The sequence below is a fragment of the Ochotona princeps genome, chromosome Y (genome assembly GCF_030435755.1).
Source record: "Ochotona princeps isolate mOchPri1 chromosome Y, mOchPri1.hap1, whole genome shotgun sequence".
In the NCBI taxonomy this organism is placed as follows: Eukaryota; Metazoa; Chordata; class Mammalia; order Lagomorpha; family Ochotonidae; genus Ochotona; species Ochotona princeps.
Genome location: NC_080866.1, coordinates 33,363,012 through 33,435,100, shown reverse-complemented (window position 1 = coordinate 33,435,100; position 72,089 = coordinate 33,363,012).

The window sequence follows — 72,089 nt, the reverse complement described above, 5'->3', positions numbered from 1 at the left end:
AAATGTAATTCACAACAAAATCTCAAATCTCAGAATTCAAAACTCAGAAAATAGAACTAACCACTCGGAATTCAAATTCAGATCTCAGAGTATAGCACCTTGGATTGAGAACTCATTCCTCAGAACGCAGGACTCAGAACTCAGAATTCAGAAATTAGATTCATATCTCAGAACTCCGAACTCAGAATTCAGAACTCAGAGTTGAGAACTCAGCATGACAACTCAGTATTCAGATCTCGCAGTTCAGCACACAGAATTGACAACTTAGAAATCAGAACACACAATACAGTGATCAGTATTCAGAATTCAGCACGCAGAACTCAAACTCACAATTCAGAACTCAGCACTCAGAACTCAGAATGCAGACCTCAGGAACCAGAACTCAGAGTTTACAACCCTGAATTCAGAACTCTAATTTCAGAACTCAATTTCATAACTCAGAACACAAGACTCAGAAGTCAGAACTCAGAATTCAGAACTCAAAACTCAGAACTCAGAACTCGATATTTAGACTTCAAAATAGAGCACTCAGATATTCGGACTCCTAACTCAGACAAAGAAGTCAGAGTTGAAATTTCAGAACTCAGAAGTCACAATTCGCAACACAGAATTTGTGACTAGGAATTCATAAATGAGGCTCAGTTCTCAAAATTCACAAATCAGAATTCAGAAATCCAAATTCAGAACCCAGAACACAGAATTCGGAACTCAGAACTCAAAATTCAGTACTCAGATTTCAGAACTCACAACTCTGAATTCTGATCTCAGAATCCACAACTCTGAATTCAGAATACAGGCTGCAGTTTACAACTCCGAACTCAGATCTCAGAACTAAGAGTTGAGAATTCATAACTCAGAACTCAGAATTCAGAAATGATGACTCAGAACTTGGAATTCAGAACTCAGAAATCACAACTCAGTATTCAGAACCCAGAATTCATAACCCAGAATTCTCACCTTCGAATTCTGAACTCAGAATTCAAACTCGAATATCAGAACTGGGAAATGAGTATTTGGAACTCAGAATACGGACTTCATAACTTAGAATTCAGAACAAAGAACTCAGACATCAGAACTCAAGACTCATAACAAAGAACTCAGTTCTCAGCACTCAGAATTCAGAACACACAATTCAGAACTCAAAACGCAGGAATCAGAACTGTAACTCAGAATTGTGAAATCACAACTCAGAATTCAGAACGCATTTGAGAACTTTGAAGTCAGAACTCAGAATAAATTCCTCACAATACTAACTCAGAATCGGCGACTCAGAAATCAGAACTGAGATACAGATCTCAGAATTCAAAATTCAGAATTCACAAGTCCGAATTCAGAACCGGAACACAGAATTCGGGACTCAGAACTCAAAATTCAGTACTCAGTACTCAGAACTCAGAAATCACCACTCTGAATTCTGGTCACAGAATTCACAACTCTGAAATCAGAATACAGACTGTAGAATTTAGACTCCGAACTCAGATCTAAGAGCTAAGAGTTGAGAATTCATAACTCAGTATTCAGAACTGGGAAATGAGAACTCAGAACTCAGTCTAAGAGCTAAGAATTCAGAACTCAGTTATCAGAACTCAGAACGCAGAACGCAGAACACAAAATTCAGAACTCAGTAGTCAGAACTAGAAACTGTGAACTCAGAATTTGTAACTCAGAATTCTGAACGCAATTGAAAAATTTGAACTCAGAACTCAGAATACAGTACTCAAGATTCAGACCTCAAAATTCAGAACTCGGCACTCACAAAATGTAATTCACAACAAAATCTCAAATCTCAGAATTCAAAACTCAGAAAATAGAACTAACCACTCGGAATTCAAATTCAGATCTCAGAGTGTAGCACTTTGGATTGAGAACTCATTCCTCAGAACGCAGGACTCAGAACTCAGAATTCAGAAATTAGATTCATATCTCAGAACTCCGAACTCAGAATTCAGAACTCAGAGTTGAGAACTCAGCATGACAACTCAGTATTCAGATCTCGCAGTTCAGCACACAGAATTGACAACTTAGAAATCAGAACACACAATACAGTGATCAGTATTCAGAATTCAGCACGCAGAACTCAAACTCACAATTCAGAACTCAGCACTCAGAACTCAGAATGCAGACCTCAGGAACCAGAACTCAGAGTTTACAACCCTGAATTCAGAACTCTAATTTCAGAACTCAATTTCATAACTCAGAACACAAGACTCAGAAGTCAGAACTCAGAATTCAGAACTCAAAACTCAGAACTCAGAACTCGATATTTAGACTTCAAAATAGAGCACTCAGATATTCGGACTCCTAACTCAGACAAAGAAGTCAGAGTTGAAATTTCAGAACTCAGAAGTCACAATTCGCAACACAGAATTTGTGACTAGGAATTCATAAATGAGGCTCAGTTCTCAAAATTCACAAATCAGAATTCAGAAATCCAAATTCAGAACCCAGAACACAGAATTCGGAACTCAGAACTCAAAATTCAGTACTCAGAATTCACAACTCACAACTCTGAATTCTGATCTCAGAATCCACAACTCTGAATTCAGAATACAGGCTGCAGTTTACAACTCCGAACTCAGATCTCAGAACTAAGAGTTGAGAATTCATAACTCAGAACTCAGAATTCAGAAATGATGACTCAGAACTTGGAATTCAGAACTCAGAAATCACAACTCAGTATTCAGAACCCAGAATTCATAACCCAGAATTCTCACCTTCGAATTCTGAACTCAGAATTCAAACTCGAATATCAGAACTGGGAAATGAGTATTTGGAACTCAGAATACGGACTTCATAACTTAGAATTCAGAACAAAGAACTCAGACATCAGAACTCAAGACTCATAACAAAGAACTCAGTTCTCAGCACTCAGAATTCAGAACACACAATTCAGAACTCAAAACGCAGGAATCAGAACTGTAACTCAGAATTGTGAAATCACAACTCAGAATTCAGAACGCATTTGAGAACTTTGAAGTCAGAACTCAGAATAAATTCCTCACAATACTAACTCAGAATCGGCGACTCAGAAATCAGAACTGAGATACAGATCTCAGAATTCAAAATTCAGAATTCACAAGTCCGAATTCAGAACCGGAACACAGAATTCGGGACTCAGAACTCAAAATTCAGTACTCAGTACTCAGAACTCAGAAATCACCACTCTGAATTCTGGTCACAGAATTCACAACTCTGAAATCAGAATACAGACTGTAGAATTTAGACTCCGAACTCAGATCTAAGAGCTAAGAGTTGAGAATTCATAACTCAGTATTCAGAACTGGGAAATGAGAACTCAGAACTCAGATTTCACAGCGAAGAATTCAGAACTCAGTTATCAGAACTCAGAACGCAGAACGCAGAACACAAAATTCAGAACTCAGTAGTCAGAACTAGAAACTGTGAACTCAGAATTTGTAACTCAGAATTCTGAACGCAATTGAAAAATTTGAACTCAGAACTCAGAATACAGTACTCAAGATTCAGACCTCAAAATTCAGAACTCGGCACTCACAAAATGTAATTCACAACAAAATCTCAAATCTCAGAATTCAAAACTCAGAAAATAGAACTAACCACTCGGAATTCAAATTCAGATCTCAGAGTATAGCACCTTGGATTGAGAACTCATTCCTCAGAACGCAGGACTCAGAACTCAGAATTCAGAAATTAGATTCATATCTCAGAACTCCGAACTCAGAATTCAGAACTCAGAGTTGAGAACTCAGCATGACAACTCAGTATTCAGATCTCGCAGTTCAGCACACAGAATTGACAACTTAGAAATCAGAACACACAATACAGTGATCAGTATTCAGAATTCAGCACGCAGAACTCAAACTCACAATTCAGAACTCAGCACTCAGAACTCAGAATGCAGACCTCAGGAACCAGAACTCAGAGTTTACAACCCTGAATTCAGAACTCTAATTTCAGAACTCAATTTCATAACTCAGAACACAAGACTCACAAGTCAGAACTCAGAATTCAGAACTCAAAACTCAGAACTCAGAACTCGATATTTAGACTTCAAAATAGAGCACTCAGATATTCGGACTCCTAACTCAGACAAAGAAGTCAGAGTTGAAATTTCAGAACTCAGAAGTCACAATTCGCAACACAGAATTTGTGACTAGGAATTCATAAATGAGGCTCAGTTCTCAAAATTCACAAATCAGAATTCAGAAATCCAAATTCAGAACCCAGAACACAGAATTCGGAACTCAGAACTCAAAATTCAGTACTCAGAATTCAGAACTCACAACTCTGAATTCTGATCTCAGAATCCACAACTCTGAATTCAGAATACAGGCTGCAGTTTACAACTCCGAACTCAGATCTCAGAACTAAGAGTTGAGAATTCATAACTCAGAACTCAGAATTCAGAAATGATGACTCAGAACTTGGAATTCAGAACTCAGAAATCACAACTCAGTATTCAGAACCCAGAATTCATAACCCAGAATTCTCACCTTCGAATTCTGAACTCAGAATTCAAACTCGAATATCAGAACTGGGAAATGAGTATTTGGAACTCAGAATACGGACTTCATAACTTAGAATTCAGAACAAAGAACTCAGACATCAGAACTCAAGACTCATAACAAAGAACTCAGTTCTCAGCACTCAGAATTCAGAACACACAATTCAGAACTCAAAACGCAGGAATCAGAACTGTAACTCAGAATTGTGAAATCACAACTCAGAATTCAGAACGCATTTGAGAACTTTGAAGTCAGAACTCAGAATAAATTCCTCACAATACTAACTCAGAATCGGCGACTCAGAAATCAGAACTGAGATACAGATCTCAGAATTCAAAATTCAGAATTCACAAGTCCGAATTCAGAACCGGAACACAGAATTCGGGACTCAGAACTCAAAATTCAGTACTCAGTACTCAGAACTCAGAAATCACCACTCTGAATTCTGGTCACAGAATTCACAACTCTGAAATCAGAATACAGACTGTAGAATTTAGACTCCGAACTCAGATCTAAGAGCTAAGAGTTGAGAATTCATAACTCAGTATTCAGAACTGGGAAATGAGAACTCAGAACTCAGTCTAAGAGCTAAGAATTCAGAACTCAGTTATCAGAACTCAGAACGCAGAACGCAGAACACAAAATTCAGAACTCAGTAGTCAGAACTAGAAACTGTGAACTCAGAATTTGTAACTCAGAATTCTGAACGCAATTGAAAAATTTGAACTCAGAACTCAGAATACAGTACTCAAGATTCAGACCTCAAAATTCAGAACTCGGCACTCACAAAATGTAATTCACAACAAAATCTCAAATCTCAGAATTCAAAACTCAGAAAATAGAACTAACCACTCGGAATTCAAATTCAGATCTCAGAGTGTAGCACTTTGGATTGAGAACTCATTCCTCAGAACGCAGGACTCAGAACTCAGAATTCAGAAATTAGATTCATATCTCAGAACTCAGAACTCAGAATTCAGAACTCAGAGTTGAGAACTCAGCATGACAACTCAGTATTCAGATCTCGCAGTTCAGCACACAGAATTGACAACTTAGAAATCAGAACACACAATACAGTGATCAGTATTCAGAATTCAGCACGCAGAACTCAAACTCACAATTGAGAACTCAGCACTCAGAACTCAGAATGCAGACCTCAGGAACCAGAACTCAGAGTTTACAACCCTGAATTCAGAACTCTAATTTCAGAACTCAATTTCATAACTCAGAACACAAGACTCAGAAGTCAGAACTCAGAATTCAGAACTCAAAACTCAGAACTCAGAACTCGATATTTAGACTTCAAAATAGAGCACTCAGATATTCGGACTCCTAACTCAGACAAAGAAGTCAGAGTTGAAATTTCAGAACTCAGAAGTCACAATTCGCAACACAGAATTTGTGACTAGGAATTCATAAATGAGGCTCAGTTCTCAAAATTCACAAATCAGAATTCAGAAATCCAAATTCAGAACCCAGAACACAGAATTCGGAACTCAGAACTCAAAATTCAGTACTCAGAATTCACAACTCACAACTCACAACTCTGATCTCAGAATCCACAACTCTGAATTCAGAATACAGGCTGCAGTTTACAACTCCGAACTCAGATCTCAGAACTAAGAGTTGAGAATTCATAACTCAGAACTCAGAATTCAGAAATGATGACTCAGAACTTGGAATTCAAAACTCAGAAATCACAACTCAGTATTCAGAACCCAGAATTCATAACCCAGAATTCTCACCTTCGAATTCTGAACTCAGAATTCAAACTCGAATATCAGAACTGGGAAATGAGTATTTGGAACTCAGAATACGGACTTCATAACTTAGAATTCAGAACAAAGAACTCAGACATCAGAACTCAAGACTCATAACAAAGAACTCAGTTCTCAGCACTCAGAATTCAGAACACACAATTCAGAACTCAAAACGCAGAAATCAGAACTGTAACTCAGAATTGTGAAATCAGAACTCAGAATTCAGAACGCAATTGAGAACTTTGAAGTCAGAACTCAGAATAAATTCCTCACAATACTAACTCAGAATCGGCGACTCAGAAATCAGAACTGAGATACAGATCTCAGAATTCAAAATTCAGAATTCAGGAGTCCGAATTCAGAACCGGAACACAGAATTCGGGACTCAGAACTCAAAATTCAGTACTCAGTACTCAGAACTCAGAAATCACCACTCTGAATTCTGGTCACAGAATTCACAACTCTGAAATCAGAATACAGACTGTAGAATTTAGACTCCGAACTCAGATCTAAGAGCTAAGAGTTGAGAATTCATAACTCAGTATTCAGAACTGGGAAATGAGAACTCAGAACTCAGATTTCACAGCGAAGAATTCAGAACTCACTTATCAGAACTCAGAATTCAGAACGCAGAACACAAAATTCAGAACTCAGTAGTCAGAACTAGAAACTGTGAACTCAGAATTTGTAACTCAGAATTCTGAACGCAATTGAAAAATTTGAACTCAGAACTCAGAATACAGTACTCAAGATTCAGACCTCAAAATTCAGAACTCGGCACTCACAAAATGTAATTCACAACAAAATCTCAAATCTCAGAATTCAAAACTCAGAAAATAGAACTAACCACTCGGAATTCAAATTCAGATCTCAGAGTGTAGCACTTTGGATTGAGAACTCATTCCTCAGAACGCAGGACTCAGAACTCAGAATTCAGAAATTAGATTCATATCTCAGAACTCAGAACTCAGAATTCAGAACTCAGAGTTGAGAACTCAGCATGACAACTCAGTATTCAGATCTCGCAGTTCAGCACACAGAATTGACAACTTAGAAATCAGAACACACAATACAGTGATCAGTATTCAGAATTCAGCACGCAGAACTCAAACTCACAATTCAGAACTCAGCACTCAGAACTCAGAATGCAGACCTCAGGAACCAGAACTCAGAGTTTACAACCCTGAATTCAGAACTCTAATTTCAGAACTCAATTTCATAACTCAGAACACAAGACTCAGAAGTCAGAACTCAGAATTCAGAACTCAAAACTCAGAACTCAGAACTCGATATTTAGACTTCAAAATAGAGCACTCAGATATTCGGACTCCTAACTCAGACAAAGAAGTCAGAGTTGAAATTTCAGAACTCAGAAGTCACAATTCGCAACACAGAATTTGTGACTAGGAATTCATAAATGAGGCTCAGTTCTCAAAATTCACAAATCAGAATTCAGAAATCCAAATTCAGAACCCAGAACACAGAATTCGGAACTCAGAACTCAAAATTCAGTACTCAGAATTCACAACTCACAACTCACAACTCTGATCTCAGAATCCACAACTCTGAATTCAGAATACAGGCTGCAGTTTACAACTCCGAACTCTGATCTCAGAACTAAGAGTTGAGAATTCATAACTCAGAACTCAGAATTCAGAAATGATGACTCAGAACTTGGAATTCAGAACTCAGAAATCACAACTCAGTATTCAGAACCCAGAATTCATAACGCAGAATTCTCACCTTCGAATTCTGAACTCAGAATTCAAACTCGAATATCAGAACTGGGAAATGAGTATTTGGAACTCAGAATACGGACTTCATAACTTAGAATTCAGAACAAAGAACTCAGACATCAGAACTCAAGACTCATAACAAAGAACTCAGTTCTCAGCACTCAGAATTCAGAACACACAATTCAGAACTCAAAACGCAGGAATCAGAACTGTAACTCAGAATTGTGAAATCAGAACTCAGAATTCAGAACGCAATTGAGAACTTTGAAGTCAGAACTCAGAATAAATTCCTCACAATACTAACTCAGAATCGGCGACTCAGAAATCAGAACTGAGATACAGATCTCAGAATTCAAAATTCAGAATTCAGAAGTCCAAATTCAGAACCGGAACACAGAATTCGGGACTCAGAACTCAAAATTCAGTACTCAGTACTCAGAACTCAGAAATCACCACTCTGAATTCTGGTCACAGAATTCACAACTCTGAAATCAGAATACAGACTGTAGAATTTAGACTCCGAACTCAGATCTAAGAGCTAAGAGTTGAGAATTCATAACTCAGTATTCAGAACTGGGAAATGAGAACTCAGAACTCAGATTTCACAGCGAAGAATTCAGAACTCAGTTATCAGAACTCATAATTCAGAACGCAGAACACAAAATTCAGAACTCAGTAGTCAGAACTAGAAACTGTGAACTCAGAATTTGTAACTCAGAATTCTGAACGCAATTGAAAAATTTGAACTCAGAACTCAGAATACAGTACTCAAGATTCAGACCTCAAAATTCAGAACTCGGCACTCACAAAATGTAATTCACAACAAAATCTCAAATCTCAGAATTCAAAACTCAGAAAATAGAACTAACCACTCGGAATTCAAATTCAGATCTCAGAGTGTAGCACTTTGGATTGAGAACTCATTCCTCAGAACGCAGGACTCAGAACTCAGAATTCAGAAATTAGATTCATATCTCAGAACTCCGAACTCAGAATTCAGAACTCAGAGTTGAGAACTCAGCATGACAACTCAGTATTCAGATCTCGCAGTTCAGCACACAGAATTGACAACTTAGAAATCAGAACACACAATACAGTGATCAGTATTCAGAATTCAGCACGCAGAACTCAAACTCACAATTCAGAACTCAGCACTCAGAACTCAGAATGCAGACCTCAGGAACCAGAACTCAGAGTTTACAACCCTGAATTCAGAACTCTAATTTCAGAACTCAATTTCATAACTCAGAACACAAGACTCAGAAGTCAGAACTCAGAATTCAGAACTCAAAACTCAGAACTCAGAACTCGATATTTAGACTTCAAAATAGAGCACTCAGATATTCGGACTCCTAACTCAGACAAAGAAGTCAGAGTTGAAATTTCAGAACTCAGAAGTCACAATTCGCAACACAGAATTTGTGACTAGGAATTCATAAATGAGGCTCAGTTCTCAAAATTCACAAATCAGAATTCAGAAATCCAAATTCAGAACCCAGAACACAGAATTCGGAACTCAGAACTCAAAATTCAGTACTCAGAATTCACAACTCACAACTCACAACTCTGATCTCAGAATCCACAACTCTGAATTCAGAATACAGGCTGCAGTTTACAACTCCGAACTCTGATCTCAGAACTAAGAGTTGAGAATTCATAACTCAGAACTCAGAATTCAGAAATGATGACTCAGAACTTGGAATTCAGAACTCAGAAATCACAACTCAGTATTCAGAACCCAGAATTCATAACCCAGAATTCTCACCTTCGAATTCTGAACTCAGAATTCAAACTCGAATATCAGAACTGGGAAATGAGTATTTGGAACTCAGAATACGGACTTCATAACTTAGAATTCAGAACAAAGAACTCAGACATCAGAACTCAAGACTCATAACAAAGAACTCAGTTCTCAGCACTCAGAATTCAGAACACACAATTCAGAACTCAAAACGCAGGAATCAGAACTGTAACTCAGAATTGTGAAATCAGAACTCAGAATTCAGAACGCAATTGAGAACTTTGAAGTCAGAACTCAGAATAAATTCCTCACAATACTAACTCAGAATCGGCGACTCAGAAATCAGAACTGAGATACAGATCTCAGAATTCAAAATTCAGAATTCAGAAGTCCGAATTCAGAACCGGAACACAGAATTCGGGACTCAGAACTCAAAATTCAGTACTCAGTACTCAGAACTCAGAAATCACCACTCTGAATTCTGGTCACAGAATTCACAACTCTGAAATCAGAATACAGACTGTAGAATTTAGACTCCGAACTCAGATCTAAGAGCTAAGAGTTGAGAATTCATAACTCAGTATTCAGAACTGGGAAATGAGAACTCAGAACTCAGATTTCACAGCGAAGAATTCAGAACTCAGTTATCAGAACTCAGAACTCAGAACGCAGAACACAAAATTTAGAACTCAGTAGTCAGAACTAGAAACTGTGAACTCAGAATTTGTAACTCAGAATTCTGAACGCAATTGAAAAATTTGAACTCAGAACTCAGAATGCAGTACTCAAGATTCAGACCTCAAAATTCAGAACTCGGCACTCACAAAATGTAATTCACAACAAAATCTCAAATCTCAGAATTCAAAACTCAGAAAATAGAACTAACCACTCGGAATTCAAATTCAGATCTCAGAGTGTAGCACTTTGGATTGAGAACTCATTCCTCAGAACGCAGGACTCAGAACTCAGAATTCAGAAATTAGATTCATATCTCAGAACTCCGAACTCAGAATTCAGAACTCAGAGTTGAGAACTCAGCATGACAACTCAGTATTCAGATCTCGCAGTTCAGCACACAGAATTGACAACTTAGAAATCAGAACACACAATACAGTGATCAGTATTCAGAATTCAGCACGCAGAACTCAAACTCACAATTCAGAACTCAGCACTCAGAACTCAGAATGCAGACCTCAGGAACCAGAACTCAGAGTTTACAACCCTGAATTCAGAACTCTAATTTCAGAACTCAATTTCATAACTCAGAACACAAGACTCAGAAGTCAGAACTCAGAATTCAGAACTCAAAACTCAGAACTCAGAACTCGATATTTAGACTTCAAAATAGAGCACTCAGATATTCGGACTCCTAACTCAGACAAAGAAGTCAGAGTTGAAATTTCAGAACTCAGAAGTCACAATTCGCAACACAGAATTTGTGACTAGGAATTCATAAATGAGGCTCAGTTCTCAAAATTCACAAATCAGAATTCAGAAATCCAAATTCAGAACCCAGAACACAGAATTCGGAACTCAGAACTCAAAATTCAGTACTCAGAATTCAGAACTCACAACTCACAAGTCTGAATTCTGATCTCAGAATCCACAACTCTGAATTCAGAATACAGGCTGCAGTTTACAACTCCGAACTCAGATCTCAGAACTAAGAGTTGAGAATTCATAACTCAGAACTCAGAATTCAGAAATGATGACTCAGAACTTGGAATTCAGAACTCAGAAATCACAACTCAGTATTCAGAACCCAGAATTCATAACCCAGAATTCTCACCTTCGAATTCTGAACTCAGAATTCAAACTCGAATATCAGAACTGGGAAATGAGTATTTGGAACTCAGAATACGGACTTCATAACTTAGAATTCAGAACAAAGAACTCAGACATCAGAACTCAAGACTCATAACAAAGAACTCAGTTCTCAGCACTCAGAATTCAGAACACACAATTCAGAACTCAAAACGCAGGAATCAGAACTGTAACTCAGAATTGTGAAATCAGAACTCAGAATTCAGAACGCAATTGAGAACTTTGAAGTCAGAACTCAGAATAAATTCCTCACAATACTAACTCAGAATCGGCGACTCAGAAATCAGAACTGAGATACAGATCTCAGAATTCAAAATTCAGAATTCACAAGTCCGAATTCAGAACCGGAACACAGAATTCGGGACTCAGAACTCAAAATTCAGTACTCAGTACTCAGAACTCAGAAATCACCACTCTGAATTCTGGTCACAGAATTCACAACTCTGAAATCAGAATACAGACTGTAGAATTTAGACTCCAAACTCAGATCTAAGAGCTAAGAGTTGAGAATTCATAACTCAGTATTCAGAACTGGGAAATGAGAACTCAGAACTCAGATTTCACAGCTAAGAATTCAGAACTCAGTTATCAGAACTCAGAATTCAGAATTCAGAACTCAGAACGCAGAACACAAAATTCAGAACTCAGTAGCCAGAACTAGAAACTGTGAACTCAGAATTTGTAACTCAGAATTCTGAACGCAATTGAAAAATTTGAACTCAGAACTCAGAATACAGTACTCAAGATTCAGACCTCAAAATTCAGAACTCGGCACTCACAAAATGTAATTCACAACAAAATCTCAAATCTCAGAATTCAAAACTCAGAAAATAGAACTAACCACTCGGAATTCAAATTCAGATCTCAGAGTGTAGCACTTTGGATTGAGAACTCATTCCTCAGAACGCAGGACTCAGAACTCAGAATTCAGAAATTAGATTCATATCTCAGAACTCCGAACTCAGAATTCAGAACTCAGAGTTGAGAACTCAGCATGACAACTCAGTATTCAGATCTCGCAGTTCAGCACACAGAATTGACAACTTAGAAATCAGAACACACAATACAGTGATCAGTATTCAGAATTCAGCACGCAGAACTCAAACTCACAATTCAGAACTCAGCACTCAGAACTCAGAATGCAGACCTCAGGAACCAGAACTCAGAGTTTACAACCCTGAATTCAGAACTCTAATTTCAGAACTCAATTTCATAACTCAGAACACAAGACTCAGAAGTCAGAACTCAGAATTCAGAACTCAAAACTCAGAACTCAGAACTCGATATTTAGACTTCAAAATAGAGCACTCAGATATTCGGACTCCTAACTCAGACAAAGAAGTCAGAGTTGAAATTTCAGAACTCAGAAGTCACAATTCGCAACACAGAATTTGTGACTAGGAATTCATAAATGAGGCTCAGTTCTCAAAATTCACAAATCAGAATTCAGAAATCCAAATTCAGAACCCAGAACACAGAATTCGGAACTCAGAACTCAAAATTCAGTACTCAGAATTCACAACTCACAACTCTGAATTCTGATCTCAGAATCCACAACTCTGAATTCAGAATACAGGCTGCAGTTTACAACTCCGAACTCAGATCTCAGAACTAAGAGTTGAGAATTCATAACTCAGAACTCAGAATTCAGAAATGATGACTCAGAACTTGGAATTCAGAACTCAGAAATCACAACTCAGTATTCAGAACCCAGAATTCATAACCCAGAATTCTCACCTTCGAATTCTGAACTCAGAATTCAAACTCGAATATCAGAACTGGGAAATGAGTATTTGGAACTCAGAATACGGACTTCATAACTTAGAATTCAGAACAAAGAACTCAGACATCAGAACTCAAGACTCATAACAAAGAACTCAGTTCTCAGCACTCAGAATTCAGAACACACAATTCAGAACTCAAAACGCAGGAATCAGAACTGTAACTCAGAATTGTGAAATCAGAACTCAGAATTCAGAACGCAATTGAGAACTTTGAAGTCAGAACTCAGAATAAATTCCTCACAATACTAACTCAGAATCGGCGACTCAGAAATCAGAACTGAGATACAGATCTCAGAATTCAAAATTCAGAATTCACAAGTCCGAATTCAGAACCGGAACACAGAATTCGGGACTCAGAACTCAAAATTCAGTACTCAGTACTCAGAACTCAGAAATCACCACTCTGAATTCTGGTCACAGAATTCACAACTCTGAAATCAGAATACAGACTGTAGAATTTAGACTCCAAACTCAGATCTAAGAGCTAAGAGTTGAGAATTCATAACTCAGTATTCAGAACTGGGAAATGAGAACTCAGAACTCAGATTTCACAGCTAAGAATTCAGAACTCAGTTATCAGAACTCAGAATTCAGAATTCAGAACTCAGAACGCAGAACACAAAATTCAGAACTCAGTAGCCAGAACTAGAAACTGTGAACTCAGAATTTGTAACTCAGAATTCTGAACGCAATTGAAAAATTTGAACTCAGAACTCAGAATGCAGTACTCAAGATTTAGACCTCAAAATTCAGAACTCGGCACTCACAAAATGTAATTCACAACAAAATCTCAAATCTCAGAATTCAAAACTCAGAAAATAGAACTAACCACTCGGAATTCAAATTCAGATCTCAGAGTGTAGCACTTTGGATTGAGAACTCATTCCTCAGAACGCAGGACTCAGAACTCAGAATTCAGAAATTAGATTCATATCTCAGAACTCAGAACTCAGAATTCAGAACTCAGAGTTGAGAACTCAGCATGACAACTCAGTATTCAGATCTCGCAGTTCAGCACACAGAATTGACAACTTAGAAATCAGAACACACAATACAGTGATCAGTATTCAGAATTCAGCACGCAGAACTCAAACTCACAATTCAGAACTCAGCACTCAGAACTCAGAATGCAGACCTCAGGAACCAGAACTCAGAGTTTACAACCCTGAATTCAGAACTCTAATTTCAGAACTCAATTTCATAACTCAGAACACAAGACTCAGAAGTCAGAACTCAGAATTCAGATCTCAAAACTCAGAACTCAGAATTCGATATTTAGACTTCAAAATAGAGCACTCAGATATTCGGACTCCTAACTCAGACAAAGAAGTCAGAGTTGAAATTTCAGAACTCAGAAGTCACAATTCGCAACACAGAATTTGTGACTAGGAATTCATAAATGAGGCTCAGTTCTCAAAATTCACAAATCAGAATTCAGAAATCCAAATTCAGAACCCAGAACACAGAATTCGGAACTCAGAACTCAAAATTCAGTACTCAGAATTCAGAACTCACAACTCACAACTCTGAATTCTGATCTCAGAATCCACAACTCTGAATTCAGAATACAGGCTGCAGTTTACAACTCCGAACTCAGATCTCAGAACTAAGAGTTGAGAATTCATAACTCAGAACTCAGAATTCAGAAATGATGACTCAGAACTTGGAATTCAGAACTCAGAAATCACAACTCAGTATTCAGAACCCAGAATTCATAACGCAGAATTCTCACCTTCGAATTCTGAACTCAGAATTCAAACTCGAATATCAGAACTGGGAAATGAGTATTTGGAACTCAGAATACGGACTTCATAACTTAGAATTCAGAACAAAGAACTCAGGCATCAGAACTCAAGACTCATAACAAAGAACTCAGTTCTCAGCACTCAGAATTCAGAACACACAATTCAGAACTCAAAACGCAGGAATCAGAACTGTAACTCAGAATTGTGAAATCACAACTCAGAATTCAGAACGCATTTGAGAACTTTGAAGTCAGAACTCAGAATAAATTCCTCACAATACTAACTCAGAATCGGCGACTCAGAAATCAGAACTGAGATACAGATCTCAGAATTCAAAATTCAGAATTCACAAGTCCGAATTCAGAACCGGAACACAGAATTCGGGACTCAGAACTCAAAATTCAGTACTCAGTACTCAGAACTCAGAAATCACCACTCTGAATTCTGGTCACAGAATTCACAACTCTGAAATCAGAATACAGACTGTAGAATTTAGACTCCGAACTCAGATCTAAGAGCTAAGAGTTGAGAATTCATAACTCAGTATTCAGAACTGGGAAATGAGAACTCAGAACTCAGTCTAAGAGCTAAGAATTCAGAACTCAGTTATCAGAACTCAGAACGCAGAACGCAGAACACAAAATTCAGAACTCAGTAGTCAGAACTAGAAACTGTGAACTCAGAATTTGTAACTCAGAATTCTGAACGCAATTGAAAAATTTGAACTCAGAACTCAGAATACAGTACTCAAGATTCAGACCTCAAAATTCAGAACTCGGCACTCACAAAATGTAATTCACAACAAAATCTCAAATCTCAGAATTCAAAACTCAGAAAATAGAACTAACCACTCGGAATTCAAATTCAGATCTCAGAGTGTAGCACTTTGGATTGAGAACTCATTCCTCAGAACGCAGGACTCAGAACTCAGAATTCAGAAATTAGATTCATATCTCAGAACTCCGAACTCAGAATTCAGAACTCAGAGTTGAGAACTCAGCATGACAACTCAGTATTCAGATCTCGCAGTTCAGCACACAGAATTGACAACTTAGAAATCAGAACACACAATACAGTGATCAGTATTCAGAATTCAGCACGCAGAACTCAAACTCACAATTGAGAACTCAGCACTCAGAACTCAGAATGCAGACCTCAGGAACCAGAACTCAGAGTTTACAACCCTGAATTCAGAACTCTAATTTCAGAACTCAATTTCATAACTCAGAACACAAGACTCAGAAGTCAGAACTCAGAATTCAGAACTCAAAACTCAGAACTCAGAACTCGATATTTAGACTTCAAAATAGAGCACTCAGATATTCGGACTCCTAACTCAGACAAAGAAGTCAGAGTTGAAATTTCAGAACTCAGAAGTCACAATTCGCAACACAGAATTTGTGACTAGGAATTCATAAATGAGGCTCAGTTCTCAAAATTCACAAATCAGAATTCAGAAATCCAAATTCAGAACCCAGAACACAGAATTCGGAACTCAGAACTCAAAATTCAGTACTCAGAATTCAGAACTCACAACTCTGAATTCTGATCTCAGAATCCACAACTCTGAATTCAGAATACAGGCTGCAGTTTACAACTCCGAACTCAGATCTCAGAACTAAGAGTTGAGAATTCATAACTCAGAACTCAGAATTCAGAAATGATGACTCAGAACTTGGAATTCAGAACTCAGAAATCACAACTCAGTATTCAGAACCCAGAATTCATAACCCAGAATTCTCACCTTCGAATTCTGAACTCAGAATTCAAACTCGAATATCAGAACTGGGAAATGAGTATTTGGAACTCAGAATACGGACTTCATAACTTAGAATTCAGAACAAAGAACTCAGACATCAGAACTCAAGACTCATAACAAAGAACTCAGTTCTCAGCACTCAGAATTCAGAACACACAATTCAGAACTCAAAACGCAGAAATCAGAACTGTAACTCAGAATTATGAAATCAGAACTCAGAATTCAGAACGCAATTGAGAACTTTGAAGTCAGAACTCAGAATAAATTCCTCACAATACTAACTCAGAATCGGCGACTCAGAAATCAGAACTGAGATACAGATCTCAGAATTCAAAATTCAGAATTCACAAGTCCTAATTCAGAACCGGAACACAGAATTCGGGACTCAGAACTCAAAATTCAGTACTCAGTACTCAGAACTCAGAAATCACCACTCTGAATTCTGGTCACAGAATTCACAACTCTGAAATCAGAATACAGACTGTAGAATTTAGACTCCGAACTCAGATCTAAGAGCTAAGAGTTGAGAATTCATAACTCAGTATTCAGAACTGGGAAATGAGAACTCAGAACTCAGATTTCACAGCGAAGAATTCAGAACTCAGTTATCAGAACTCAGAACTCAGAACGCAGAACACAAAATTCAGAACTCAGTAGTCAGAACTAGAAACTGTGAACTCAGAATTTGTAACTCAGAATTCTGAACGCAATTGAAAAATTTGAACTCAGAACTCAGAATACAGTACTCAAGATTCAGACCTCAAAATTCAGAACTCGGCACTCACAAAATGTAATTCACAACAAAATCTCAAATCTCAGAATTCAAAACTCAGAAAATAGAACTAACCACTCGGAATTCAAATTCAGATCTCAGAGTGTAGCACTTTGGATTGAGAACTCATTCCTCAGAACGCAGGACTCAGAACTCAGAATTCAGAAATTAGATTCATATCTCAGAACTCAGAACTCAGAATTCAGAACTCAGAGTTGAGAACTCAGCATGACAACTCAGTATTCAGATCTCGCAGTTCAGCACACAGAATTGACAACTTAGAAATCAGAACACACAATACAGTGATCAGTATTCAGAATTCAGCACGCAGAACTCAAACTCACAATTCAGAACTCAGCACTCAGAACTCAGAATGCAGACCTCAGGAACCAGAACTCAGAGTTTACAACCCTGAATTCAGAACTCTAATTTCAGAACTCAATTTCATAACTCAGAACACAAGACTCAGAAGTCAGAACTCAGAATTCAGAACTCAAAACTCAGAACTCAGAACTCGATATTTAGACTTCAAAATAGAGCACTCAGATATTCGGACTCCTAACTCAGACAAAGAAGTCAGAGTTGAAATTTCAGAACTCAGAAGTCACAATTCGCAACACAGAATTTGTGACTAGGAATTCATAAATGAGGCTCAGTTCTCAAAATTCACAAATCAGAATTCAGAAATCCAAATTCAGAACCCAGAACACAGAATTCGGAACTCAGAACTCAAAATTCAGTACTCAGAATTCAGAACTCACAACTCACAAGTCTGAATTCTGATCTCAGAATCCACAACTCTGAATTCAGAATACAGGCTGCAGTTTACAACTCCGAACTCAGATCTCAGAACTAAGAGTTGAGAATTCATAACTCAGAACTCAGAATTCAGAAATGATGACTCAGAACTTGGAATTCAAAACTCAGAAATCACAACTCAGTATTCAGAACCCAGAATTCATAACCCAGAATTCTCACCTTTGAATTCTGAACTCAGAATTCAAACTCGAATATCAGAACTGGGAAATGAGTATTTGGAACTCAGAATACGGACTTCATAACTTAGAATTCAGAACAAAGAACTCAGACATCAGAACTCAAGACTCATAACAAAGAACTCAGTTCTCAGCACTCAGAATTCAGAACACACAATTCAGAACTCAAAACGCAGGAATCAGAACTGTAACTCAGAATTATGAAATCAGAACTCAGAATTCAGAACGCAATTGAGAACTTTGAAGTCAGAACTCAGAATAAATTCCTCACAATACTAACTCAGAATCGGCGACTCAGAAATCAGAACTGAGATACAGATCTCAGAATTCAAAATTCAGAATTCACAAGTCCGAATTCAGAACCGGAACACAGAATTCGGGACTCAGAACTCAAAATTCAGTACTCAGTACTCAGAACTCAGAAATCACCACTCTGAATTCTGGTCACAGAATTCACAACTCTGAAATCAGAATACAGACTGTAGAATTTAGACTCCAAACTCAGATCTAAGAGCTAAGAGTTGAGAATTCATAACTCAGTATTCAGAACTGGGAAATGAGAACTCAGAACTCAGATTTCACAGCGAAGAATTCAGAACTCAGTTATCAGAACTCAGAACTCAGAACGCAGAACACAAAATTCAGAACTCAGTAGTCAGAACTAGAAACTGTGAACTCAGAATTTGTAACTCAGAATTCTGAACGCAATTGAAAAATTTGAACTCAGAACTCAGAATACAGTACTCAAGATTCAGACCTCAAAATTCAGAACTCGGCACTCACAAAATGTAATTCACAACAAAATCTCAAATCTCAGAATTCAAAACTCAGAAAATAGAACTAACCACTCGGAATTCAAATTCAGATCTCAGAGTGTAGCACTTTGGATTGAGAACTCATTCCTCAGAACGCAGGACTCAGAACTCAGAATTCAGAAATTAGATTCATATCTCAGAACTCCGAACTCAGAATTCAGAACTCAGAGTTGAGAACTCAGCATGACAACTCAGTATTCAGATCTCGCAGTTCAGCACACAGAATTGACAACTTAGAAATCAGAACACACAATACAGTGATCAGTATTCAGAATTCAGCACGCAGAACTCAAACTCACAATTCAGAACTCAGCACTCAGAACTCAGAATGCAGACCTCAGGAACCAGAACTCAGAGTTTACAACCCTGAATTCAGAACTCTAATTTCAGAACTCAATTTCATAACTCAGAACACAAGACTCAGAAGTCAGAACTCAGAATTCAGAACTCAAAACTCAGAACTCAGAACTCGATATTTAGACTTCAAAATAGAGCACTCAGATATTCGGACTCCTAACTCAGACAAAGAAGTCAGAGTTGAAATTTCAGAACTCAGAAGTCACAATTCGCAACACAGAATTTGTGACTAGGAATTCATAAATGAGGCTCAGTTCTCAAAATTCACAAATCAGAATTCAGAAATCCAAATTCAGAACCCAGAACACAGAATTCGGAACTCAGAACTCAAAATTCAGTACTCAGAATTCAGAACTCACAACTCACAACTCTGAATTCTGATCTCAGAATCCACAACTCTGAATTCAGAATACAGGCTGCAGTTTACAACTCCGAACTCAGATCTCAGAACTAAGAGTTGAGAATTCATAACTCAGAACTCAGAATTCAGAAATGATGACTCAGAACTTGGAATTCAGAATTCAGAAATCACAACTCAGTATTCAGAACCCAGAATTCATAACCCAGAATTCTCACCTTCGAATTCTGAACTCAGAATTCAAACTCGAATATCAGAACTGGGAAATGAGTATTTGGAACTCAGAATACGGACTTCATAACTTAGAATTCAGAACAAAGAACTCAGACATCAGAACTCAAGACTCATAACAAAGAACTCAGTTCTCAGCACTCAGAATTCAGAACACACAATTCAGAACTCAAAACGCAGGAATCAGAACTGTAACTCAGAATTGTGAAATCAGAACTCAGAATTCAGAACGCAATTGAGAACTTTGAAGTCAGAACTCAGAATAAATTCCTCACAATACTAATTCAGAATCGGCGACTCAGAAATCAGAACTGAGATACAGATCTCAGAATTCAAAATTCAGAATTCACAAGTCCGAATTCAGAACCGGAACACAGAATTCGGGACTCAGAACTCAAAATTCAGTACTCAGTACTCAGAACTCAGAAATCACCACTCTGAATTCTGGTCACAGAATTCACAACTCTGAAATCAGAATACAGACTGTAGAATTTAGACTCCGAACTCAGATCTAAGAGCTAAGAGTTGAGAATTCATAACTCAGTATTCAGAACTGGGAAATGAGAACTCAGAACTCAGATTTCACAGCGAAGAATTCAGAACTCAGTTATCAGAACTCATAATTCAGAACGCAGAACACAAAATTCAGAACTCAGTAGTCAGAACTAGAAACTGTGAACTCAGAATTTGTAACTCAGAATTCTGAACGCAATTGAAAAATTTGAACTCAGAACTCAGAATACAGTACTCAAGATTCAGACCTCAAAATTCAGAACTCGGCACTCACAAAATGTAATTCACAACAAAATCTCAAATCTCAGAATTCAAAACTCAGAAAATAGAACTAACCACTCGGAATTCAAATTCAGATCTCAGAGTGTAGCACTTTGGATTGAGAACTCATTCCTCAGAACGCAGGACTCAGAACTCAGAATTCAGAAATTAGATTCATATCTCAGAACTCAGAACTCAGAATTCAGAACTCAGAGTTGAGAACTCAGCATGACAACTCAGTATTCAGATCTCGCAGTTCAGCACACAGAATTGACAACTTAGAAATCAGAACACACAATACAGTGATCAGTATTCAGAATTCAGCACGCAGAACTCAAACTCACAATTCAGAACTCAGCACTCAGAACTCAGAATGCAGACCTCAGGAACCAGAACTCAGAGTTTACAACCCTGAATTCAGAACTCTAATTTCAGAACTCAATTTCATAACTCAGAACACAAGACTCAGAAGTCAGAACTCAGAATTCAGAACTCAAAACTCAGAACTCAGAACTCGATATTTAGACTTCAAAATAGAGCACTCAGATATTCGGACTCCTAACTCAGACAAAGAAGTCAGAGTTGAAATTTCAGAACTCAGAAGTCACAATTCGCAACACAGAATTTGTGACTAGGAATTCATAAATGAGGCTCAGTTCTCAAAATTCACACATCAGAATTCAGAAATCCAAATTCAGAACCCAGAACACAGAATTCGGAACTCAGAACTCAAAATTCAGTACTCAGAATTCAGAACTCACAACTCACAAGTCTGAATTCTGATCTCAGAATCCACAACTCTGAATTCAGAATACAGGCTGCAGTTTACAACTCCGAACTCAGATCTCAGAACTAAGAGTTGAGAATTCATAACTCAAAACTCAGAATTCAGAAATGATGACTCAGAACTTGGAATTCAGAACTCAGAAATCACAACTCAGTATTCAGAACCCAGAATTCATAACCCAGAATTCTCACCTTCGAATTCTGAACTCAGAATTCAAACTCGAATATCAGAACTGGGAAATGAGTATTTGGAACTCAGAATACGGACTTCATAACTTAGAATTCAGAACAAAGAACTCAGACATCAGAACTCAAGACTCATAACAAAGAACTCAGTTCTCAGCACTCAGAATTCAGAACACACAATTCAGAAGTCAAAACGCAGGAATCAGAACTGTAACTCAGAATTGTGAAATCAGAACTCAGAATTCAGAACGCAATTGAGAACTTTGAAGTCAGAACTCAGAATAAATTCCTCACAATACTAACTCAGAATCGGCGACTCAGAAATCAGAACTGAGATACAGATCTCAGAATTCAAAATTCAGAATTCAGAAGTCCGAATTCAGAACCGGAACACAGAATTCGGGACTCAGAACTCAAAATTCAGTACTCAGTACTCAGAACTCAGAAATCACCACTCTGAATTCTGGTCACAGAATTCACAACTCTGAAATCAGAATACAGACTGTAGAATTTAGACTCCGAACTCAGATCTAAGAGCTAAGAGTTGAGAATTCATAACTCAGTATTCAGAACTGGGAAATGAGAACTCAGAACTCAGATTTCACAGCGAAGAATTCAGAACTCACTTATCAGAACTCAGAATTCAGAACGCAGAACACAAAATTCAGAACTCAGTAGTCAGAACTAGAAACTGTGAACTCAGAATTTGTAACTCAGAATTCTGAACGCAATTGAAAAATTTGAACTCAGAACTCAGAATACAGTACTCAAGATTCAGACCTCAAAATTCAGAACTCGGCACTCACAAAATGTAATTCACAACAAAATCTCAAATCTCAGAATTCAAAACTCAGAAAATAGAACTAACCACTCGGAATTCAAATTCAGATCTCAGAGTGTAGCACTTTGGATTGAGAACTCATTCCTCAGAACGCAGGACTCAGAACTCAGAATTCAGAAATTAGATTCATATCTCAGAACTCCGAACTCAGAATTCAGAACTCAGAGTTGAGAACTCAGCATGACAACTCAGTATTCAGATCTCGCAGTTCAGCACACAGAATTGACAACTTAGAAATCAGAACACACAATACAGTGATCAGTATTCAGAATTCAGCACGCAGAACTCAAACTCACAATTCAGAACTCAGCACTCAGAACTCAGAATGCAGACCTCAGGAACCAGAACTCAGAGTTTACAACCCTGAATTCAGAACTCTAATTTCAGAACTCAATTTCATAACTCAGAACACAAGACTCAGAAGTCAGAACTCAGAATTCAGAACTCAAAACTCAGAACTCAGAACTCGATATTTAGACTTCAAAATAGAGCACTCAGATATTCGGACTCCTAACTCAGACAAAGAAGTCAGAGTTGAAATTTCAGAACTCAGAAGTCACAATTCGCAACACAGAATTTGTGACTAGGAATTCATAAATGAGGCTCAGTTCTCAAAATTCACAAATCAGAATTCAGAAATCCAAATTCAGAACCCAGAACACAGAATTCGGAACTCAGAACTCAAAATTCAGTACTCAGAATTCACAACTCACAACTCACAACTCTGATCTCAGAATCCACAACTCTGAATTCAGAATACAGGCTGCAGTTTACAACTCCGAACTCTGATCTCAGAACTAAGAGTTGAGAATTCATAACTCAGAACTCAGAATTCAGAAATGATGACTCAGAACTTGGAATTCAGAACTCAGAAATCACAACTCAGTATTCAGAACCCAGAATTCATAACCCAGAATTCTCACCTTCGAATTCTGAACTCAGAATTCAAACTCGAATATCAGAACTGGGAAATGAGTATTTGGAACTCAGAATACGGACTTCATAACTTAGAATTCAGAACAAAGAACTCAGACATCAGAACTCAAGACTCATAACAAAGAACTCAGTTCTCAGCACTCAGAATTCAGAACACACAATTCAGAACTCAAAACGCAGGAATCAGAACTGTAACTCAGAATTGTGAAATCAGAACTCAGAATTCAGAACGCAATTGAGAACTTTGAAGTCAGAACTCAGAATAAATTCCTCACAATACTAACTCAGAATCGGCGACTCAGAAATCAGAACTGAGATACAGATCTCAGAATTCAAAATTCAGAATTCAGAAGTCCGAATTCAGAACCGGAACACAGAATTCGGGACTCAGAACTCAAAATTCAGTACTCAGTACTCAGAAATCACCACTCTGAATTCTGGTCACAGAATTCACAACTCTGAAATCAGAATACAGACTGTAGAATTTAGACTCCGAACTCAGATCTAAGAGCTAAGAGTTGAGAATTCATAACTCAGTATTCAGAACTGGGAAATGAGAACTCAGAACTCAGATTTCACAGCGAAGAATTCAGAACTCACTTATCAGAACTCAGAATTCAGAACGCAGAACACAAAATTCAGAACTCAGTAGTCAGAACTAGAAACTGTGAACTCAGAATTTGTAACTCAGAATTCTGAACGCAATTGAAAAATTTGAACTCAGAACTCAGAATACAGTACTCAAGATTCAGACCTCAAAATTCAGAACTCGGCACTCACAAAATGTAATTCACAACAAAATCTCAAATCTCAGAATTCAAAACTCAGAAAATAGAACTAACCACTCGGAATTCAAATTCAGATCTCAGAGTGTAGCACTTTGGATTGAGAACTCATTCCTCAGAACGCAGGACTCAGAACTCAGAATTCAGAAATTAGATTCATATCTCAGAACTCCGAACTCAGAATTCAGAACTCAGAGTTGAGAACTCAGCATGACAACTCAGTATTCAGATCTCGCAGTTCAGCACACAGAATTGACAACTTAGAAATCAGAACACACAATACAGTGATCAGTATTCAGAATTCAGCACGCAGAACTCAAACTCACAATTCAGAACTCAGCACTCAGAACTCAGAATGCAGACCTCAGGAACCAGAACTCAGAGTTTACAACCCTGAATTCAGAACTCTAATTTCAGAACTCAATTTCATAACTCAGAACACAAGACTCAGAAGTCAGAACTCAGAATTCAGAACTCAAAACTCAGAACTCAGAACTCGATATTTAGACTTCAAAATAGAGCACTCAGATATTCGGACTCCTAACTCAGACAAAGAAGTCAGAGTTGAAATTTCAGAACTCAGAAGTCACAATTCGCAACACAGAATTTGTGACTAGGAATTCATAAATGAGGCTCAGTTCTCAAAATTCACAAATCAGAATTCAGAAATCCAAATTCAGAACCCAGAACACAGAATTCGGAACTCAGAACTCAAAATTCAGTACTCAGAATTCAGAACTCACAACTCACAACTCTGAATTCTGATCTCAGAATCCACAACTCTGAATTCAGAATACAGGCTGCAGTTTACAACTCCGAACTCAGATCTCAGAACTAAGAGTTGAGAATTCATAACTCAGAACTCAGAATTCAGAAATGATGACTCAGAACTTGGAATTCAGAACTCAGAAATCACAACTCAGTATTCAGAACCCAGAATTCATAACCCAGAATTCTCACCTTCGAATTCTGAACTCAGAATTCAAACTCGAATATCAGAACTGGGAAATGAGTATTTGCAACTCAGAATACGGACTTCATAACTTAGAATTCAGAACAAAGAACTCAGACATCAGAACTCAAGACTCATAACAAAGAACTCAGTTCTCAGCACTCAGAATTCAGAACACACAATTCAGAACTCAAAACGCAGGAATCAGAACTGTAACTCAGAATTGTGAAATCAGAACTCAGAATTCAGAACGCAATTGAGAACTTTGAAGTCAGAACTCAGAATAAATTCCTCACAATACTAACTCAGAATCGGCGACTCAGAAATCAGAACTGAGATACAGATCTCAGAATTCAAAATTCAGAATTCAGAAGTCCGAATTCAGAACCGGAACACAGAATTCGGGACTCAGAACTCAAAATTCAGTACTCAGTACTCAGAACTCAGAAATCACCACTCTGAATTCTGGTCACAGAATTCACAACTCTGAAATCAGAATACAGACTGTAGAATTTAGACTCCGAACTCAGATCTAAGAGCTAAGAGTTGAGAATTCATAACTCAGTATTCAGAACTGGGAAATGAGAACTCAGAACTCAGATTTCACAGCTAAGAATTCAGAACTCAGAATTCAGAATTCAGAATTCAGAACGCAGAACACAAAATTCAGAACTCAGTAGTCAGAACTAGAAACTGTGAACTCAGAATTTGTAACTCAGAATTCTGAGCGCAATTGAAAAATTTGAACTCAGAACTCAGAATACAGTACTCAAGATTCAGACCTCAAAATTCAGAACTCGGCACTCACAAAATGTAATTCACAACAAAATCTCAAATCTCAGAATTCAAAACTCAGAAAATAGAACTAACCACTCAAATTCAAATTCAGATCTCAGAGTGTAGCACTTTGGATTGAGAACTCATTCCTCAGAACGCAGGACTCAGAACTCAGAATTCAGAAATTAGATTCATATCTCAGAACTCAGAACTCAGAATTCAGAACTCAGAGTTGAGAACTCAGCATGACAACTCAGTATTCAGATCTCGCAGTTCAGCACACAGAATTGACAACTTAGAAATCAGAACACACAATACAGTGATCAGTATTCGGAATTCAGCACGCAGAACTCAAACTCACAATTCAGAACTCAGCACTCAGAACTCAGAATGCAGACCTCAGGAACCAGAACTCAGAGTTTACAACCCTGAATTCAGAACTCTAATTTCAGAACTCAATTTCATAACTCAGAACACAAGACTCACAAGTCAGAACTCAGAATTCAGAACTCAAAACTCAGAACTCAGAACTCGATATTTAGACTTCAAAATAGAGCACTCAGATATTCGGACTCCTAACTCAGACAAAGAAGTCAGAGTTGAAATTTCAGAACTCAGAAGTCACAATTTGCAACACAGAATTTGTGACTAGGAATTCATAAATGAGGCTCAGTTCTCAAAATTCACAAATCAGAATTCAGAAATCCAAATTCAGAACCCAGAACACAGAATTCGGAACTCAGAACTCAAAATTCAGTACTCAGAATTCAGAACTCACAACTCCGAATTCTGATCTCAGAATCCACAACTCTGAATTCAGAATACAGGCTGCAGTTTACAACTCCGAACTCAGATCTCAGAACTAAGAGTTGAGAATTCATAACTCAGAACTCAGAATTCAGAAATGATGACTCAGAACTTGGAATTCAGAACTCAGAAATCACAACTCAGTATTCAGAACCCAGAATTCAGAACCCAGAATTCTCACCTTCGAATTCTGAACTCAGAATTCAAACTCGAATATCAGAACTGGGAAATGAGTATTTGGAACTCAGAATACGGACTTCATAACTTAGAATTCAGAACAAAGAACTCAGACATCAGAACTCAAGACTCATAACAAAGAACTCAGTTCTCAGCACTCAGAATTCAGAACACACAATTCAGAACTCAAAACGCAGAAATCAGAACTGTAACTCAGAATTGTGAAATCAGAACTCAGAATTCAGAACGCAATTGAGAACTTTGAAGTCAGAACTCAGAATAAATTCCTCACAATACTAGCTCAGAATCGGCGACTCAGAAATCAGAACTGAGATACAGATCTCAGAATTCAAAATTCAGAATTCAGAAGTCCGAATTCAGAACCGGAACACAGAATTCGGGACTCAGAACTCAAAATTCAGTACTCAGTACTCAGCACTCAGAAATCACCACTCTGAATTCTGGTCACAGAATTCACAACTCTGAAATCAGAATACAGACTGTAGAATTTAGACTCCGAACTCAGATCTAAGAGCTAAGAGTTGAGAATTCATAACTCAGTATTCAGAACTGGGAAATGAGAACTCAGAACTCAGATTTCACAGCTAAGAATTCAGAACTCAGAATTCAGAATTCAGAATTCAGAACGCAGAACACAAAATTCAGAACTCAGTAGTCAGAACTAGAAACTGTGAACTCAGAATTTGTAACTCAGAATTCTGAACGCAATTGAAAAATTTGAACTCAGAACTCAGAATACAGTACTCAAGATTCAGACCTCAAAATTCAGAACTCGGCACTCACAAAATGTAATTCACAACAAAATCTCAAATCTCAGAATTCAAAACTCAGAAAATAGAACTAACCACTCAAATTCAAATTCAGATCTCAGAGTGTAGCACTTTGGATTGAGAACTCATTCCTCAGAACGCAGGACTCAGAACTCAGAATTCAGAAATTAGATTCATATCTCAGAACTCAGAACTCAGAATTCAGAACTCAGAGTTGAGAACTCAGCATGACAACTCAGTATTCAGATCTCGCAGTTCAGCACACAGAATTGACAACTTAGAAATCAGAACACACAATACAGTGATCAGTATTCGGAATTCAGCACGCAGAACTCAAACTCACAATTCAGAACTCAGCACTCAGAACTCAGAATGCAGACCTCAGGAAACAGAACTCAGAGTTTACAACCCTGAATTCAGAACTCTAATTTCAGAACTCAATTTCATAACTCAGAACACAAGACTCACAAGTCAGAACTCAGAATTCAGAACTCAAAACTCAGAACTCAGAACTCGATATTTAGACTTCAAAATAGAGCACTCAGATATTCGGACTCCTAACTCAGACAAAGAAGTCAGAGTTGAAATTTCAGAACTCAGAAGTCACAATTTGCAACACAGAATTTGTGACTAGGAATTCATAAATGAGGCTCAGTTCTCAAAATTCACAAATCAGAATTCAGAAATCCAAATTCAGAACCCAGAACACAGAATTAGGAACTCAGAACTCAAAATTCAGTACTCAGAATTCAGAACTCACAACTCACAACTCTGAATTCTGATCTCAGAATCCACAACTCTGAATTCAGAATACAGGCTGCAGTTTACAACTCCGAACTCAGATCTCAGAACTAAGAGTTGAGAATTCATAACTCAGAACTCAGAATTCAGAAATGATGACTCAGAACTTGGAATTCAGAACTCAGAAATCACAACTCAGTATTCAGAACCCAGAATTCATAACCCAGAATTCTCACCTTCGAATTCTGAACTCAGAATTCAAACTCGAATATCAGAACTGGGAAATGAGTATTTGGAACTCAGAATACGGACTTCATAACTTACAATTCAGAACAAAGAACTCAGACATCAGAACTCAAGACTCATAACAAAGAACTCAGTTCTCAGCACTCAGAATTCAGAACACACAATTCAGAACTCAAAACGCAGAAATCAGAACTGTAACTCAGAATTGTGAAATCAGAACTCAGAATTCAGAACGCAATTGAGAACTTTGAAGTCAGAACTCAGAATAAATTCCTCACAATACTAGCTCAGAATCGGCGACTCAGAAATCAGAACTGAGATACAGATCTCAGAATTCAAAATTCAGAATTCAGAAGTCCGAATTCAGAACCGGAACACAGAATTCGGGACTCAGAACTCAAAATTCAGTACTCAGTACTCAGAACTCAGAAATCACCACTCTGAATTCTGGTCACAGAATTCACAACTCTGAAATCAGAATACAGACTGTAGAATTTAGACTCCGAACTCAGATCTAAGAGCTAAGAGTTGAGAATTCATAACTCAGTATTCAGAACTGGGAAATGAGAACTCAGAACTCAGATTTCACAGCTAAGAACTCAGAATTCAGAATTCAGAATTCAGAATTCAGAACGCAGAACACAAAATTCAGAACTCAGTAGTCAGAACTAGAAACTGTGAACTCAGAATTTGTAACTCAGAATTCTGAGCGCAATTGAAAAATTTGAACTCAGAACTCAGAATACAGTACTCAAGATTCAGACCTCAAAATTCAGAACTCGGCACTCACAAAATGTAATTCACAACAAAATCTCAAATCTCAGAATTCAAAACTCAGAAAATAGAACTAACCACTCAAATTCAAATTCAGATCTCAGAGTGTAGCACTTTGGATTGAGAACTCATTCCTCAGAACGCAGGACTCAGAACTCAGAATTCAGAAATTAGATTCATATCTCAGAACTCCGAACTCAGAATTCAGAACTCAGAGTTGAGAACTCAGCATGACAACTCAGTATTCAGATCTCGCAGTTCAGCACACAGAATTGACAACTTAGAAATCAGAACACACAATACAGTGATCAGTATTCAGAATTCAGCACGCAGAACTCAAACTCACAATTCAGAACTCAGCACTCAGAACTCAGAATGCAGACCTCAGGAACCAGAACTCAGAGTTTACAACCCTGAATTCAGAACTCTAATTTCAGAACTCAATTTCATAACTCAGAACACAAGACTCAGAAGTCAGAACTCAGAATTCAGAACTCAAAACTCAGAACTCAGAACTCGATATTTAGACTTCAAAATAGAGCACTCAGATATTCGGACTCCTAACTCAGACAAAGAAGTCAGAGTTGAAATTTCAGAACTCAGAAGTCACAATTTGCAACACAGAATTTGTGACTAGGAATTCATAAATGAGGCTCAGTTCTCAAAATTCACAAATCAGAATTCAGAAATCCAAATTCAGAACCCAGAACACAGAATTCGGAACTCAGAACTCAAAATTCAGTACTCAGAATTCAGAACTCACAACTCACAACTCTGAATTCTGATCTCAGAATCCACAACTCTGAATTCAGAATACAGGCTGCAGTTTACAACTCCGAACTCAGATCTCAGAACTAAGAGTTGAGAATTCATAACTCAGAACTCAGAATTCAGAAATGATGACTCAGAACTTGGAATTCAGAACTCAGAAATCACAACTCAGTATTCAGAACCCAGAATTCAGAACCCAGAATTCTCACCTTCGAATTCTGAACTCAGAATTCAAACTCGAATATCAGAACTGGGAAATGAGTATTTGGAACTCAGAATACGGACTTCATAACTTACAATTCAGAACAAAGAACTCAGACATCAGAACTCAAGACTCATAACAAAGAACTCAGTTCTCAGCACTCAGAATTCAGAACACACAATTCAGAACTCAAAACGCAGAAATCAGAACTGTAACTCAGAATTGTGAAATCAGAACTCAGAATTCAGAACGCAATTGAGAAATTTGAAGTCAGAACTCAGAATAAATTCCTCACAATACTAGCTCAGAATCGGCGACTCAGAAATCAGAACTGAGATACAGATCTCAGAATTCAAAATTCAGAATTCAGAAGTCCGAATTCAGAACCGGAACACAGAATTCGGGACTCAGAACTCAAAATTCAGTACTCAGTACTCAGAACTCAGAAATCACCACTCTGAATTCTGGTCACAGAATTCACAACTCTGAAATCAGAATACAGACTGTAGAATTTAGACTCCGAACTCAGATCTAAGAGCTAAGAGTTGAGAATTCATAACTCAGTATTCAGAACTGGGAAATGAGAACTCAGAACTCAGATTTCACAGCTAAGAATTCAGAACTCAGAATTCAGAATTCAGAATTCAGAACGCAGAACACAAAATTCAGAACTCAGTAGTCAGAACTAGAAACTGTGAACTCAGAATTTGTAACTCAGAATTCTGAGCGCAATTGAAAAATTTGAACTCAGAACTCAGAATACAGTACTCAAGATTCAGACCTCAAAATTCAGAACTCGGCACTCACAAAATGTAATTCACAACAAAATCTCAAATCTCAGAATTCAAAACTCAGAAAATAGAACTAACCACTCGGAATTCAAATTCAGATCTCAGAGTGTAGCACTTTGGATTGAGAACTCATTCCTCAGAACGCAGGACTCAGAACTCAGAATTCAGAAATTAGATTCATATCTCAGAACTCAGAACTCAGAATTCAGAACTCAGAGTTGAGAACTCAGCATGACAACTCAGTATTCAGATCTCGCAGTTCAGCACACAGAATTGACAACTTAGAAATCAGAACACACAATACAGTGATCAGTATTCAGAATTCAGCACGCAGAACTCAAACTCACAATTCAGAACTCAGCACTCAGAACTCAGAATGCAGACCTCAGGAACCAGAACTCAGAGTTTACAACCCTGAATTCAGAACTCTAATTTCAGAACTCAATTTCATAACTCAGAACACAAGACTCACAAGTCAGAACTCAGAATTCAGAACTCAAAACTCAGAACTCAGAACTCGATATTTAGACTTCAAAATAGAGCACTCAGATATTCGGACTCCTAACTCAGACAAAGAAGTCAGAGTTGAAATTTCAGAACTCAGAAGTCACAATTTGCAACACAGAATTTGTGACTAGGAATTCATAAATGAGGCTCAGTTCTCAAAATTCACAAATCAGAATTCAGAAATCCAAATTCAGAACCCAGAACACAGAATTCGGAACTCAGAACTCAAAATTCAGTACTCAGAATTCAGAACTCACAACTCACAACTCTGAATTCTGATCTCAGAATCCACAACTCTGAATTCAGAATACAGGCTGCAGTTTACAACTCCGAACTCAGATCTCAGAACTAAGAGTTGAGAATTCATAACTCAGAACTCAGAATTCAGAAATGATGACTCAGAACTTGGAATTCAGAACTCAGAAATCACAACTCAGTATTCAGAACCCAGAATTCATAACCCAGAATTCTCACCTTCGAATTCTGAACTCAGAATTCAAACTCGAATATCAGAACTGGGAAATGAGTATTTGGAACTCAGAATACAGACTTCATAACTTACAATTCAGAACAAAGAACTCAGACATCAGAACTCAAGACTCATAACAAAGAACTCAGTTCTCAGCACTCAGAATTCAGAACACACAATTCAGAACTCAAAACGCAGAAATCAGAACTGTAACTCAGAATTGTGAAATCAGAACTCAGAATTCAGAACGCAATTGAGAACTTTGAAGTCAGAACTCAGAATAAATTCCTCACAATACTAGCTCAGAATCGGCGACTCAGAAATCAGAACTGAGATACAGATCTCAGAATTCAAAATTCAGAATTCAGAAGTCCGAATTCAGAACCGGAACACAGAATTCGGGACTCAGAACTCAAAATTCAGTACTCAGTACTCAGAACTCAGAAATCACCACTCTGAATTCTGGTCACAGAATTCACAACTCTGAAATCAGAATACAGACTGTAGAATTTAGACTCCGAACTCAGATCTAAGAGCTAAGAGTTGAGAATTCATAACTCAGTATTCAGAACTGGGAAATGAGAACTCAGAACTCAGATTTCACAGCTAAGAATTCAGAACTCAGAATTCAGAATTCAGAATTCAGAACGCAGAACACAAAATTCAGAACTCAGTAGTCAGAACTAGAAACTGTGAACTCAGAATTTGTAACTCAGAATTCTGAGCGCAATTGAAAAATTTGAACTCAGAACTCAGAATACAGTACTCAAGATTCAGACCTCAAAATTCAGAACTCGGCACTCACAAAATGTAATTCACAACAAAATCTCAAATCTCAGAATTCAAAACTCAGAAAATAGAACTAACCACTCAAATTCAAATTCAGAGCTCAGAGTGTAGCACTTTGGATTGAGAACTCATTCCTCAGAACGCAGGACTCAGAACTCAGAATTCAGAAATTAGATTCATATCTCAGAACTCAGAACTCAGAATTCAGAACTCAGAGTTGAGAACTCAGCATGACAACTCAGTATTCAGATCTCGCAGTTCAGCACACAGAATTGACAACTTAGAAATCAGAACACACAATACAGTGATCAGTATTCGGAATTCAGCACGCAGAACTCAAACTCACAATTCAGAACTCAGCACTCAGAACTCAGAATGCAGACCTCAGGAAACAGAACTCAGAGTTTACAACCCTGAATTCAGAACTCTAATTTCAGAACTCAATTTCATAACTCAGAACACAAGACTCACAAGTCAGAACTCAGAATTCAGAACTCAAAACTCAGAACTCAGAACTCGATATTTAGACTTCAAAATAGAGCACTCAGATATTCGGACTCCTAACTCAGACAAAGAAGTCAGAGTTGAAATTTCAGAACTCAGAAGTCACAATTTGCAACACAGAATTTGTGACTAGGAATTCATAAATGAGGCTCAGTTCTCAAAATTCACAAATCAGAATTCAGAAATCCAAATTCAGAACCCAGAACACAGAATTCGGAACTCAGAACTCAAAATTCAGTACTCAGAATTCAGAACTCACAACTCACAACTCTGAATTCTGATCTCAGAATCCACAACTCTGAATTCAGAATACAGGCTGCAGTTTACAACTCCGAACTCAGATCTCAGAACTAAGAGTTGAGAATTCATAACTCAGAACTCAGAATTCAGAAATGATGACTCAGAACTTGGAATTCAGAACTCAGAAATCACAACTCAGTATTCAGAACCCAGAATTCATAACCCAGAATTCTCACCTTCGAATTCTGAACTCAGAATTCAAACTCGAATATCAGAACTGGGAAATGAGTATTTGGAACTCAGAATACAGACTTCATAACTTACAATTCAGAACAAAGAACTCAGACATCAGAACTCAAGACTCATAACAAAGAACTCAGTTCTCAGCACTCAGAATTCAGAACACACAATTCAGAACTCAAAACGCAGAAATCAGAACTGTAACTCAGAATTGTGAAATCAGAACTCAGAATTCAGAACGCAATTGAGAACTTTGAAGTCAGAACTCAGAATAAATTCCTCACAATACTAGCTCAGAATCGGCGACTCAGAAATCAGAACTGAGATACAGATCTCAGAATTCAAAATTCAGAATTCAGAAGTCCGAATTCAGAACCGGAACACAGAATTCGGGACTCAGAACTCAAAATTCAGTACTCAGTACTCAGAACTCAGAAATCACCACTCTGAATTCTGGTCACAGAATTCACAACTCTGAAATCAGAATACAGACTGTAGAATTTAGACTCCGAACTCAGATCTAAGAGCTAAGAGTTGAGAATTCATAACTCAGTATTCAGAACTGGGAAATGAGAACTCAGAACTCAGATTTCACAGCTAAGAATTCAGAACTCAGAATTCAGAATTCAGAATTCAGAACGCAGAACACAAAATTCAGAACTCAGTAGTCAGAACTAGAAACTGTGAACTCAGAATTTGTAACTCAGAATTCTGAGCGCAATTGAAAAATTTGAACTCAGAACTCAGAATACAGTACTCAAGATTCAGACCTCAAAATTCAGAACTCGGCACTCACAAAATGTAATTCACAACAAAATCTCAAATCTCAGAATTCAAAACTCAGAAAATAGAACTAACCACTCAAATTCAAATTCAGATCTCAGAGTGTAGCACTTTGGATTGAGAACTCATTCCTCAGAACGCAGGACTCAGAACTCAGAATTCAGAAATTAGATTCATATCTCAGAACTCAGAACTCAGAATTCAGAACTCAGAGTTGAGAACTCAGCATGACAACTCAGTATTCAGATCTCGCAGTTCAGCACACAGAATTGACAACTTAGAAATCAGAACACACAATACAGTGATCAGTATTCGGAATTCAGCACGCAGAACTCAAACTCACAATTCAGAACTCAGCACTCAGAACTCAGAATGCAGACCTCAGGAACCAGAACTCAGAGTTTACAACCCTGAATTCAGAACTCTAATTTCAGAACTCAATTTCATAACTCAGAACACAAGACTCACAAGTCAGAACTCAGAATTCAGAACTCAAAACTCAGAACTCAGAACTCGATATTTAGACTTCAAAATAGAGCACTCAGATATTCGGACTCCTAACTCAGACAAAGAAGTCAGAGTTGAAATTTCAGAACTCAGAAGTCACAATTTGCAACACAGAATTTGTGACTAGGAATTCATAAATGAGGCTCAGTTCTCAAAATTCACAAATCAGAATTCAGAAATCCAAATTCAGAACCCAGAACACAGAATTCGGAACTCAGAACTCAAAATTCAGTACTCAGAATTCAGAACTCACAACTCACAACTCTGAATTCTGATCTCAGAATCCACAACTCTGAATTCAGAATACAGGCTGCAGTTTACAACTCCGAACTCAGATCTCAGAACTAAGAGTTGAGAATTCATAACTCAGAACTCAGAATTCAGAAATGATGACTCAGAACTTGGAATTCAGAACTCAGAAATCACAACTCAGTATTCAGAACCCAGAATTCATAACCCAGAATTCTCACCTTCGAATTCTGAACTCAGAATTCAAACTCGAATATCAGAACTGGGAAATGAGTATTTGGAACTCAGAATACGGACTTCATAACTTAGAATTCAGAACAAAGAACTCAGACATCAGAACTCAAGACTCATAACAAAGAACTCAGTTCTCAGCACTCAGAATTCAGAACACACAATTCAGAACTCAAAACGCAGAAATCAGAACTGTAACTCAGAATTGTGAAATCAGAACTCAGAATTCAGAACGCAATTGAGAACTTTGAAGTCAGAACTCAGAATAAATTCCTCACAATACTAGCTCAGAATCGGCGACTCAGAAATCAGAACTGAGATACAGATCTCAGAATTCAAAATTCAGAATTCAGAAGTCCGAATTCAGAACCGGAACACAGAATTCGGGACTCAGAACTCAAAATTCAGTACTCAGTACTCAGAACTCAGAAATCACCACTCTGAATTCTGGTCACAGAATTCACAACTCTGAAATCAGAATACAGACTGTAGAATTTAGACTCCGAACTCAGATCTAAGAGCTAAGAGTTGAGAATTCATAACTCAGTATTCAGAACTGGGAAATGAGAACTCAGAACTCAGATTTCACAGCGAAGAATTCAGAACTCACTTATCAGAACTCAGAATTTAGAACGCAGAACACAAAATTCAGAACTCAGTAGTCAGAACTAGAAACTGTGAACTCAGAATTTGTAACTCAGAATTCTGAACGCAATTGAAAAATTTGAACTCAGAACTCAGAATACAGTACTCAAGATTCAGACCTCAAAATTCAGAACTCGGCACTCACAAAATGTAATTCACAACAAAATCTCAAATCTCAGAATTCAAAACTCAGAAAATAGAACTAACCACTCAAATTCAAATTCAGATCTCAGAGTGTAGCACTTTGGATTGAGAACTCATTCCTCAGAACGCAGGACTCAGAACTCAGAATTCAGAAATTAGATTCATATCTCAGAACTCAGAACTCAGAATTCAGAACTCAGAGTTGAGAACTCAGCATGACAACTCAGTATTCAGATCTCGCAGTTCAGCACACAGAATTGACAACTTAGAAATCAGAACACACAATACAGTGATCAGTATTCGGAATTCAGCACGCAGAACTCAAACTCACAATTCAGAACTCAGCACTCAGAACTCAGAATGCAGACCTCAGGAACCAGAACTCAGAGTTTACAACCCTGAATTCAGAACTCTAATTTCAGAACTCAATTTCATAACTCAGAACACAAGACTCACAAGTCAGAACTCAGAATTCAGAACTCAAAACTCAGAACTCAGAACTCGATATTTAGACTTCAAAATAGAGCACTCAGATATTCGGACTCCTAACTCAGACAAAGAAGTCAGAGTTGAAATTTCAGAACTCAGAAGTCACAATTTGCAACACAGAATTTGTGACTAGGAATTCATAAATGAGGCTCAGTTCTCAAAATTCACAAATCAGAATTCAGAAATCCAAATTCAGAACCCAGAACACAGAATTCGGAACTCAGAACTCAAAATTCAGTACTCAGAATTCAGAACTCACAACTCACAACTCTGAATTCTGATCTCAGAATCCACAACTCTGAATTCAGAATACAGGCTGCAGTTTACAACTCCGAACTCAGATCTCAGAACTAAGAGTTGAGAATTCATAACTCAGAACTCAGAATTCAGAAATGATGACTCAGAACTTGGAATTCAGAACTCAGAAATCACAACTCAGTATTCAGAACCCAGAATTCATAACCCAGAATTCTCACCTTCGAATTCTGAACTCAGAATTCAAACTCGAATATCAGAACTGGGAAATGAGTATTTGGAACTCAGAATACAGACTTCATAACTTACAATTCAGAACAAAGAACTCAGACATCAGAACTCAAGACTCATAACAAAGAACTCAGTTCTCAGCACTCAGAATTCAGAACACACAATTCAGAACTCAAAACGCAGAAATCAGAACTGTAACTCAGAATTGTGAAATCAGAACTCAGAATTCAGAACGCAATTGAGAACTTTGAAGTCAGAACTCAGAATAAATTCCTCACAATACTAGCTCAGAATCGGCGACTCAGAAATCAGAACTGAGATACAGATCTCAGAATTCAAAATTCAGAATTCAGAAGTCCGAATTCAGAACCGGAACACAGAATTCGGGACTCAGAACTCAAAATTCAGTACTCAGTACTCAGAACTCAGAAATCACCACTCTGAATTCTGGTCACAGAATTCACAACTCTGAAATCAGAATACAGACTGTAGAATTTAGACTCCGAACTCAGATCTAAGAGCTAAGAGTTGAGAATTCATAACTCAGTATTCAGAACTGGGAAATGAGAACTCAGAACTCAGATTTCACAGCTAAGAATTCAGAACTCAGAATTCAGAATTCAGAATTCAGAACGCAGAACACAAAATTCAGAACTCAGTAGTCAGAACTAGAAACTGTGAACTCAGAATTTGTAACTCAGAATTCTGAGCGCAATTGAAAAATTTGAACTCAGAACTCAGAATACAGTACTCAAGATTCAGACCTCAAAATTCAGAACTCGGCACTCACAAAATGTAATTCACAACAAAATCTCAAATCTCAGAATTCAAAACTCAGAAAATAGAACTAACCACTTGGAATTCAAATTCAGATCTCAGAGTGTAGCACTTTGGATTGAGAACTCATTCCTCAGAACGCAGGACTCAGAACTCAGAATTCAGAAATTAGATTCATATCTCAGAACTCAGAACTCAGAATTCAGAACTCAGAGTTGAGAACTCAGCATGACAACTCAGTATTCAGATCTCGCAGTTCAGCACACAGAATTGACAACTTAGAAATCGGAACACACAATACAGTGATCAGTATTCGGAATTCAGCACGCAGAACTCAAACTCACAATTCAGAACTCAGCACTCAGAACTCAGAATGCAGACCTCAGGAACCAGAACTCAGAGTTTACAACCCTGAATTCAGAACTCTAATTTCAGAACTCAATTTCATAACTCAGAACACAAGACTCACAAGTCAGAACTCAGAATTCAGAACTCAAAACTCAGAACTCAGAACTCGATATTTAGACTTCAAAATAGAGCACTCAGATATTCGGACTCCTAACTCAGACAAAGAAGTCAGAGTTGAAATTTCAGAACTCAGAAGTCACAATTTGCAACACAGAATTTGTGACTAGGAATTCATAAATGAGGCTCAGTTCTCAAAATTCACAAATCAGAATTCAGAAATCCAAATTCAGAACCCAGAACACAGAATTCGGAACTCAGAACTCAAAATTCAGTACTCAGAATTCAGAACTCACAACTCACAACTCTGAATTCTGATCTCAGAATCCACAACTCTGAATTCAGAATACAGGCTGCAGTTTACAACTCCGAACTCAGATCTCAGAACTAAGAGTTGAGAATTCATAACTCAGAACTCAGAATTCAGAAATGATGACTCAGAACTTGGAATTCAGAACTCAGAAATCACAACTCAGTATTCAGAACCCAGAATTCATAACCCAGAATTCTCACCTTCGAATTCTGAACTCAGAATTCAAACTCGAATATCAGAACTGGGAAATGAGTATTTGGAACTCAGAATACGGACTTCATAACTTACAATTCAGAACAAAGAACTCAGACATCAGAACTCAAGACTCAAAGAACTCAGTTCTCAGCACTCAGAATTCAGAACACACAATTCAGAACTCAAAACGCAGAAATCAGAACTGTAACTCAGAATTGTGAAATCAGAACTCAGAATTCAGAACGCAATTGAGAACTTTGAAGTCAGAACTCAGAATAAATTCCTCACAATACTAGCTCAGAATCGGCGACTCAGAAATCAGAACTGAGATACAGATCTCAGAATTCAAAATTCAGAATTCAGAAGTCCAAATTCAGAACCGGAACACAGAATTCGGGACTCAGAACTCAAAATTCAGTACTCAGTACTCAGAACTCAGAAATCACCACTCTGAATTCTGGTCACAGAATTCACAACTCTGAAATCAGAATACAGACTGTAGAATTTAGACTCCGAACTCAGATCTAAGAGCTAAGAGTTGAGAATTCATAACTCAGTATTCAGAACTGGGAAATGAGAACTCAGAACTCAGATTTCACAGCTAAGAATTCAGAACTCAGAATTCAGAATTCAGAATTCAGAACGCAGAACACAAAATTCAGAACTCAGTAGTCAGAACTAGAAACTGTGAACTCAGAATTTGTAACTCAGAATTCTGAGCGCAATTGAAAAATTTGAACTCAGAACTCAGAATACAGTACTCAAGATTCAGACCTCAAAATTCAGAACTCGGCACTCACAAAATGTAATTCACAACAAAATCTCAAATCTCAGAATTCAAAACTCAGAAAATAGAACTAACCACTTGGAATTCAAATTCAGATCTCAGAGTGTAGCACTTTGGATTGAGAACTCATTCCTCAGAACGCAGGACTCAGAACTCAGAATTCAGAAATTAGATTCATATCTCAGAACTCAGAACTCAGAATTCAGAACTCAGAGTTGAGAACTCAGCATGACAACTCAGTATTCAGATCTCGCAGTTCAGCACACAGAATTGACAACTTAGAAATCGGAACACACAATACAGTGATCAGTATTCGGAATTCAGCACGCAGAACTCAAACTCACAATTCAGAACTCAGCACTCAGAACTCAGAATGCAGACCTCAGGAACCAGAACTCAGAGTTTACAACCCTGAATTCAGAACTCTAATTTCAGAACTCAATTTCATAACTCAGAACACAAGACTCACAAGTCAGAACTCAGAATTCAGAACTCAAAACTCAGAACTCAGAACTCGATATTTAGACTTCAAAATAGAGCACTCAGATATTCGGACTCCTAACTCAGACAAAGAAGTCAGAGTTGAAATTTCAGAACTCAGAAGTCACAATTTGCAACACAGAATTTGTGACTAGGAATTCATAAATGAGGCTCAGTTCTCAAAATTCACAAATCAGAATTCAGAAATCCAAATTCAGAACCCAGAACACAGAATTCGGAACTCAGAACTCAAAATTCAGTACTCAGAATTCAGAACTCACAACTCACAACTCTGAATTCTGATCTCAGAATCCACAACTCTGAATTCAGAATACAGGCTGCAGTTTACAACTCCGAACTCAGATCTCAGAACTAAGAGTTGAGAATTCATAACTCAGAACTCAGAATTCAGAAATGATGACTCAGAACTTGGAATTCAGAACTCAGAAATCACAACTCAGTATTCAGAACCCAGAATTCATAACCCAGAATTCTCACCTTCGAATTCTGAACTCAGAATTCAAACTCGAATATCAGAACTGGGAAATGAGTATTTGGAACTCAGAATACGGACTTCATAACTTACAATTCAGAACAAAGAACTCAGACATCAGAACTCAAGACTCAAAGAACTCAGTTCTCAGCACTCAGAATTCAGAACACACAATTCAGAACTCAAAACGCAGAAATCAGAACTGTAACTCAGAATTGTGAAATCAGAACTCAGAATTCAGAACGCAATTGAGAACTTTGAAGTCAGAACTCAGAATAAATTCCTCACAATACTAGCTCAGAATCGGCGACTCAGAAATCAGAACTGAGATACAGATCTCAGAATTCAAAATTCAGAATTCAGAAGTCCAAATTCAGAACCGGAACACAGAATTCGGGACTCAGAACTCAAAATTCAGTACTCAGTACTCAGAACTCAGAAATCACCACTCTGAATTCTGGTCACAGAATTCACAACTCTGAAATCAGAATACAGACTGTAGAATTTAGACTCCGAACTCAGATCTAAGAGCTAAGAGTTGAGAATTCATAACTCAGTATTCAGAACTGGGAAATGAGAACTCAGAACTCAGATTTCACAGCTAAGAATTCAGAACTCAGAATTCAGAATTCAGAATTCAGAACGCAGAACACAAAATTCAGAACTCAGTAGTCAGAACTAGAAACTGTGAACTCAGAATTTGTAACTCAGAATTCTGAGCGCAATTGAAAAATTTGAACTCAGAACTCAGAATACAGTACTCAAGATTCAGACCTCAAAATTCAGAACTCGGCACTCACAAAATGTAATTCACAACAAAATCTCAAATCTCAGAATTCAAAACTCAGAAAATAGAACTAACCACTTGGAATTCAAATTCAGATCTCAGAGTGTAGCACTTTGGATTGAGAACTCATTCCTCAGAACGCAGGACTCAGAACTCAGAATTCAGAAATTAGATTCATATCTCAGAACTCAGAACTCAGAATTCAGAACTCAGAGTTGAGAACTCAGCATGACAACTCAGTATTCAGATCTCGCAGTTCAGCACACAGAATTGACAACTTAGAAATCAGAACACACAATACAGTGATCAGTATTCGGAATTCAGCACGCAGAACTCAAACTCACAATTCAGAACTCAGCACTCAGAACTCAGAATGCAGACCTCAGGAACCAGAACTCAGAGTTTACAACCCTGAATTCAGAACTCTAATTTCAGAACTCAATTTCATAACTCAGAACACAAGACTCACAAGTCAGAACTCAGAATTCAGAACTCAAAACTCAGAACTCAGAACTCGATATTTAGACTTCAAAATAGAGCACTCAGATATTCGGACTCCTAACTCAGACAAAGAAGTCAGAGTTGAAATTTCAGAACTCAGAAGTCACAATTTGCAACACAGAATTTGTGACTAGGAATTCATAAATGAGGCTCAGTTCTCAAAATTCACAAATCAGAATTCAGAAATCCAAATTCAGAACCCAGAACACAGAATTCGGAACTCAGAACTCAAAATTCAGTACTCAGAATTCAGAACTCACAACTCACAACTCTGAATTCTGATCTCAGAATCCACAACTCTGAATTCAGAATACAGGCTGCAGTTTACAACTCCGAACTCAGATCTCAGAACTAAGAGTTGAGAATTCATAACTCAGAACTCAGAATTCAGAAATGATGACTCAGAACTTGGAATTCAGAACTCAGAAATCACAACTCAGTATTCAGAACCCAGAATTCATAACCCAGAATTCTCACCTTCGAATTCTGAACTCAGAATTCAAACTCGAATATCAGAACTGGGAAATGAGTATTTGGAACTCAGAATACAGACTTCATAACTTACAATTCAGAACAAAGAACTCAGACATCAGAACTCAAGACTCATAACAAAGAACTCAGTTCTCAGCACTCAGAATTCAGAACACACGATTCAGAACTCAAAACGCAGAAATCAGAACTGTAACTCAGAATTGTGAAATCAGAACTCAGAATTCAGAACGCAATTGAGAACTTTGAAGTCAGAACTCAGAATAAATTCCTCACAATACTAGCTCAGAATCGGCGACTCAGAAATCAGAACTGAGATACAGATCTCAGAATTCAAAATTCAGAATTCAGAAGTCCGAATTCAGAACCGGAACACAGAATTCGGGACTCAGAACTCAAAATTCAGTACTCAGTACTCAGAACTCAGAAATCACCACTCTGAATTCTGGTCACAGAATTCACAACTCTGAAATCAGAATACAGACTGTAGAATTTAGACTCCGAACTCAGATCTAAGAGCTAAGAGTTGAGAATTCATAACTCAGTATTCAGAACTGGGAAATGAGAACTCAGAACTCAGATTTCACAGCTAAGAATTCAGAACTCAGAATTCAGAATTCAGAATTCAGAACGCAGAACACAAAATTCAGAACTCAGTAGTCAGAACTAGAAACTGTGAACTCAGAATTTGTAACTCAGAATTCTGAGCGCAATTGAAAAATTTGAACTCAGAACTCAGAATACAGTACTCAAGATTCAGACCTCAAAATTCAGAACTCGGCACTCACAAAATGTAATTCACAACAAAATCTCAAATCTCAGAATTCAAAACTCAGAAAATAGAACTAACCACTTGGAATTCAAATTCAGATCTCAGAGTGTAGCACTTTGGATTGAGAACTCATTCCTCAGAACGCAGGACTCAGAACTCAGAATTCAGAAATTAGATTCATATCTCAGAACTCAGAACTCAGAATTCAGAACTCAGAGTTGAGAACTCAGCATGACAACTCAGTATTCAGATCTCGCAGTTCAGCACACAGAATTGACAACTTAGAAATCAGAACACACAATACAGTGATCAGTATTCGGAATTCAGCACGCAGAACTCAAACTCACAATTCAGAACTCAGCACTCAGAACTCAGAATGCAGACCTCAGGAACCAGAACTCAGAGTTTACAACCCTGAATTCAGAACTCTAATTTCAGAACTCAATTTCATAACTCAGAACACAAGACTCACAAGTCAGAACTCAGAATTCAGAACTCAAAACTCAGAACTCAGAACTCGATATTTAGACTTCAAAATAGAGCACTCAGATATTCGGACTCCTAACTCAGACAAAGAAGTCAGAGTTGAAATTTCAGAACTCAGAAGTCACAATTTGCAACACAGAATTTGTGACTAGGAATTCATAAATGAGGCTCAGTTCTCAAAATTCACAAATCAGAATTCAGAAATCCAAATTCAGAACCCAGAACACAGAATTCGGAACTCAGAACTCAAAATTCAGTACTCAGAATTCAGAACTCACAACTCACAACTCTGAATTCTGATCTCAGAATCCACAACTCTGAATTCAGAATACAGGCTGCAGTTTACAACTCCGAACTCAGATCTCAGAACTAAGAGTTGAGAATTCATAACTCAGAACTCAGAATTCAGAAATGATGACTCAGAACTTGGAATTCAGAACTCAGAAATCACAACTCAGTATTCAGAACCCAGAATTCATAACCCAGAATTCTCACCTTCGAATTCTGAACTCAGAATTCAAACTCGAATATCAGAACTGGGAAATGAGTATTTGGAACTCAGAATACAGACTTCATAACTTACAATTCAGAACAAAGAACTCAGACATCAGAACTCAAGACTCATAACAAAGAACTCAGTTCTCAGCACTCAGAATTCAGAACACACAATTCAGAACTCAAAACGCAGAAATCAGAACTGTAACTCAGAATTGTGAAATCAGAACTCAGAATTCAGAACGCAATTGAGAACTTTGAAGTCAGAACTCAGAATAAATTCCTCACAATACTAGCTCAGAATCGGCGACTCAGAAATCAGAACTGAGATACAGATCTCAGAATTCAAAATTCAGAATTCAGAAGTCCGAATTCAGAACCGGAACACAGAATTCGGGACTCAGAACTCAAAATTCAGTACTCAGTACTCAGAACTCAGAAATCACCACTCTGAATTCTGGTCACAGAATTCACAACTCTGAAATCAGAATACAGACTGTAGAATTTAGACTCCGAACTCAGATCTAAGAGCTAAGAGTTGAGAATTCATAACTCAGTATTCAGAACTGGGAAATGAGAACTCAGAACTCAGATTTCACAGCTAAGAATTCAGAACTCAGAATTCAGAATTCAGAATTCAGAACGCAGAACACAAAATTCAGAACTCAGTAGTCAGAACTAGAAACTGTGAACTCAGAATTTGTAACTCAGAATTCTGAGCGCAATTGAAAAATTTGAACTCAGAACTCAGAATACAGTACTCAAGATTCAGACCTCAAAATTCAGAACTCGGCACTCACAAAATGTAATTCACAACAAAATCTCAAATCTCAGAATTCAAAACTCAGAAAATAGAACTAACCACTCAAATTCAAATTCAGATCTCAGAGTGTAGCACTTTGGATTGAGAACTCATTCCTCAGAACGCAGGACTCAGAACTCAGAATTCAGAAATTAGATTCATATCTCAGAACTCAGAACTCAGAATTCAGAACTCAGAGTTGAGAACTCAGCATGACAACTCAGTATTCAGATCTCGCAGTTCAGCACACAGAATTGACAACTTAGAAATCAGAACACACAATACAGTGATCAGTATTCGGAATTCAGCACGCAGAACTCAAACTCACAATTCAGAACTCAGCACTCAGAACTCAGAATGCAGACCTCAGGAACCAGAACTCAGAGTTTACAACCCTGAATTCAGAACTCTAATTTCAGAACTCAATTTCATAACTCAGAACACAAGACTCACAAGTCAGAACTCAGAATTCAGAACTCAAAACTCAGAACTCAGAACTCGATATTTAGACTTCAAAATAGAGCACTCAGATATTCGGACTCCTAACTCAGACAAAGAAGTCAGAGTTGAAATTTCAGAACTCAGAAGTCACAATTTGCAACACAGAATTTGTGACTAGGAATTCATAAATGAGGCTCAGTTCTCAAAATTCACAAATCAGAATTCAGAAATCCAAATTCAGAACCCAGAACACAGAATTCGGAACTCAGAACTCAAAATTCAGTACTCAGAATTCAGAACTCACAACTCACAACTCTGAATTCTGATCTCAGAATCCACAACTCTGAATTCAGAATACAGGCTGCAGTTTACAACTCCGAACTCAGATCTCAGAACTAAGAGTTGAGAATTCATAACTCAGAACTCAGAATTCAGAAATGATGACTCAGAACTTGGAATTCAGAACTCAGAAATCACAACTCAGTATTCAGAACCCAGAATTCATAACCCAGAATTCTCACCTTCGAATTCTGAACTCAGAATTCAAACTCGAATATCAGAACTGGGAAATGAGTATTTGGAACTCAGAATACGGACGTCATAACTTACAATTCAGAACAAAGAACTCAGACATCAGAACTCAAGACTCATAACAAAGAACTCAGTTCTCAGCACTCAGAATTCAGAACACACAATTCAGAACTCAAAACGCAGAAATCAGAACTGTAACTCAGAATTGTGAAATCAGAACTCAGAATTCAGAACGCAATTGAGAACTTTGAAGTCAGAACTCAGAATAAATTCCTCACAATACTAGCTCAGAATCGGCGACTCAGAAATCAGAACTGAGATACAGATCTCAGAATTCAAAATTCAGAATTCAGAAGTCCGAATTCAGAACCGGAACACAGAATTCGGGACTCAGAACTCAAAATTCAGTACTCAGTACTCAGAACTCAGAAATCACCACTCTGAATTCTGGTCACAGAATTCACAACTCTGAAATCAGAATACAGACTGTAGAATTTAGACTCCGAACTCAGATCTAAGAGCTAAGAGTTGAGAATTCATAACTCAGTATTCAGAACTGGGAAATGAGAACTCAGAACTCAGATTTCACAGCTAAGAATTCAGAACTCAGAATTCAGAATTCAGAATTCAGAACGCAGAACACAAAATTCAGAACTCAGTAGTCAGAACTAGAAACTGTGAACTCAGAATTTGTAACTCAGAATTCTGAGCGCAATTGAAAAATTTGAACTCAGAACTCAGAATACAGTACTCAAGATTCAGACCTCAAAATTCAGAACTCGGCACTCACAAAATGTAATTCACAACAAAATCTCAAATCTCAGAATTCAAAACTCAGAAAATAGAACTAACCACTTGGAATTCAAATTCAGATCTCAGAGTGTAGCACTTTGGATTGAGAACTCATTCCTCAGAACGCAGGACTCAGAACTCAGAATTCAGAAATTAGATTCATATCTCAGAACTCAGAACTCAGAACTCAGAATTCAGAACTCAGAGTTGAGAACTCAGCATGACAACTCAGTATTCAGATCTCGCAGTTCAGCACACAGAATTGACAACTTAGAAATCAGAACACACAATACAGTGATCAGTATTCGGAATTCAGCACGCAGAACTCAAACTCACAATTCAGAACTCAGCACTCAGAACTCAGAATGCAGACCTCAGGAACCAGAACTCAGAGTTTACAACCCTGAATTCAGAACTCTAATTTCAGAACTCAATTTCATAACTCAGAACACAAGACTCACAAGTCAGAACTCAGAATTCAGAACTCAAAACTCAGAACTCAGAACTCGATATTTAGACTTCAAAATAGAGCACTCAGATATTCGGACTCCTAACTCAGACAAAGAAGTCAGAGTTGAAATTTCAGAACTCAGAAGTCACAATTTGCAACACAGAATTTGTGACTAGGAATTCATAAATGAGGCTCAGTTCTCAAAATTCACAAATCAGAATTCAGAAATCCAAATTCAGAACCCAGAACACAGAATTCGGAACTCAGAACTCAAAATTCAGTACTCAGAATTCAGAACTCACAACTCACAACTCTGAATTCTGATCTCAGAATCCACAACTCTGAATTCAGAATACAGGCTGCAGTTTACAACTCCGAACTCAGATCTCAGAACTAAGAGTTGAGAATTCATAACTCAGAACTCAGAATTCAGAAATGATGACTCAGAACTTGGAATTCAGAACTCAGAAATCACAACTCAGTATTCAGAACCCAGAATTCATAACCCAGAATTCTCACCTTCGAATTCTGAACTCAGAATTCAAACTCGAATATCAGAACTGGGAAATGAGTATTTGGAACTCAGAATACGGACTTCATAACTTACAATTCAGAACAAAGAACTCAGACATCAGAACTCAAGACTCATAACAAAGAACTCAGTTCTCAGCACTCAGAATTCAGAACACACAATTCAGAACTCAAAACGCAGAAATCAGAACTGTAACTCAGAATTGTGAAATCAGAACTCAGAATTCAGAACGCAATTGAGAACTTTGAAGTCAGAACTCAGAATAAATTCCTCACAATACTAGCTCAGAATCGGCGACTCAGAAATCAGAACTGAGATACAGATCTCAGAATTCAAAATTCAGAATTCAGAAGTCCGAATTCAGAACCGGAACACAGAATTCGGGACTCAGAACTCAAAATTCAGTACTCAGTACTCAGAACTCAGAAATCACCACTCTGAATTCTGGTCACAGAATTCACAACTCTGAAATCAGAATACAGACTGTAGAATTTAGACTCCGAACTCAGATCTAAGAGCTAAGAGTTGAGAATTCATAACTCAGTATTCAGAACTGGGAAATGAGAACTCAGAACTCAGATTTCACAGCTAAGAATTCAGAACTCAGAATTCAGAATTCAGAATTCAGAACGCAGAACACAAAATTCAGAACTCAGTAGTCAGAACTAGAAACTGTGAACTCAGAATTTGTAACTCAGAATTCTGAGCGCAATTGAAAAATTTGAACTCAGAACTCAGAATACAGTACTCAAGATTCAGACCTCAAAATTCAGAACTCGGCACTCACAAAATGTAATTCACAACAAAATCTCAAATCTCAGAATTCAAAACTCAGAAAATAGAACTAACCACTCAAATTCAAATTCAGATCTCAGAGTGTAGCACTTTGGATTGAGAACTCATTCCTCAGAACGCAGGACTCAGAACTCAGAATTCAGAAATTAGATTCATATCTCAGAACTCAGAACTCAGAATTCAGAACTCAGAGTTGAGAACTCAGCATGACAACTCAGTATTCAGATCTCGCAGTTCAGCACACAGAATTGACAACTTAGAAATCAGAACACACAATACAGTGATCAGTATTCGGAATTCAGCACGCAGAACTCAAACTCACAATTCAGAACTCAGCACTCAGAACTCAGAATGCAGACCTCAGGAACCAGAACTCAGAGTTTACAACCCTGAATTCAGAACTCTAATTTCAGAACTCAATTTCATAACTCAGAACACAAGACTCACAAGTCAGAACTCAGAATTCAGAACTCAAAACTCAGAACTCAGAACTCGATATTTAGACTTCAAAATAGAGCACTCAGATATTCGGACTCCTAACTCAGACAAAGAAGTCAGAGTTGAAATTTCAGAACTCAGAAGTCACAATTTGCAACACAGAATTTGTGACTAGGAATTCATAAATGAGGCTCAGTTCTCAAAATTCACAAATCAGAATTCAGAAATCCAAATTCAGAACCCAGAACACAGAATTCGGAACTCAGAACTCAAAATTCAGTACTCAGAATTCAGAACTCACAACTCACAACTCTGAATTCTGATCTCAGAATCCACAACTCTGAATTCAGAATACAGGCTGCAGTTTACAACTCCGAACTCAGATCTCAGAACTAAGAGTTGAGAATTCATAACTCAGAACTCAGAATTCAGAAATGATGACTCAGAACTTGGAATTCAGAACTCAGAAATCACAACTCAGTATTCAGAACCCAGAATTCATAACCCAGAATTCTCACCTTCGAATTCTGAACTCAGAATTCAAACTCGAATATCAGAACTGGGAAATGAGTATTTGGAACTCAGAATACGGACTTCATAACTTAGAATTCAGAACAAAGAACTCAGACATCAGAACTCAAGACTCATAACAAAGAACTCAGTTCTCAGCACTCAGAATTCAGAACACACAATTCAGAACTCAAAACGCAGAAATCAGAACTGTAACTCAGAATTGTGAAATCAGAACTCAGAATTCAGAACGCAATTGAGAACTTTGAAGTCAGAACTCAGAATAAATTCCTCACAATACTAGCTCAGAATCGGCGACTCAGAAATCAGAACTGAGATACAGATCTCAGAATTCAAAATTCAGAATTCAGAAGTCCGAATTCAGAACCGGAACACAGAATTCGGGACTCAGAACTCAAAATTCAGTACTCAGTACTCAGAACTCAGAAATCACCACTCTGAATTCTGGTCACAGAATTCACAACTCTGAAATCAGAATACAGACTGTAGAATTTAGACTCCGAACTCAGATCTAAGAGCTAAGAGTTGAGAATTCATAACTCAGTATTCAGAACTGGGAAATGAGAACTCAGAACTCAGATTTCACAGCTAAGAATTCAGAACTCAGAATTCAGAATTCAGAATTCAGAACGCAGAACACAAAATTCAGAACTCAGTAGTCAGAACTAGAAACTGTGAACTCAGAATTTGTAACTCAGAATTCTGAGCGCAATTGAAAAATTTGAACTCAGAACTCAGAATACAGTACTCAAGATTCAGACCTCAAAATTCAGAACTCGGCACTCACAAAATGTAATTCACAACAAAATCTCAAATCTCAGAATTCAAAACTCAGAAAATAGAACTAACCACTTGGAATTCAAATTCAGATCTCAGAGTGTAGCACTTTGGATTGAGAACTCATTCCTCAGAACGCAGGACTCAGAACTCAGAATTCAGAAATTAGATTCATATCTCAGAACTCAGAACTCAGAACTCAGAATTCAGAACTCAGAGTTGAGAACTCAGCATGACAACTCAGTATTCAGATCTCGCAGTTCAGCACACAGAATTGACAACTTAGAAATCAGAACACACAATACAGTGATCAGTATTCGGAATTCAGCACGCAGAACTCAAACTCACAATTCAGAACTCAGCACTCAGAACTCAGAATGCAGACCTCAGGAACCAGAACTCAGAGTTTACAACCCTGAATTCAGAACTCTAATTTCAGAACTCAATTTCATAACTCAGAACACAAGACTCACAAGTCAGAACTCAGAATTCAGAACTCAAAACTCAGAACTCAGAACTCGATATTTAGACTTCAAAATAGAGCACTCAGATATTCGGACTCCTAACTCAGACAAAGAAGTCAGAGTTGAAATTTCAGAACTCAGAAGTCACAATTTGCAACACAGAATTTGTGACTAGGAATTCATAAATGAGGCTCAGTTCTCAAAATTCACAAATCAGAATTCAGAAATCCAAATTCAGAACCCAGAACACAGAATTCGGAACTCAGAACTCAAAATTCAGTACTCAGAATTCAGAACTCACAACTCACAACTCTGAATTCTGATCTCAGAATCCACAACTCTGAATTCAGAATACAGGCTGCAGTTTACAACTCCGAACTCAGATCTCAGAACTAAGAGTTGAGAATTCATAACTCAGAACTCAGAATTCAGAAATGATGACTCAGAACTTGGAATTCAGAACTCAGAAATCACAACTCAGTATTCAGAACCCAGAATTCATAACCCAGAATTCTCACCTTCGAATTCTGAACTCAGAATTCAAACTCGAATATCAGAACTGGGAAATGAGTATTTGGAACTCAGAATACAGACTTCATAACTTACAATTCAGAACAAAGAACTCAGACATCAGAACTCAAGACTCATAACAAAGAACTCAGTTCTCAGCACTCAGAATTCAGAACACACAATTCAGAACTCAAAACGCAGAAATCAGAACTGTAACTCAGAATTGTGAAATCAGAACTCAGAATTCAGAACGCAATTGAGAACTTTGAAGTCAGAACTCAGAATAAATTCCTCACAATACTAGCTCAGAATCGGCGACTCAGAAATCAGAACTGAGATACAGATCTCAGAATTCAAAATTCAGAATTCAGAAGTCCGAATTCAGAACCGGAACACAGAATTCGGGACTCAGAACTCAAAATTCAGTACTCAGTACTCAGAACTCAGAAATCACCACTCTGAATTCTGGTCACAGAATTCACAACTCTGAAATCAGAATACAGACTGTAGAATTTAGACTCCGAACTCAGATCTAAGAGCTAAGAGTTGAGAATTCATAACTCAGTATTCAGAACTGGGAAATGAGAACTCAGAACTCAGATTTCACAGCTAAGAATTCAGAACTCAGAATTCAGAATTCAGAATTCAGAACGCAGAACACAAAATTCAGAACTCAGTAGTCAGAACTAGAAACTGTGAACTCAGAATTTGTAACTCAGAATTCTGAGCGCAATTGAAAAATTTGAACTCAGAACTCAGAATACAGTACTCAAGATTCAGACCTCAAAATTCAGAACTCGGCACTCACAAAATGTAATTCACAACAAAATCTCAAATCTCAGAATTCAAAACTCAGAAAATAGAACTAACCACTCAAATTCAAATTCAGATCTCAGAGTGTAGCACTTTGGATTGAGAACTCATTCCTCAGAACGCAGGACTCAGAACTCAGAATTCAGAAATTAGATTCATATCTCAGAACTCAGAACTCAGAATTCAGAACTCAGAGTTGAGAACTCAGCATGACAACTCAGTATTCAGATCTCGCAGTTCAGCACACAGAATTGACAACTTAGAAATCAGAACACACAATACAGTGATCAGTATTCGGAATTCAGCACGCAGAACTCAAACTCACAATTCAGAACTCAGCACTCAGAACTCAGAATGCAGACCTCAGGAACCAGAACTCAGAGTTTACAACCCTGAATTCAGAACTCTAATTTCAGAACTCAATTTCATAACTCAGAACACAAGACTCACAAGTCAGAACTCAGAATTCAGAACTCAAAACTCAGAACTCAGAACTCGATATTTAGACTTCAAAATAGAGCACTCAGATATTCGGACTCCTAACTCAGACAAAGAAGTCAGAGTTGAAATTTCAGAACTCAGAAGTCACAATTTGCAACACAGAATTTGTGACTAGGAATTCATAAATGAGGCTCAGTTCTCAAAATTCACAAATCAGAATTCAGAAATCCAAATTCAGAACCCAGAACACAGAATTCGGAACTCAGAACTCAAAATTCAGTACTCAGAATTCAGAACTCACAACTCACAACTCTGAATTCTGATCTCAGAATCCACAACTCTGAATTCAGAATACAGGCTGCAGTTTACAACTCCGAACTCAGATCTCAGAACTAAGAGTTGAGAATTCATAACTCAGAACTCGAATTCAGAAATGATGACTCAGAACTTGGAATTCAGAACTCAGAAATCACAACTCAGTATTCAGAACCCAGAATTCATAACCCAGAATTCTCACCTTCGAATTCTGAACTCAGAATTCAAACTCGAATATCAGAACTGGGAAATGAGTATTTGGAACTCAGAATACGGACTTCATAACTTACAATTCAGAACAAAGAACTCAGACATCAGAACTCAAGACTCATAACAAAGAACTCAGTTCTCAGCACTCAGAATTCAGAACACACAATTCAGAACTCAAAACGCAGAAATCAGAACTGTAACTCAGAATTGTGAAATCAGAACTCAGAATTCAGAACGCAATTGAGAACTTTGAAGTCAGAACTCAGAATAAATTCCTCACAATACTAGCTCAGAATCGGCGACTCAGAAATCAGAACTGAGATACAGATCTCAGAATTCAAAATTCAGAATTCAGAAGTCCGAATTCAGAACCGGAACACAGAATTCGGGACTCAGAACTCAAAATTCAGTACTCAGTACTCAGAACTCAGAAATCACCACTCTGAATTCTGGTCACAGAATTCACAACTCTGAAATCAGAATACAGACTGTAGAATTTAGACTCCGAACTCAGATCTAAGAGCTAAGAGTTGAGAATTCATAACTCAGTATTCAGAACTGGGAAATGAGAACTCAGAACTCAGATTTCACAGCTAAGAATTCAGAACTCAGAATTCAGAATTCAGAATTCAGAACGCAGAACACAAAATTCAGAACTCAGTAGTCAGAACTAGAAACTGTGAACTCAGAATTTGTAACTCAGAATTCTGAGCGCAATTGAAAAATTTGAACTCAGAACTCAGAATACAGTACTCAAGATTCAGACCTCAAAATTCAGAACTCGGCACTCACAAAATGTAATTCACAACAAAATCTCAAATCTCAGAATTCAAAACTCAGAAAATAGAACTAACCACTTGGAATTCAAATTCAGATCTCAGAGTGTAGCACTTTGGATTGAGAACTCATTCCTCAGAACGCAGGACTCAGAACTCAGAATTCAGAAATTAGATTCATATCTCAGAACTCAGAACTCAGAACTCAGAATTCAGAACTCAGAGTTGAGAACTCAGCATGACAACTCAGTATTCAGATCTCGCAGTTCAGCACACAGAATTGACAACTTAGAAATCAGAACACACAATACAGTGATCAGTATTCGGAATTCAGCACGCAGAACTCAAACTCACAATTCAGAACTCAGCACTCAGAACTCAGAATGCAGACCTCAGGAACCAGAACTCAGAGTTTACAACCCTGAATTCAGAACTCTAATTTCAGAACTCAATTTCATAACTCAGAACACAAGACTCACAAGTCAGAACTCAGAATTCAGAACTCAAAACTCAGAACTCAGAACTCGATATTTAGACTTCAAAATAGAGCACTCAGATATTCGGACTCCTAACTCAGACAAAGAAGTCAGAGTTGAAATTTCAGAACTCAGAAGTCACAATTTGCAACACAGAATTTGTGACTAGGAATTCATAAATGAGGCTCAGTTCTCAAAATTCACAAATCAGAATTCAGAAATCCAAATTCAGAACCCAGAACACAGAATTCGGAACTCAGAACTCAAAATTCAGTACTCAGAATTCAGAACTCACAACTCACAACTCTGAATTCTGATCTCAGAATCCACAACTCTGAATTCAGAATACAGGCTGCAGTTTACAACTCCGAACTCAGATCTCAGAACTAAGAGTTGAGAATTCATAACTCAGAACTCAGAATTCAGAAATGATGACTCAGAACTTGGAATTCAGAACTCAGAAATCACAACTCAGTATTCAGAACCCAGAATTCATAACCCAGAATTCTCACCTTCGAATTCTGAACTCAGAATTCAAACTCGAATATCAGAACTGGGAAATGAGTATTTGGAACTCAGAATACGGACTTCATAACTTACAATTCAGAACAAAGAACTCAGACATCAGAACTCAAGACTCATAACAAAGAACTCAGTTCTCAGCACTCAGAATTCAGAACACACAATTCAGAACTCAAAACGCAGAAATCAGAACTGTAACTCAGAATTGTGAAATCAGAACTCAGAATTCAGAACGCAATTGAGAACTTTGAAGTCAGAACTCAGAATAAATTCCTCACAATACTAGCTCAGAATCGGCGACTCAGAAATCAGAACTGAGATACAGATCTCAGAATTCAAAATTCAGAATTCAGAAGTCCGAATTCAGAACCGGAACACAGAATTCGGGACTCAGAACTCAAAATTCAGTACTCAGTACTCAGAACTCAGAAATCACCACTCTGAATTCTGGTCACAGAATTCACAACTCTGAAATCAGAATACAGACTGTAGAATTTAGACTCCGAACTCAGATCTAAGAGCTAAGAGTTGAGAATTCATAACTCAGTATTCAGAACTGGGAAATGAGAACTCAGAACTCAGATTTCACAGCTAAGAATTCAGAACTCAGAATTCAGAATTCAGAATTCAGAACGCAGAACACAAAATTCAGAACTCAGTAGTCAGAACTAGAAACTGTGAACTCAGAATTTGTAACTCAGAATTCTGAGCGCAATTGAAAAATTTGAACTCAGAACTCAGAATACAGTACTCAAGATTCAGACCTCAAAATTCAGAACTCGGCACTCACAAAATGTAATTCACAACAAAATCTCAAATCTCAGAATTCAAAACTCAGAAAATAGAACTAACCACTCAAATTCAAATTCAGATCTCAGAGTGTAGCACTTTGGATTGAGAACTCATTCCTCAGAACGCAGGACTCAGAACTCAGAATTCAGAAATTAGATTCATATCTCAGAACTCAGAACTCAGAATTCAGAACTCAGAGTTGAGAACTCAGCATGACAACTCAGTATTCAGATCTCGCAGTTCAGCACACAGAATTGACAACTTAGAAATCAGAACACACAATACAGTGATCAGTATTCGGAATTCAGCACGCAGAACTCAAACTCACAATTCAGAACTCAGCACTCAGAACTCAGAATGCAGACCTCAGGAACCAGAACTCAGAGTTTACAACCCTGAATTCAGAACTCTAATTTCAGAACTCAATTTCATAACTCAGAACACAAGACTCACAAGTCAGAACTCAGAATTCAGAACTCAAAACTCAGAACTCAGAACTCGATATTTAGACTTCAAAATAGAGCACTCAGATATTCGGACTCCTAACTCAGACAAAGAAGTCAGAGTTGAAATTTCAGAACTCAGAAGTCACAATTTGCAACACAGAATTTGTGACTAGGAATTCATAAATGAGGCTCAGTTCTCAAAATTCACAAATCAGAATTCAGAAATCCAAATTCAGAACCCAGAACACAGAATTCGGAACTCAGAACTCAAAATTCAGTACTCAGAATTCAGAACTCACAACTCACAACTCTGAATTCTGATCTCAGAATCCACAACTCTGAATTCAGAATACAGGCTGCAGTTTACAACTCCGAACTCAGATCTCAGAACTAAGAGTTGAGAATTCATAACTCAGAACTCAGAATTCAGAAATGATGACTCAGAACTTGGAATTCAGAACTCAGAAATCACAACTCAGTATTCAGAACCCAGAATTCATAACCCAGAATTCTCACCTTCGAATTCTGAACTCAGAATTCAAACTCGAATATCAGAACTGGGAAATGAGTATTTGGAACTCAGAATACGGACTTCATAACTTACAATTCAGAACAAAGAACTCAGACATCAGAACTCAAGACTCATAACAAAGAACTCAGTTCTCAGCACTCAGAATTCAGAACACACAATTCAGAACTCAAAACGCAGAAATCAGAACTGTAACTCAGAATTGTGAAATCAGAACTCAGAATTCAGAACGCAATTGAGAACTTTGAAGTCAGAACTCAGAATAAATTCCTCACAATACTAGCTCAGAATCGGCGACTCAGAAATCAGAACTGAGATACAGATCTCAGAATTCAAAATTCAGAATTCAGAAGTCCGAATTCAGAACCGGAACACAGAATTCGGGACTCAGAACTCAAAATTCAGTACTCAGTACTCAGAACTCAGAAATCACCACTCTGAATTCTGGTCACAGAATTCACAACTCTGAAATCAGAATACAGACTGTAGAATTTAGACTCCGAACTCAGATCTAAGAGCTAAGAGTTGAGAATTCATAACTCAGTATTCAGAACTGGGAAATGAGAACTCAGAACTCAGATTTCACAGCTAAGAATTCAGAACTCAGAATTCAGAATTCAGAATTCAGAACGCAGAACACAAAATTCAGAACTCAGTAGTCAGAACTAGAAACTGTGAACTCAGAATTTGTAACTCAGAATTCTGAGCGCAATTGAAAAATTTGAACTCAGAACTCAGAATACAGTACTCAAGATTCAGACCTCAAAATTCAGAACTCGGCACTCACAAAATGTAATTCACAACAAAATCTCAAATCTCAGAATTCAAAACTCAGAAAATAGAACTAACCACTCAAATTCAAATTCAGATCTCAGAGTGTAGCACTTTGGATTGAGAACTCATTCCTCAGAACGCAGGACTCAGAACTCAGAATTCAGAAATTAGATTCATATCTCAGAACTCAGAACTCAGAATTCAGAACTCAGAGTTGAGAACTCAGCATGACAACTCAGTATTCAGATCTCGCAGTTCAGCACACAGAATTGACAACTTAGAAATCAGAACACACAATACAGTGATCAGTATTCGGAATTCAGCACGCAGAACTCAAACTCACAATTCAGAACTCAGCACTCAGAACTCAGAATGCAGACCTCAGGAACCAGAACTCAGAGTTTACAACCCTGAATTCAGAACTCTAATTTCAGAACTCAATTTCATAACTCAGAACACAAGACTCACAAGTCAGAACTCAGAATTCAGAACTCAAAACTCAGAACTCAGAACTCGATATTTAGACTTCAAAATAGAGCACTCAGATATTCGGACTCCTAACTCAGACAAAGAAGTCAGAGTTGAAATTTCAGAACTCAGAAGTCACAATTTGCAACACAGAATTTGTGACTAGGAATTCATAAATGAGGCTCAGTTCTCAAAATTCACAAATCAGAATTCAGAAATCCAAATTCAGAACCCAGAACACAGAATTCGGAACTCAGAACTCAAAATTCAGTACTCAGAATTCAGAACTCACAACTCACAACTCTGAATTCTGATCTCAGAATCCACAACTCTGAATTCAGAATACAGGCTGCAGTTTACAACTCCGAACTCAGATCTCAGAACTAAGAGTTGAGAATTCATAACTCAGAACTCAGAATTCAGAAATGATGACTCAGAACTTGGAATTCAGAACTCAGAAATCACAACTCAGTATTCAGAACCCAGAATTCATAACCCAGAATTCTCACCTTCGAATTCTGAACTCAGAATTCAAACTCGAATATCAGAACTGGGAAATGAGTATTTGGAACTCAGAATACGGACTTCATAACTTACAATTCAGAACAAAGAACTCAGACATCAGAACTCAAGACTCATAACAAAGAACTCAGTTCTCAGCACTCAGAATTCAGAACACACAATTCAGAACTCAAAACGCAGAAATCAGAACTGTAACTCAGAATTGTGAAATCAGAACTCAGAATTCAGAACGCAATTGAGAACTTTGAAGTCAGAACTCAGAATAAATTCCTCACAATACTAGCTCAGAATCGGCGACTCAGAAATCAGAACTGAGATACAGATCTCAGAATTCAAAATTCAGAATTCAGAAGTCTGAATTCAGAACCGGAACACAGAATTCGGGACTCAGAACTCAAAATTCAGTACTCAGTACTCAGAACTCAGAAATCACCACTCTGAATTCTGGTCACAGAATTCACAACTCTGAAATCAGAATACAGACTGTAGAATTTAGACTCCGAACTCAGATCTAAGAGCTAAGAGTTGAGAATTCATAACTCAGTATTCAGAACTGGGAAATGAGAACTCAGAACTCAGATTTCACAGCTAAGAATTCAGAACTCAGAATTCAGAATTCAGAATTCAGAACGCAGAACACAAAATTCAGAACTCAGTAGTCAGAACTAGAAACTGTGAACTCAGAATTTGTAACTCAGAATTCTGAGCGCAATTGAAAAATTTGAACTCAGAACTCAGAATACAGCACTCAAGATTCAGACCTCAAAATTCAGAACTCGGCACTCACAAAATGTAATTCACAACAAAATCTCAAATCTCAGAATTCAAAACTCAGAAAATAGAACTAACCACTCAAATTCAAATTCAGATCTCAGAGTGTAGCACTTTGGATTGAGAACTCATTCCTCAGAACGCAGGACTCAGAACTCAGAATTCAGAAATTAGATTCATATCTCAGAACTCAGAACTCAGAATTCAGAACTCAGAGTTGAGAACTCAGCATGACAACTCAGTATTCAGATCTCGCAGTTCAGCACACAGAATTGACAACTTAGAAATCAGAACACACAATACAGTGATCAGTATTCGGAATTCAGCACGCAGAACTCAAACTCACAATTCAGAACTCAGCACTCAGAACTCAGAATGCAGACCTCAGGAACCAGAACTCAGAGTTTACAACCCTGAATTCAGAACTCTAATTTCAGAACTCAATTTCATAACTCAGAACACAAGACTCACAAGTCAGAACTCAGAATTCAGAACTCAAAACTCAGAACTCAGAACTCGATATTTAGACTTCAAAATAGAGCACTCAGATATTCGGACTCCTAACTCAGACAAAGAAGTCAGAGTTGAAATTTCAGAACTCAGAAGTCACAATTTGCAACACAGAATTTGTGACTAGGAATTCATAAATGAGGCTCAGTTCTCAAAATTCACAAATCAGAATTCAGAAATCCAAATTCAGAACCCAGAACACAGAATTCGGAACTCAGAACTCAAAATTCAGTACTCAGAATTCAGAACTCACAACTCACAACTCTGAATTCTGATCTCAGAATCCACAACTCTGAATTCAGAATACAGGCTGCAGTTTACAACTCCGAACTCAGATCTCAGAACTAAGAGTTGAGAATTCATAACTCAGAACTCAGAATTCAGAAATGATGACTCAGAACTTGGAATTCAGAACTCAGAAATCACAACTCAGTATTCAGAACCCAGAATTCAGAACCCAGAATTCTCACCTTCGAATTCTGAACTCAGAATTCAAACTCGAATATCAGAACTGGGAAATGAGTATTTGGAACTCAGAATACGGACTTCATAACTTACAATTCAGAACAAAGAACTCAGACATCAGAACTCAAGACTCATAACAAAGAACTCAGTTCTCAGCACTCAGAATTCAGAACACACAATTCAGAACTCAAAACGCAGAAATCAGAACTGTAACTCAGAATTGTGAAATCAGAACTCAGAATTCAGAACGCAATTGAGAACTTTGAAGTCAGAACTCAGAATAAATTCCTCACAATACTAGCTCAGAATCGGCGACTCAGAAATCAGAACTGAGATACAGATCTCAGAATTCAAAATTCAGAATTCAGAAGTCTGAATTCAGAACCGGAACACAGAATTCGGGACTCAGAACTCAAAATTCAGTACTCAGTACTCAGAACTCAGAAATCACCACTCTGAATTCTGGTCACAGAATTCACAACTCTGAAATCAGAATACAGACTGTAGAATTTAGACTCCGAACTCAGATCTAAGAGCTAAGAGTTGAGAATTCATAACTCAGTATTCAGAACTGGGAAATGAGAACTCAGAACTCAGATTTCACAGCTAAGAATTCAGAACTCAGAATTCAGAATTCAGAATTCAGAACGCAGAACACAAAATTCAGAACTCAGTAGTCAGAACTAGAAACTGTGAACTCAGAATTTGTAACTCAGAATTCTGAGCGCAATTGAAAAATTTGAACTCAGAACTCAGAATACAGCACTCAAGATTCAGACCTCAAAATTCAGAACTCGGCACTCACAAAATGTAATTCACAACAAAATCTCAAATCTCAGAATTCAAAACTCAGAAAATAGAACTAACCACTCAAATTCAAATTCAGATCTCAGAGTGTAGCACTTTGGATTGAGAACTCATTCCTCAGAACGCAGGACTCAGAACTCAGAATTCAGAAATTAGATTCATATCTCAGAACTCAGAACTCAGAATTCAGAACTCAGAGTTGAGAACTCAGCATGACAACTCAGTATTCAGATCTCGCAGTTCAGCACACAGAATTGACAACTTAGAAATCAGAACACACAATACAGTGATCAGTATTCGGAATTCAGCACGCAGAACTCAAACTCACAATTCAGAACTCAGCACTCAGAACTCAGAATGCAGACCTCAGGAACCAGAACTCAGAGTTTACAACCCTGAATTCAGAACTCTAATTTCAGAACTCAATTTCATAACTCAGAACACAAGACTCACAAGTCAGAACTCAGAATTCAGAACTCAAAACTCAGAACTCAGAACTCGATATTTAGACTTCAAAATAGAGCACTCAGATATTCGGACTCCTAACTCAGACAAAGAAGTCAGAGTTGAAATTTCAGAACTCAGAAGTCACAATTTGCAACACAGAATTTGTGACTAGGAATTCATAAATGAGGCTCAGTTCTCAAAATTCACAAATCAGAATTCAGAAATCCAAATTCAGAACCCAGAACACAGAATTCGGAACTCAGAACTCAAAATTCAGTACTCAGAATTCAGAACTCACAACTCACAACTCTGAATTCTGATCTCAGAATCCACAACTCTGAATTCAGAATACAGGCTGCAGTTTACAACTCCGAACTCAGATCTCAGAACTAAGAGTTGAGAATTCATAACTCAGAACTCAGAATTCAGAAATGATGACTCAGAACTTGGAATTCAGAACTCAGAAATCACAACTCAGTATTCAGAACCCAGAATTCAGAACCCAGAATTCTCACCTTCGAATTCTGAACTCAGAATTCAAACTCGAATATCAGAACTGGGAAATGAGTATTTGGAACTCAGAATACGGACTTCATAACTTACAATTCAGAACAAAGAACTCAGACATCAGAACTCAAGACTCATAACAAAGAACTCAGTTCTCAGCACTCAGAATTCAGAACACACAATTCAGAACTCAAAACGCAGAAATCAGAACTGTAACTCAGAATTGTGAAATCAGAACTCAGAATTCAGAACGCAATTGAGAACTTTGAAGTCAGAACTCAGAATAAATTCCTCACAATACTAGCTCAGAATCGGCGACTCAGAAATCAGAACTGAGATACAGATCTCAGAATTCAAAATTCAGAATTCAGAAGTCCGAATTCAGAACCGGAACACAGAATTCGGGACTCAGAACTCAAAATTCAGTACTCAGTACTCAGAACTCAGAAATCACCACTCTGAATTCTGGTCACAGAATTCACAACTCTGAAATCAGAATACAGACTGTAGAATTTAGACTCCGAACTCAGATCTAAGAGCTAAGAGTTGAGAATTCATAACTCAGTATTCAGAACTGGGAAATGAGAACTCAGAACTCAGATTTCACAGCTAAGAATTCAGAACTCAGAATTCAGAATTCAGAATTCAGAACGCAGAACACAAAATTCAGAACTCAGTAGTCAGAACTAGAAACTGTGAACTCAGAATTTGTAACTCAGAATTCTGAGCGCAATTGAAAAATTTGAACTCAGAACTCAGAATACAGCACTCAAGATTCAGACCTCAAAATTCAGAACTCGGCACTCACAAAATGTAATTCACAACAAAATCTCAAATCTCAGAATTCAAAACTCAGAAAATAGAACTAACCACTCAAATTCAAATTCAGATCTCAGAGTGTAGCACTTTGGATTGAGAACTCATTCCTCAGAACGCAGGACTCAGAACTCAGAATTCAGAAATTAGATTCATATCTCAGAACTCAGAACTCAGAATTCAGAACTCAGAGTTGAGAACTCAGCATGACAACTCAGTATTCAGATCTCGCAGTTCAGCACACAGAATTGACAACTTAGAAATCAGAACACACAATACAGTGATCAGTATTCGGAATTCAGCACGCAGAACTCAAACTCACAATTCAGAACTCAGCACTCAGAACTCAGAATGCAGACCTCAGGAACCAGAACTCAGAGTTTACAACCCTGAATTCAGAACTCTAATTTCAGAACTCAATTTCATAACTCAGAACACAAGACTCACAAGTCAGAACTCAGAATTCAGAACTCAAAACTCAGAACTCAGAACTCGATATTTAGACTTCAAAATAGAGCACTCAGATATTCGGACTCCTAACTCAGACAAAGAAGTCAGAGTTGAAATTTCAGAACTCAGAAGTCACAATTTGCAACACAGAATTTGTGACTAGGAATTCATAAATGAGGCTCAGTTCTCAAAATTCACAAATCAGAATTCAGAAATCCAAATTCAGAACCCAGAACACAGAATTCGGAACTCAGAACTCAAAATTCAGTACTCAGAATTCAGAACTCACAACTCACAACTCTGAATTCTGATCTCAGAATCCACAACTCTGAATTCAGAATACAGGCTGCAGTTTACAACTCCGAACTCAGATCTCAGAACTAAGAGTTGAGAATTCATAACTCAGAACTCAGAATTCAGAAATGATGACTCAGAACTTGGAATTCAGAACTCAGAAATCACAACTCAGTATTCAGAACCCAGAATTCAGAACCCAGAATTCTCACCTTCGAATTCTGAACTCAGAATTCAAACTCGAATATCAGAACTGGGAAATGAGTATTTGGAACTCAGAATACGGACTTCATAACTTACAATTCAGAACAAAGAACTCAGACATCAGAACTCAAGACTCATAACAAAGAACTCAGTTCTCAGCACTCAGAATTCAGAACACACAATTCAGAACTCAAAACGCAGAAATCAGAACTGTAACTCAGAATTGTGAAATCAGAACTCAGAATTCAGAACGCAATTGAGAACTTTGAAGTCAGAACTCAGAATAAATTCCTCACAATACTAGCTCAGAATCGGCGACTCAGAAATCAGAACTGAGATACAGATCTCAGAATTCAAAATTCAGAATTCAGAAGTCCGAATTCAGAACCGGAACACAGAATTCGGGACTCAGAACTCAAAATTCAGTACTCAGTACTCAGAACTCAGAAATCACCACTCTGAATTCTGGTCACAGAATTCACAACTCTGAAATCAGAATACAGACTGTAGAATTTAGACTCCGAACTCAGATCTAAGAGCTAAGAGTTGAGAATTCATAACTCAGTATTCAGAACTGGGAAATGAGAACTCAGAACTCAGATTTCACAGCTAAGAATTCAGAACTCAGAATTCAGAATTCAGAATTCAGAACGCAGAACACAAAATTCAGAACTCAGTAGTCAGAACTAGAAACTGTGAACTCAGAATTTGTAACTCAGAATTCTGAGCGCAATTGAAAAATTTGAACTCAGAACTCAGAATACAGCACTCAAGATTCAGACCTCAAAATTCAGAACTCGGCACTCACAAAATGTAATTCACAACAAAATCTCAAATCTCAGAATTCAAAACTCAGAAAATAGAACTAACCACTCAAATTCAAATTCAGATCTCAGAGTGTAGCACTTTGGATTGAGAACTCATTCCTCAGAACGCAGGACTCAGAACTCAGAATTCAGAAATTAGATTCATATCTCAGAACTCAGAACTCAGAATTCAGAACTCAGAGTTGAGAACTCAGCATGACAACTCAGTATTCAGATCTCGCAGTTCAGCACACAGAATTGACAACTTAGAAATCAGAACACACAATACAGTGATCAGTATTCGGAATTCAGCACGCAGAACTCAAACTCACAATTCAGAACTCAGCACTCAGAACTCAGAATGCAGACCTCAGGAACCAGAACTCAGAGTTTACAACCCTGAATTCAGAACTCTAATTTCAGAACTCAATTTCATAACTCAGAACACAAGACTCACAAGTCAGAACTCAGAATTCAGAACTCAAAACTCAGAACTCAGAACTCGATATTTAGACTTCAAAATAGAGCACTCAGATATTCGGACTCCTAACTCAGACAAAGAAGTCAGAGTTGAAATTTCAGAACTCAGAAGTCACAATTTGCAACACAGAATTTGTGACTAGGAATTCATAAATGAGGCTCAGTTCTCAAAATTCACAAATCAGAATTCAGAAATCCAAATTCAGAACCCAGAACACAGAATTCGGAACTCAGAACTCAAAATTCAGTACTCAGAATTCAGAACTCACAACTCACAACTCTGAATTCTGATCTCAGAATCCACAACTCTGAATTCAGAATACAGGCTGCAGTTTACAACTCCGAACTCAGATCTCAGAACTAAGAGTTGAGAATTCATAACTCAGAACTCAGAATTCAGAAATGATGACTCAGAACTTGGAATTCAGAACTCAGAAATCACAACTCAGTATTCAGAACCCAGAATTCATAACCCAGAATTCTCACCTTCGAATTCTGAACTCAGAATTCAAACTCGAATATCAGAACTGGGAAATGAGTATTTGGAACTCAGAATACGGACTTCATAACTTACAATTCAGAACAAAGAACTCAGACATCAGAACTCAAGACTCATAACAAAGAACTCAGTTCTCAGCACTCAGAATTCAGAACACACAATTCAGAACTCAAAACGCAGAAATCAGAACTGTAACTCAGAATTGTGAAATCAGAACTCAGAATTCAGAACGCAATTGAGAACTTTGAAGTCAGAACTCAGAATAAATTCCTCACAATACTAGCTCAGAATCGGCGACTCAGAAATCAGAACTGAGATACAGATCTCAGAATTCAAAATTCAGAATTCAGAAGTCCGAATTCAGAACCGGAACACAGAATTCGGGACTCAGAACTCAAAATTCAGTACTCAGTACTCAGAACTCAGAAATCACCACTCTGAATTCTGGTCACAGAATTCACAACTCTGAAATCAGAATACAGACTGTAGAATTTAGACTCCGAACTCAGATCTAAGAGCTAAGAGTTGAGAATTCATAACTCAGTATTCAGAACTGGGAAATGAGAACTCAGAACTCAGATTTCACAGCTAAGAATTCAGAACTCAGAATTCAGAATTCAGAATTCAGAACGCAGAACACAAAATTCAGAACTCAGTAGTCAGAACTAGAAACTGTGAACTCAGAATTTGTAACTCAGAATTCTGAGCGCAATTGAAAAATTTGAACTCAGAACTCAGAATACAGCACTCAAGATTCAGACCTCAAAATTCAGAACTCGGCACTCACAAAATGTAATTCACAACAAAATCTCAAATCTCAGAATTCAAAACTCAGAAAATAGAACTAACCACTCAAATTCAAATTCAGATCTCAGAGTGTAGCACTTTGGATTGAGAACTCATTCCTCAGAACGCAGGACTCAGAACTCAGAATTCAGAAATTAGATTCATATCTCAGAACTCAGAACTCAGAATTCAGAACTCAGAGTTGAGAACTCAGCATGACAACTCAGTATTCAGATCTCGCAGTTCAGCACACAGAATTGACAACTTAGAAATCAGAACACACAATACAGTGATCAGTATTCGGAATTCAGCACGCAGAACTCAAACTCACAATTCAGAACTCAGCACTCAGAACTCAGAATGCAGACCTCAGGAACCAGAACTCAGAGTTTACAACCCTGAATTCAGAACTCTAATTTCAGAACTCAATTTCATAACTCAGAACACAAGACTCACAAGTCAGAACTCAGAATTCAGAACTCAAAACTCAGAACTCAGAACTCGATATTTAGACTTCAAAATAGAGCACTCAGATATTCGGACTCCTAACTCAGACAAAGAAGTCAGAGTTGAAATTTCAGAACTCAGAAGTCACAATTTGCAACACAGAATTTGTGACTAGGAATTCATAAATGAGGCTCAGTTCTCAAAATTCACAAATCAGAATTCAGAAATCCAAATTCAGAACCCAGAACACAGAATTCGGAACTCAGAACTCAAAATTCAGTACTCAGAATTCAGAACTCACAACTCACAACTCTGAATTCTGATCTCAGAATCCACAACTCTGAATTCAGAATACAGGCTGCAGTTTACAACTCCGAACTCAGATCTCAGAACTAAGAGTTGAGAATTCATAACTCAGAACTCAGAATTCAGAAATGATGACTCAGAACTTGGAATTCAGAACTCAGAAATCACAACTCAGTATTCAGAACCCAGAATTCATAACCCAGAATTCTCACCTTCGAATTCTGAACTCAGAATTCAAACTCGAATATCAGAACTGGGAAATGAGTATTTGGAACTCAGAATACGGACTTCATAACTTACAATTCAGAACAAAGAACTCAGACATCAGAACTCAAGACTCATAACAAAGAACTCAGTTCTCAGCACTCAGAATTCAGAACACACAATTCAGAACTCAAAACGCAGAAATCAGAACTGTAACTCAGAATTGTGAAATCAGAACTCAGAATTCAGAACGCAATTGAGAACTTTGAAGTCAGAACTCAGAATAAATTCCTCACAATACTAGCTCAGAATCGGCAACTCAGAAATCAGAACTGAGATACAGATCTCAGAATTCAAAATTCAGAATTCAGGAGTCCGAATTCAGAACCGGAACACAGAATTCGGGACTCAGAACTCAAAATTCAGTACTCAGTACTCAGAACTCAGAAATCACCACTCTGAATTCTGGTCACAGAATTCACAACTCTGAAATCAGAATACAGACTGTAGAATTTAGACTCCGAACTCAGATCTAAGAGCTAAGAGTTGAGAATTCATAACTCAGTATTCAGAACTGGGAAATGAGAACTCAGAACTCAGATTTCACAGCTAAGAATTCAGAACTCAGAATTCAGAATTCAGAATTCAGAACGCAGAACACAAAATTCAGAACTCAGTAGTCAGAACTAGAAACTGTGAACTCAGAATTTGTAACTCAGAATTCTGAGCGCAATTGAAAAATTTGAACTCAGAACTCAGAATACAGTACTCAAGATTCAGACCTCAAAATTCAGAACTCGGCACTCACAAAATGTAATTCACAACAAAATCTCAAATCTCAGAATTCAAAACTCAGAAAATAGAACTAACCACTCAAATTCAAATTCAGATCTCAGAGTGTAGCACTTTGGATTGAGAACTCATTCCTCAGAACGCAGGACTCAGAACTCAGAATTCAGAAATTAGATTCATATCTCAGAACTCAGAACTCAGAATTCAGAACTCAGAGTTGAGAACTCAGCATGACAACTCAGTATTCAGATCTCGCAGTTCAGCACACAGAATTGACAACTTAGAAATCAGAACACACAATACAGTGATCAGTATTCGGAATTCAGCACGCAGAACTCAAACTCACAATTCAGAACTCAGCACTCAGAACTCAGAATGCAGACCTCAGGAACCAGAACTCAGAGTTTACAACCCTGAATTCAGAACTCTAATTTCAGAACTCAATTTCATAACTCAGAACACAAGACTCACAAGTCAGAACTCAGAATTCAGAACTCAAAACTCAGAACTCAGAACTCGATATTTAGACTTCAAAATAGAGCACTCAGATATTCGGACTCCTAACTCAGACAAAGAAGTCAGAGTTGAAATTTCAGAACTCAGAAGTCACAATTTGCAACACAGAATTTGTGACTAGGAATTCATAAATGAGGCTCAGTTCTCAAAATTCACAAATCAGAATTCAGAAATCCAAATTCAGAACCCAGAACACAGAATTCGGAACTCAGAACTCAAAATTCAGTACTCAGAATTCAGAACTCACAACTCACAACTCTGAATTCTGATCTCAGAATCCACAACTCTGAATTCAGAATACAGGCTGCAGTTTACAACTCCGAACTCAGATCTCAGAACTAAGAGTTGAGAATTCATAACTCAGAACTCAGAATTCAGAAATGATGACTCAGAACTTGGAATTCAGAACTCAGAAATCACAACTCAGTATTCAGAACCCAGAATTCATAACCCAGAATTCTCACCTTCGAATTCTGAACTCAGAATTCAAACTCGAATATCAGAACTGGGAAATGAGTATTTGGAACTCAGAATACGGACTTCATAACTTAGAATTCAGAACAAAGAACTCAGACATCAGAACTCAAGACTCATAACAAAGAACTCAGTTCTCAGCACTCAGAATTCAGAACACACAATTCAGAACTCAAAACGCAGAAATCAGAACTGTAACTCAGAATTGTGAAATCAGAACTCAGAATTCAGAACGCAATTGAGAACTTTGAAGTCAGAACTCAGAATAAATTCCTCACAATACTAGCTCAGAATCGGCGACTCAGAAATCAGAACTGAGATACAGATCTCAGAATTCAAAATTCAGAATTCAGAAGTCCGAATTCAGAACCGGAACACAGAATTCGGGACTCAGAACTCAAAATTCAGTACTCAGTACTCAGAACTCAGAAATCACCACTCTGAATTCTGGTCACAGAATTCACAACTCTGAAATCAGAATACAGACTGTAGAATTTAGACTCCGAACTCAGATCTAAGAGCTAAGAGTTGAGAATTCATAACTCAGTATTCAGAACTGGGAAATGAGAACTCAGAACTCATATTTCACAGCTAAGAATTCAGAACTCAGTTATCAGAACTCAGAATTCAGAACGCAGAACACAAAATTCAGAACTCAGTAGTCAGAACTAGAAACTGTGAACTCAGAATTTGTAACTCAGAATTCTGAGCGCAATTGAAAAATTTGAACTCAGAACTCAGAATACAGTACTCAAGATTCAGACCTCAAAATTCAGAACTCGGCACTCACAAAATGTAATTCACAACAAAATCTCAAATCTCAGAATTCAAAACTCAGAAAATAGAACTAACCACTCAAATTCAAATTCAGATCTCAGAGTGTAGCACTTTGGATTGAGAACTCATTCCTCAGAACGCAGGACTCAGAACTCAGAATTCAGAAATTAGATTCATATCTCAGAACTCAGAACTCAGAATTCAGAACTCAGAGTTGAGAACTCAGCATGACAACTCAGTATTCAGATCTCGCAGTTCAGCACACAGAATTGACAACTTAGAAATCAGAACACACAATACAGTGATCAGTATTCGGAATTCAGCACGCAGAACTCAAACTCACAATTCAGAACTCAGCACTCAGAACTCAGAATGCAGACCTCAGGAACCAGAACTCAGAGTTTACAACCCTGAATTCAGAACTCTAATTTCAGAACTCAATTTCATAACTCAGAACACAAGACTCACAAGTCAGAACTCAGAATTCAGAACTCAAAACTCAGAACTCAGAACTCGATATTTAGACTTCAAAATAGAGCACTCAGATATTCGGACTCCTAACTCAGACAAAGAAGTCAGAGTTGAAATTTCAGAACTCAGAAGTCACAATTTGCAACACAGAATTTGTGACTAGGAATTCATAAATGAGGCTCAGTTCTCAAAATTCACAAATCAGAATTCAGAAATCCAAATTCAGAACCCAGAACACAGAATTCGGAACTCAGAACTCAAAATTCAGTACTCAGAATTCAGAACTCACAACTCACAACTCTGAATTCTGATCTCAGAATCCACAACTCTGAATTCAGAATACAGGCTGCAGTTTACAACTCCGAACTCAGATCTCAGAACTAAGAGTTGAGAATTCATAACTCAGAACTCAGAATTCAGAAATGATGACTCAGAACTTGGAATTCAGAACTCAGAAATCACAACTCAGTATTCAGAACCCAGAATTCATAACCCAGAATTCTCACCTTCGAATTCTGAACTCAGAATTCAAACTCGAATATCAGAACTGGGAAATGAGTATTTGGAACTCAGAATACGGACTTCATAACTTACAATTCAGAACAAAGAACTCAGACATCAGAACTCAAGACTCATAACAAAGAACTCAGTTCTCAGCACTCAGAATTCAGAACACACAATTCAGAACTCAAAACGCAGAAATCAGAACTGTAACTCAGAATTGTGAAATCAGAACTCAGAATTCAGAACGCAATTGAGAACTTTGAAGTCAGAACTCAGAATAAATTCCTCACAATACTAGCTCAGAATCGGCGACTCAGAAATCAGAACTGAGATACAGATCTCAGAATTCAAAATTCAGAATTCAGAAGTCTGAATTCAGAACCGGAACACAGAATTCGGGACTCAGAACTCAAAATTCAGTACTCAGTACTCAGAACTCAGAAATCACCACTCTGAATTCTGGTCACAGAATTCACAACTCTGAAATCAGAATACAGACTGTAGAATTTAGACTCCGAACTCAGATCTAAGAGCTAAGAGTTGAGAATTCATAACTCAGTATTCAGAACTGGGAAATGAGAACTCAG